At 35.4% G+C, this 72089-nt stretch overlaps 2 protein-coding genes across 3 annotated transcripts in view; one reads left to right on the top strand and one right to left on the bottom strand.

Moving 5' to 3' along the window:
- The window catches only part of LOC147406039 (peptidyl-tRNA hydrolase, chloroplastic-like), a 21868-nt gene extending 13569 nt beyond the window's left edge, over positions 1 to 8299 (top strand). For both annotated transcript variants that reach the window (XM_086433959.1, XM_086433960.1), the window contains exons 2-8: positions 583 to 667; positions 5019 to 5086; positions 5179 to 5229; positions 5319 to 5392; positions 7533 to 7591; positions 7686 to 7762; positions 7870 to 8299. In XM_086433959.1, the coding sequence (XP_086290085.1) occupies positions 583 to 667; positions 5019 to 5086; positions 5179 to 5229; positions 5319 to 5392; positions 7533 to 7591; positions 7686 to 7762; positions 7870 to 7983 (528 nt within the window). In that variant the 3' untranslated portion in view covers positions 7984 to 8299. The remainder of the gene's footprint in view (positions 1 to 582; positions 668 to 5018; positions 5087 to 5178; positions 5230 to 5318; positions 5393 to 7532; positions 7592 to 7685; positions 7763 to 7869) is intronic.
- A 31162-nt stretch (positions 8300 to 39461) lies between these two features.
- Positions 39462 to 41415, bottom strand: LOC147406038 (protein ASPARTIC PROTEASE IN GUARD CELL 1-like). The gene has a single exon (XM_086433956.1). It carries the CDS (start codon positions 41253 to 41255, stop codon positions 39759 to 39761), a length of 1497 nt encoding a protein of 498 aa, XP_086290082.1. The 5' UTR covers positions 41256 to 41415; the 3' UTR covers positions 39462 to 39758.
- Positions 41416 to 72089: the final 30674 nt, after the last annotated feature.

The raw sequence follows: 72089 nt of genomic DNA, 5'->3' as shown, positions 1-72089 counted from the left end.
AAAAGTGCCAAGACAAGAAGATCGACGAATATGGAATCATTGACAATGCTATTTTTTGAGAATAATACCATCAACTACAAGAGACATTTGGCCTATAATATACGTGTTAAAATGGATGTGGTTTGACATTGTGATTTTGTGGTTTTGACCTAGAGGGAAAGGTCATTCTCAAGAGGAGTGAATATTAGGTACTTAAATATTAGTAGTTGGGAGTATAATAATGTTATAGTTTAGGCTACATAGTAGTTAAGCCAGTTGATCAATTTAGAGGCTAGGTTTGGGGTTTTGATTAGTTTTGGATTCCGATGAATCTGAATATGACGAAATATCAATAAATAAACTGAATTCATACTTTGAGCTACGTAGTCAGAGTTACAAAGTCAAGAATGTTGCGACAGTTCTAAATTAATTTAAAATACTATTAGTTTACACATTGTTTGGATGTTCGGTATTTGGTGTTTTTTTTTTTTGAGTGCCTTCGTCAACTAATACACTCATGTAAGGATGCATTTTTTACAGAATAATTTGATTTTTTATATGGGTTTCCTTTAATCCTACATTTCTGTCAAATGGACTTTTCAGGTTGGTTTTGGAATGTTAGATGCCATAGCTGAGGCTGAAGGGATATCAATAAGCAGTGTTTCCTTCAAAGCACTCCTTGGAAAAGGTTTGCATATTTTTTAAGAATTATTTTGATTTTTAAGTAATTTTTATTGCTAAAATTGAGCACATGGAATTGATGCATAAAAAATGATGTAATGAATCCTGTCATAGTTGCAATATTCTTATATTTTATTTTCAGCATATTGAAAAAATAGTCATGCATAATTTCCTTAAGAATCGTGTTTATAATACCTTAATTTAACTATTTTATTGCAATATTTTGATGAGGATGTTGAAGGAGTTTAAGTACTTCTACGGTGTTTGGGTTTGAGGATTTTTTGAATCTCATTGGTTACCTTGGCTAGCTTCCATTTTGAATACAATTTCATTGATCCAAAAAATAAAAAGAAAATTAAAAAGAAAAAAGACGAGGTACTGATACAACACATATCTCTCTCCTTTAGAGCCTTTTTTTTAATAAGATAAAAATTTATTTATGGGAGGATGAGGAATCCTCAAAAATGTACAACGACAAATACTTCCTAATTATAGTATCCTACCTAAACATAAAATCTTCAAAGAAAAAGCCCCTAAACTCCTTACTGTTTTCACAAAAGGAAAAGCAAGCCACAAACGTCGAAAATAATTTGTTGAAAGTTATTCTCCTTGTTGTCGAACTTGTGCAAATTCATTTCTTTCCACAAACCCCAGCAAATTGCGAGGGGTCTTAACCTCCATAAAATCTTCAACCTACCAGAAAAGGAAGTGGATTTCCAACTAAAAAGAAGAGTTGCAAGAAGATTGGGCTGACACCTGGAGGCATTAAATAAGGATAGAAAATGGCACCAAACACGAGAAGCTACCTCATAATGAATTGGAAAGTGCTCCATAGACTCATCACTGCCTTTACACATTCAACAATAATCGACCATGATAAGACCCTTGGGTTTAAGGACATCAACCATTGGCAATTTAATCAAGCCGCCGACTACAAAAAGAAAGACACTTTGGAAGGAACTTGGATTTCCAAATAAAAGAAGGAAAACACGAATCTTACATATATTCGATTAAGGAATAGAAATATTTGATAGAGAAACGACCATCATCACTTCCTTTCCAAATTCGACGACCCGCCCTATCTAGCGAAAGCCCCGTAGCGGCTAACAAATCAACGATAAAGATACCATCCTCAACCTCCCAATCATTAGTCTTCTCCTCAGGCCAAGATCCCAAGAAACACCCCTCTCATTAGGAACCAAGAAGGCGGAGACCGACATTACTTTTCTCATGGATAGTGAGTACAGACTTGGGAACAACATCTGAAGAGGGGTATCAATACACCATTGATCCTCCCAAAAATGCACACATCACCTCTACCCACTTCGTAGCAGATATGATTGCTTACGGAAGCTCCCAACTTAGAAATGCCTTTCCAAACACCACACCCAAAGGGGATTGTGCTCCGTTTGCACTCCCAACCCAAATGATCCTCCCTAAACTTATCCACCATCAAAATTTTCCAAAGCTCATCTTTTTCAATACCAAAACACAAAATCACTTCCCCAACAACGCTTTATTCATATCCCTAAACCTTCTAATTCCTAGACCACCTACTTTCTTAGGATGACACTAACTTCCAATTAACCAAGTGGAACTTATGATTACCACTCCTATCATTCCAAAGAAAATCCCTCACCTGCTTTTCCAACTGCAACTCAACACTCCTAGGCATGATGAGCAACGAGAGGAAATGAGTTGCAATACTAGTTAAAGTGCTCTTGATCAACGTCTTCTTGCCCCCATTTGATAGGTATTTTATTTTCCGCGAGCCTCGTCTCTTCCTAATACTTTCCAAAACCTTGTCCCACACCATTGAAGATTTATAAGTCGTACCCAAAAGACGACACAAATAGGACGTGGGTAAGGAATCAACTTGGTAACCCCAAAGATTTACCCAAACCTCAAAAGCAGGGATTTTCCTAATATTATAGATCTTGCTTTTCTTCAAATTAATTGAAAGGTCATATACCACTTCAAACCAGCATAGAAGACCCTTAAGAAAACACACCTGATTAGGCCCAATGAGTACAGAACGGGGAACAACATCCGCAGAGGGGTAGCACTGCACCACTGATCCTCTCAAAAACGCCCTATCACCTCTGCCCACGTCATAGTGGATATGATTGCCCACGAAAGCTCCCAACATAGAAATACCTTTCCAAACACCACACTTAAAGGTGATTGTGCTCTGTTTGCACTCCCTACCCAAATGATCCTCCCTAAATTTATCCACCATTAAAATTCTCCAACTCATCTTTTTCAATACTAGAATGCCAAAGCCACTTCTTGAACAATGCTTTATTCATATCCATGAACCTCCTAATCCCTAGACCACCTACTTTCCTAGGACGACACACTAACTTCCAATTAACCAAGTGAAACGATAACCATTGCTATCATTTTAAAGAAAATCCCTTACCATCTTTTCCAATTGCAACTCCACTCCTTGGTAAGACGAGCAACGAGAGGAAATGAGTTGGAATGCTAGCCAATGTGCTCTTGATCAATGTCATCTTACCCCCCTTTGATAGGTACTTTTATTTCCACGAGCTCAGTTTCTTCCTAACCCTTTCTAGAACCTTGTCCCACACCACTGAAGGTTTATAAGCCACACCCAAAGGAAGAGCCAAATAGGATGTGGGTAAGGAATCAACCTAGCAACTCGACAAATCTACCCAAACCTCAATATCAAGGACCTCCCCAATATTATAGATCTTGCTTTTCCTCAAATTAATTGGATGGCCATACACCTCTTCAAACCAACACAAAAGACCTCTAAGAAAACACACTTGACTAAGCCTAGCATCTAGAAAAACTAGCATATCGTTGGCAAACTGAAGATGAATTACTTTAGGCCCAGACTCTGAAACACTGAATTTTGTCAAAGCCCCCAAAGAATTTGCCTGAACAAACATCCTCCCCAAAGCTACAACCACAATGTTAAAAGGGAAAGGGGACAACGAGTCACCTTGTCTTAAACCTCTAGAGTTTTTGTAGATACCAGTCGAACTACGATTAACTAAAATCGAAAAAGAGGCCAAAAACACATTTACTCATCCAGTTAATCCATTTCACACCAAACCCCATTCGATGTAGAAAATACCAACGAAAGTTCCAATTGACGTGGTCATAAGCATTTTCAATATCTACTTGCACACTAAGCCCTCTTTACCCAATTTCCTCCTAGAATCAATGCAGTTGTTAGCCGTCAACCCAACATCCAACGTTTGCCTCCCTTTTATAGATGCCCCTTGCTCCTTCCCAATGATCTTGGGGATTACTAGCTTCAGTCTCGAGGCAAGGGTCTTAACCAAAATCTTGTACGTTGAAGAGATTAAACTAATTGGTCTAAAATACCTCAACTGCTCAGCCCCTTCTTTCTTTGGGATCAACATTATGAATGTTGCATTCGAAAACCTTCCTCAAAGAAATCACCTAAGGCCAACAATAGGTCCTTGATCAACTCCCAACACAGTTTATAAAAATCCATTGTAAAACCATCAGGCCTTGGTGCCTTATGGCTACATGCTATCAATAACTTGGAACACCTCATCTTCATCAAAAGGTCTTTCCAAGAAACCGATTCTAACCACACTGTGTTGAGGATAGGACCCCCATCTTCGAAAAAACCAGGCCAAAGCAACTCTAACAGATTGTGCCACACAGACTGACTCTGGTAGTCCGAAGAAACCGAAGGACGGCTACAAGTCACAAATCCGCAATTACAGTGTTAGTTCCAGCAGTGTTCGCCATTAGAGCCTTTTCTTCCCATCTCAGCCTTATGTTTTTCATTGTGCATCAAATTTTCTAACCTCAAGAAACTTTGAAGTTCTCCATATGAGCAGAAAACACAAGTTTCCTAGAGATTGGTATTGTATTCTTAGGGACCAGTTTTAGTTTTCTAGGAATCCATTTTTATTGAAAATCCCTTGATTCCATCTCTGTCCTTTGAGGCTAGCATTTTCCTTTTTGAGGCTTTCCATCAAACATACAATTGAGATGAGAGGTAAGATGCGTTTCCTCGAGATCAATATATATTTTCTGAGGATCCATTTTATTCGGAATCTTTTAGAGTATCCTCCCATCTGAGCCATTCGTCTGATTCAACATTAAAATATTGAAACATTGTTTTGTTTTAGCCGCCCAAGCCCTACCAAGGCCCCAGGGGGTGGGGGTGTCTACCGTCAAGGCCTCACCTAGCACTTTTAATACGTAGAGATCATTCTTATAGTCCAAAAAATATCACCATTTTTATGCATTTGTGGTGTTATCAAGTTAACAATGTGAAGATAAAATAATTTGTAAATTTTAAAGCACTCATTAAGTTTTATATTGGACTGTTTCTTAAAGTGCAGGCTATATAGGAGATGTTCCAGTTATCCTTGCCAAACCACAAACTTTCATGAATGCAAGTGGTGAGTCTGTAAGTAATTTCATCTGGCAGAACTTTTATGTTTTACTATCACTATATAGTTTTACTTCACACTTATTTAACCTTGTGATCCATTTGTGAAGGTTGGAGCTATTGTTGCATATCACAAGATTCCATTGATGCAAGTACTTGTGGTAAAGAATTTAGTATTCCCTTAAATGTTTCGAATTATTAACATTTTTCTCTTCGTTCTGCTCATGAACTTATCATACCTTCTCTTCAGATATTTGATGACTTAGATTTGCCATTTGCAACACTGCGTTTACTGCCAAAAGGGGGACATGGAGGGCATAATGGGTATTTTCTCAACTAAACTTTTATATGCGTAGCTCTTCACGAAGGGTAAATGCTCTTCTTTGGATCCTCTATTAAAAGTTTATTTTTTTCTCAATTAGAAAGTTGTTATCTAATACAAGATAACAGAAAATCAAGCCTTATACCGAGTCTTCGGTGATATCCATATTTTCCTTACATTTGTAAACACAGAGAAAGAGTGTTCAATGTGAGTGAATCAAATGCTGGGTTTGGTTTATTGGATTTCTGGTATTTGATGTCTGCTTAACTGACATCCATTCTCTTGCTGCGCTAAGAATATATTGTGCAAGAATGCACTAAATATGTTTAATGCTTAGATAAATATCACATACCCTTGGGGAATAATGGATAAGGTGTGGCAGTACTATTGGATAGCAGGGTTGAAGGTTGGGCCGTTTCAGTTGGGTAGTATTCAAGTGACAGCAAGGTGGAGGCTAGAATAGGGTTTAGCAGCACAATTCTGGGAGCACAAACAGTTGAGGAAACATAAAAATAAAAGAGAGGATAGAAAAGTGAGATGGAGAAAAGGACGTTAGATTGGCCTTGGCATCACACCAAGGATGTCAATGGCTTCACACCTTTGATGATGGTTTCACACCATTAAAGGACACTCATAAGAGAACCTGTAAAAAAAAATCTTTTTATTCATCTCTAAAAGATGCTATTACAATGTCTAAATAGAAAAAGGAAGAAACAGAAAGAAACCTAATAAAAGAAGCCTTCTAAAACTAGACTTTCTAACTTCCTAACCTTCTAAAAACCTAATTACTTGTAAAACAAATAACTACAAATAAAAATGGCTGGTTGAACCTACTTAAAAGTGGCTGCCGAACTGTAATATGGGACCCACAATATTAAGTTGCCGGCCCTCTTATCAATTAAAATAGATATATACCTTGGGCCCACACTTTATTAATGAGAAAACATAAAATAGTCCTCCCGAAAGACATTAAACTCAAATAAAAACAGAAAATAAGTTCCTAAAATAAATCAACTTTTCATGCTTGTGGTCCCAATCACTTGGTGTAATGACATACCCACATTATTTCTAACCATTAGGTTCAATCATTTTCATGTAGTGATCTCTAGCCATTGGATTTAATTTTTCATCCTTTTTATTCTTTGATAAGTAATCGAACATTTGGTTTTGTTCATGCTAAGGCGTTCCCAGAGGCCATGCTTTGCTTTGGAGTCAATTGCATTGGGAAGTAGGCAAGCGTTAGCAAGAGCATCCTCTGGAAACAACGAATCACAAAGACATCCAATTGTGGGGAAAATTAGGCAACAGTTATTGCATTAGACTTCCGAACGTGAGTAAAGATGCTAGTCCAAGAGTTTAGGATTCGTTTCACCACTTGTCCCGGACTTTGACATGTAAGAGCTTAGAGTTAAGTGGATACAATGGAAATAAGAAAAAATTAAATAGCTTGTTTACTATAAACATAAATGAACAATAAAATTTAAATAGCTTGGATACAATGCCATGTAAGAGCTTAGAGTTGGTGGATACAATGGAAATAAGAAGAAATTGCGTAGCTTGTTTACAATAAACAAAACTGAAAAGAATAAAAAGCTAAGGAATTGATGGCTACAAGCTCTGGCACATGATAAAAGTTAGAAATAGAAATGGATAAATTGTAAATGTCAGGAGAATAGGTGATTGATCATTAGCTATAAAATTAGTAAGATAGAGTGATAAGAAATATAATTAGTGCATATGATCCCCAAGTTGGATTAGGAGAACGTGTCAAAAGACAATCTAGGAAGACGTGAAGGAACTCATCAAATGGTTTCAGATGTAGAGTGGATATTTAGAAGGAAACTTAAATGGTCATATAAGGAAGGAAAGTGGAGGGTCGTGGGAGGGTTCATGTAGGATTTGGGTTTGGAAAAGGAAATGAGATGGGAGATGCTATACTTGAATTCATTATAACATGATCTTGCAATAGCAAACACATTTCAAAATAAGGAACATTTGGTAACTATTAAGAGCAGAAGCAATACAAGCCTGATTGGGCCTTTTTTCTATTTAGAAAAAATGAATGATCAATGTGCAAATATTGTAAGGTTATCCTAGGAGAGAGTTTAACTGCTTAGTATCTTTTATTTACTTTCATTGCAGGATGAGAAGCATCATTGACCATTTCAAAGGGAGCCGTGATTTTCCTCGTTTAAGGATAGGTAGGGACCTGTATGAGCCTTATTTGTTGTTTATATGTAATCCATTCTATCATAGGTTACAATATCTTGATAATGTTTACTGCAATTATACAAGGAATTGGACGGCCTCCTGGAAAAATGGATCCTGTCAACTTTGTTCTTCGACAATTTAATAGACAAGAACGTGAAGAGGTACATATCATAACAACCATAGATGCATGCACAAAAATCAATTGAAAGATAAGGAAAACAAGAAAAGAAAGTTTTTGTAACTCTTGGATTTAATGTCTGTGTTTCAGTTGGAATTCACTTTTCAAAATGGAGTGGAAGCAGTGAGAATTCTTTTGCTGGAGGGGTTCAATAAAAGTGCGACATTCGTCAACACTGCAAAATCGATGAAACAGCTTGGTTAAGGGCTAAAATGTGATAAGGTTTATTACTGGATTATCATATATTCGGATGCTGTTCAAAGGTAATGTGTGTCATATGTAAATGGGGTGGAAAAATGTAATATCAACCCATCGGCTAGAGGCCTATCAGCGTCAGCGGGGAAAAGAAGCCCTGATGAGTGATACAAATCCATTCTTTTTTATTTCAAGTTTTTTGTACCCATAGAGAATGCTGATCATCAACATTTCAAGATTAAAGATACTGTCTGTATAAGGATTTGATAGCAATAGCTGCTTTGATTTAGATATCTATTTGGACTGAAAGCAGTTCACTTTCTCTCGACTGAGTTGCTCTGGTTATGCCTTGCTTTGCCATCTCTGTCATTATTATCTTTCACTAGTTGACCAGTCAAGTCTCCATTGAAAAAAAAAGGTACATACATATATAGGGAATCTTTCTCAGTACGGAGAGGCTGACTTTGCCCATACCATGCTGCTGATACAATGATATGGTATTTGCAACATTTTGTTGGAATTATTGGAGACTTCTTGAGGCAGTGACAAGGTAATAATAATGTTTAAGAGGACAATTTCAGGGATAATATGTGATCTGCAGGAATATATACTATTTGTAAGGGTGGGAGTCTGGTCGTCCTAGCAATTTTTTTAATGTTCATAAAATAGGGACTTAGCAAAAGAAGAGGTGACCGTTAGGGTGAAATAGGGGAACATGAGGCAGTATCTCAAGAAATGGAGATATCATTACTGAAGATGATGAATTTTGTTATGTTAAACCGACCTGTATGCATAAGAATCTCAAGATGTCAAATCTTCAGAGGGGACCATTTTATATATATATATATATATATATGGGAAATGTTCGGCACCAAACATTTTGGCAAAACATGGGTTAGAAGTTTTGGAATTGGCTGATTTTTGGTGAGGATGATCTTTATGGTGAGGAGATCATCATCACCAAAAATCAGCCCATTCCAAAACTTCTAACCCCATAAAAAATGGTTTACAAAAAGTGGACGGTCCACGATTTTTCAACTTGTAGACATGGGGCTAATTTTTTGGTGAGGATGATCTCGTCACTGTAGAGATCATCCTCACCAAAAATCAGCCCATTCCAAAACTTCTAGCCCCATGTCTACAAGTTGAAAAATCGTGGACCGTCCACTTTTTGTAAACCATTTTTGATTGGGTTAGAAGTTTTGGAATGGGCTGATTTTTGGTGAGGATGATGGACCGTCCACTTTTTGTAAATCATTTTTGATGGGGCTAGAAGTTTTGGAATGGGCTGATTTTTGGTGAGGATGGTTCTCACAAAAAATCAGCCCATTCCAAAACTTCTAGCCCCATGTTTACAAGTTGAAAAATCGTGGACCGTCCACTTTTTGTAAACCATTTTTTATGGGGTTAAAAGTTTTGGAATGGGCTGATTTTTGGTGATGATGATCTCCTCACCGTAGAGATCATCCTCACCAAAAATCAGTCCATTCCAAAACTTCTAATCCATGTTTTGAAAAATGTTTTGCCAAAATGTTTGGTGCTGAACATTTCCCATATATATATATATATATATATATATAGGGTGACGTTCCTACGACTCACATTGTGACACCGTTTTTGTCTTATATGGGCAAAAAGGTTTGGAATTGGCTGATTTTTTGTGAGGATGATCTCTGTGATGAGGGGATCATCCTTGCAAAAAATCATCCCATTCCAAAACTTCTAACCCCATCAAAATTGATTTACAAAAATTGGACGGTCTAAAATTTTTCAACTTGTAAACATGGGGCTAAAAGTTTCATAATGAGCTGATTTTTGGCAAGGATGATCTCCTCACCATAGAGATCATCCTCACAAAAAATCAGCCCATTCCAAATATTTTTGCCCATATAAGACAAAACACTGTGTCGCAATGTGAGTAGCTTTATGTGTTTACGGAACCCGACCCATATATATATATATATCAGGACTCAGGATCCGTGTACACATATATCTACTCATATCTAAAATGTGTTTTATCCTATGTGGGTTAAAAGTTTTAGATTGAGTTGATTTTTGGTGAGGATGATCTTTATGATATAGAGATCATCCTCACCAAAAATCAGCTCAATCCAAAACTTCTAACCTGGTCAAAAGTAGTTTACAAAACATTGGACGGTCCACGATTCTTCAACTCATAAATATGGGGTTAGAAGTTTTAGAATTAATTGATTTATAGAGATTATCCTCACCAAAAATCAGCTCAATACGCAACCTTTAACCCACATAGGACAAAACATGTAGATATATGAGTAGGTATATGTGTACACGGATACTGATCCATATAGATATGTATATAGGGAAGCTATCATCCTCATAAAAAATTAGCTCATTCTAAAACTTCTAACCCTAGTTTACAAGTAAAGCAATCGTGGATTGTCTATTTTTTGTAAACCACTTTTGATGGGGTTAGAAGTTTCGGAATGACCTGGTTTTTGGTGAGGATGATCTCCTCATCATAGAAATCATCCTCACAAAAAATCAGCCCGTACCAAATCTTCTAACCCATACATTAAAAAATGTTTGACTCCCTTTAGGCCTCTCATCGTCACATATATATATATATATATCTGTCTCTGTGACAGTGAGTGACACAACAAGATATATAATTGGAAAAAGAAAGAAATGGAGGGGGATCAGAGATTAGATCTTAAAATTGTCTGTGCATTAATTAAATAAAAAGAATTCCAAAAAGAGGAATGTGAAGTGTGAGGAGAGCACCAAAGTTGAATCTTAATAGTTGATGGCATTGATCATGGAGTGTGAGTATTTTTCCTCTACAATCATGGTTCCCAAGGTTTGAAGAGATTCATTATGTCTCTGCGACATTTGACTAACCAACCGTGGTTCATCCTCATCCGTAAGAGAAAGGGGTGTTTAAATTCAAATGGTATATGTAGCTACATCTTATAGAACTAATCATCATAAAATAAAGAGTAATAATAGTGGGAGACACCCGAGGAACGGTTATGATAAATCCTCCATGAGTTGGAGGGTAGACACATCAAATAAAGGCACTCAATCCCTATGGGAAGAGAGAGCCCAACTGGTGATTCTTGCTAGTCATTTACTGCCATCAATAACTAATTTGAACGTCTGAATGATTCTTATGCAAGATAATTTCATAGTAATTGTGAAATTAATTTGAGTATTTCCCCCTATTGGGATGTAAGTCATGGGGGTTGATGATGGGTGTTTTCCTCATTGGTAGGGAGCTCAGGAGTTCTATTGAGGATTGGATCCTAGACAAGAATTAATCCTGCCTAGGCAAGGTGATGTAAAGTTGTAAATGCCAGCGGAGATCCAAGGATTGGATAGAGTTAAACCCTTGCAATCATGAAGAAGATCATTGTGATCATGGTATAAGAATACTACCAAATAAAGGTATTGAGGGAAAAATTCCTACAAATAGAAATGGAATGGTAAGTGTAAGGGAACTTTTGGCTCTCGAACTCTAAAAGAATATGCATTCTAGGTTTAATCCTTTGCTTTGGATCTGACTTTGGCATCGGAAGCTCTTTTTGTAAGTACCACATGAGTACCCTAGGGTGGAAATAGCAAGCAGATAAGGAGTGGAACCAAATCTAATTGTACTCAGAAGTGATTTCGAGGGGTATATGATTTAAAGGGTAGGAATCACCAGTACATCTTTTGTATCGTCTGGATTTTACAATCAAGTTTTAAGACCATTAAATGGCACAAGAGACCATATCAAGGAAAAGCCTTGCAGTAGGTTCAACATTGCTTTGATTTATAGGTTGTTCCCTACAAGTTTTTGAGGGATCCTATGGAACCAATCCATAGTGGAAGCATATCTAGTTTTGAGTAGTTGGGCACAACGTTTGTGGCCTGATGCATTTGCAGTAGGATGCATGAGGAGATGTTGACTCTTGGTTCAATTTGAGGATAAAGCCATGAGGGTCTTTACAATGAGGTTTTGGGAGAAAACCCTAACGATAGATAACTATGATAGATTGACGGTTGTGACGGCTTTTGGAAATGCTCTTCTTCCAGACTCGTGTCTTTATGAGTCTTCAGTGAAGATGAGGCCCAAAACACTGGAGGACTTGTCTGGAAGAGCAGATAGCCCTCAAGGATCAGATGGCACTCTGTACCATCACAAAACCACCTGTGAGATTCTCTCGATGATCCAAGCTGAGTCGTGTTTTGAGTGGCCATGGCCACTAACATAGCAGTAGAAAAAGCCCAAGGATGAATATTGTGTGTTCCATAGAGTGTGTGCTTATTTCACCAATCAATGTCAGGCACTAAAGAACCACTAACAAAAGTTGGTAGAAAGTAGTCTCTTGACATAGTTAGCCTCACTAAAATTATCTTCTACTTCCTCTTCCTCCTACTTGAAGAATTGACTCTTAGGGAGAAAGGGTTGCAGTCATATATGTGATAAGTCATATATGTGATATTTAAGAAGAAGAAAAAAAGATGGGAGTGTTTGGAGAAGTCCTGCATAAGCGACAAAGAAAGAAGAAGAAGGCCTCCAGCTAACAGGTGGTAGAAGCTCATACCCCATTGTTAACCCTTTTGAGCTTGAGTAGCCTTACCCTGTCCGTACTTGAGATTCATCCTATCCCTCTCCTACTGACACTCTTTCCACTAACCCGTTATCAAGGTTGGCTTGGATATTAATCTTGCTGAATTCGACATAAGCCGACGTTCCCCACTTGAACTTCCACCTAGTGTAGTAGAAGCTCATGCTCCTTTGGTCTCTTTGGCTCATCATATCATTGGTCAGCCTCGACCCAAGTGAGTTATAAAAGAAGCCATTGTTGAGACTCCCCCTTTAAGAAGTCACGAAAGGGGGATAAGTCAATGTATGCCATTCCAATTCCTCTCGATGAGAACCTTCAATTATGTTTTGACCTTTCTTCCACCATGTTGTTTGTGTTGCAGCTTTTACACTTGCAACTTCAATTATTCCAAATATTGTTGTTATTACACCTAGAGCTAAGGCTGCTAGACCTAAAACTAAGGAAGATGGAGGTTCCGTTGCTACAAGGCTTGTGGTTGTAGGAGGTGTTCTCGTTGCTATTACGGCTAAGGGAGGTGCTCATGTTGTCGAGCTTTCCCCTATGTGTAGACACCCCATTTTTATAGTCACCTGATTAATCAACTCGTCAACCTGATCGCGACGATTCCCAATGATGGATGATTATTTCAATACTTTATTTGTTACTATATATGTTTCAGAAATTCAGATGAGGTATCTCAAACTAACAAAACTATAGAAACCATGCTACGCTAGGAAAATATAATCTCAAAAACATAGAAATCATCTTGCAGACAAAAAGAAGCTTTACGATAAAAATCACTCAAAAATGACCAAATTACCAAAATACCCCTAACATCAAAACATCACTAGAGCCCACAGTACGCTTAGAAAAATCCTTTCAAACACATAAAACAACAAATGAAATCAAATAAATCATTTCGTAAATTTTTACCAAATTCGACAAAATGATGAAAATGCCCCTCATAAGGGTTGACAATCATTTCACGCAAAAAAATTTCATAAGTGACATAAAATAATAATCTCATTGAATTCTTTACGAAAAATCAATTCCAAAACATCCCAGAACATCGAAAACTGACTTGAAACGCAAAAGTTCTCTTCGGGGGTAAAACGATAATTTTACAATTTTTAAAATTTTTAATTTTGAAATTAATAAATAAAATATTAATTAACGTAAAGTAAAACTTAATAAAATTAATTTAATTTAATCTAAAAAACCCAAGAGACTTAAGTCAAAACCCTAATATAAAGAAACCAAGTCAATCTCGTAAGACTTAAGTCAAAACCCTAATTAAAACCCTAATCTAAATAAACAAAGTCAATCTCATAAGACTTAAGTCAAAACCCTAATCTAAAAAGATCAAGTCAATCTCATAAGACTAAAGTCAAAGCCCTAATTAAAATCCTAATCTAAAAGGACTAAGTCAATCTCATAAGACTAAAGTCAAAATCCTAATTAAAATCCTAAAAGAAACCTAATCAAACACTAACTTTACCCAAAAAACTCTATAAATAAAGAGCCTCCACAGTCCAATTTCGTAGGTCAAAGAAAATCATAGAAAAAGTATGTCAAAAAGTCACCCTATCCTTCCCAAAACCCTGATTTTGAAGTCCTAACCCCTTACCTATCATCCAAACCCTAACTTTTATAAAAAAGACTCTCAAAACTCTCCAAAAATCACTTAGAAACCCATCACAATACTAGGAAAAACTCAGATCTAAAGAGGAAATACTTCGTTTTGGAGATCCGAAGCAGATCTGGTGATAGAATAAAGCGAGGATAATTTATACGAGAAACTGTTTTACCATATCTGAGGGAACAAGTCGTTGCGATCGTCACAAGTATAATTTCTTTGTCTTTTTTATTTATTTTAGGTCTTTAACAATATAATATTCTTGAGAATTAGTAGAGACCGACGTTTGCCAGGCGGGATTGGTGCCTAACACCTTCCAGCCTCGTAACGTGATCTCCAGACTTAGTATCTTTTGTAGATTAGTTGTTTTATTCGTTTTGAGTCAATGCTCTGTTCCTAGACCGTAATAACTAGGTGGCGACTCCCAAACCTAGAAAATCAAAAGTAGATCCGCACACCTCGAGGATCGAGGACGCTTTCAGTGGCGACTCCACTGGGGATTATTGAGAATCAAACTTGAAAAGTCCCAAGTATGAGAATATTACCATTTAAACCTAGTTTTTTTTTTATGTTTGTTTTGTTTATTTTTTAGTTTATTTGATTCGTTTATTTTTGGGATGGTATTATATTATCTCGGCATCATTTTTAGCATATTATTATTGAATATTATTTGCTATGATTCAATTTAGGGTCGTTTGGGATGACCCTAAATAATGCAGGATATTGAAAGGATGATGATGTGGAAAAATGGGTGTAGACCCATTTTTATTTGGATTATTTTTTAGGTTTGTATTATCCTTTATTGGTATCCTTTGATTTGATTTTAGATACTTGGATTTGACATATAAATTTTTTTTTTTATGGTTCAATCGAGGGTCATTTAGAACGACCATAAATAATGAAATATTCAAATTGACATATAAATTGAGAATGAGATGATGATGGTTGGACCACGAAGTTTTGTTGTTTTTTAAAGGTGTGCCGATCTGCCCTTAGGCAGTATTATTTTCTTGTTCAAAACTTTCATTTTTTTTATTTTGTATTTTATTTTTATTTTTATTTTATTTTTAATTTTGTTTATTAGGGGTCGATCTGTCTTTTGATAGATTTCTTTAAACGTATGGATATGTCCTTTGACAATAGTATTTTTTTTTTAATTTTCTTTTATGTTCTGTGGGGGTGTGACTGTAAACAAAAAAAAAAAATATATCAATGTTTGGGGTGCTGTAGACAACAACAATGCATGTGGGTTTTAAATTCTTTTTTATAAAGGGTGTGCCATTAATAAAACATTGTTTTTAATTATTAAACCATTAATGTTTTAACACAATGGGTGGTGTGCTTTTAATAAAAAATCATTTTTTTTTTGTTAATACCCCAATTCCTACCATCTTGTTCATCGTCTCTAACAGAGATTTATTTTAAAATTTTTTTACACCTTGCTTCATCATCTTGAGAGACCACTTTGTCCAATTGGTTTCGTTCCATAAATCTAATCGGTCTATGAGTCAGAGCATCGAAAAAAAGATTTTTTTTACAAGAAACTCGCGTCGGTGTTTTTTTTTAAAATCTGATTTTGGGTTTCGAACTTGAATCAAGAACCTTACTATATTACATTTTCAATCAAACCTGTAACATGGGAAATCTTGTAATCGTTGAGTTTATAATGGAGGGGTGAACTGAGACTGTGGCTGGGGAGTGTGTAAAGTAATTCCACGGAGGTTTTTTTAGTCGGAAAAGTAATTCCGCTTTGGGTCCGAGCTCTAATAGAACGTTAATGGCGGGTGATTTAATTTTTTTTTGCTTTTTATTTTCTTTTAAAATTCTGTATTATTTTAAAGATCAAAAGAGAAGAAAGAGAGAGAGATCTATTATGATACATACCTTTCGTTAGTTTACTCTCTAAATCTGGTTCTGGTTCCTTTAGACATGGTTTTCCTTTCTCGAGTTCATCTAAAACTCTCCATACGTCGAGAATACTCGCTCCTACTGCAGATATGACAAATAAAAATAAAAATAAAAAAATGTTGATGTTGGGTGGTACTACAGGAATCCAACCAGATTTAATTACTTTTAACATCTTGGGCGGATTGGGTTGTGAAGGTTCGAATCAATTTAGATAATCGTTTCTCAAGGGACCCTATATGGAGACCAAACTAGAACAGATGATGGAGCTGTTTAACAAAATAGTAAATAACGGGTGCCCAATCGATGTACCCACCTCACCTTTCTTGTTGTAATTAACAAGCTTTGCAATTTGGAACACCGTTGAAAATCTTAGGGCCTGTGTGGATTGACTTTTCTAAGTACTTCTGACTTTTGCGGGGAGTCAGAAGCACTTTAAAGGTGTTTGGATAAATTACTCCTAGAAAGAACTACTTTACTGTGGAGTCATTTTAGTGCTTTTTCACGGAGTACCGATGGTGCTACTTCTCTAAACTACTCTTGCGCGGAGCCACAAAATATTGTCAAAATGACGAGATTAGGACAAGTATGCTCCTCATAAATTTCAAAAATTACAAATCTACCCTCCAAAAAGTAATTGAAATAATATTATATTACTATCCATTGATATGGTGGTAGCTTTTTGGTGTAACATTTGGGACAAGTATACCCCTCATAAATTTTGAAAATTACAAGCATACCCTTAAAAATGCAATTGCAGTAATACTATATTACTATCCATTGATGTGGTGGTAGCTTTTTGGTATAGCATTTAGGACAAGTATGTCCATCATAAATTTTGAAAATTACAAGCATACCCTCAAAAATGCAATTAAATAATATTTTATTATTATCCATTGATGTGGTGGTAGTCTTTTAGTGTAGCATTTGAATTTGAATTTCTAACTCCCCAATTGCTTACTCAATGATTTATCCATGAGCATTCCAACTATGGTTGAAATTTTCTTATTGAAAAATTGATGTGAACAATTACACACAAATTTACTATCCATTGATGTGGTGAAAGCTTCTTCATATTTTTAGTGATTGTATATATTTGCTCACAATATTTTCTATTTATTTATAATTGTTGGGTGTTTATATTAGTTTTTATGGATAAAAACAATAACTTTTATTTCTTTTGAAAAATAATTTGTTGAGTTATAATGTTAATAATAGTAACTGATACTTATAAGGACATTTTGATCATTTAAACAGAATTCAAAATAGTTTCCAAACACAAAACTCTATCAAAAGTACTTCTAACAGTACTTTTCAGAACCTGCATCCTAACACACAACAGTTATCCACTTACTCCAGACAGTACTTAAAAAAGTACTTATGAAAATACTTATGTTCTAAGTACTTCTAGCTCCTGTATCCACACGGGCCCTTAGGTTCCTAGATTGAAGGAGAGAGGGAAATTTTTTTAATCACACTGATTCTTTACCTAGGACGCACCAAATTTGGATATTTGCTTAAATCTTTACTTGATTGCAAAAGTTGGGGTAGCCATAGAATCTACTTAAGGGGCTGTTTTCTTAATTTTTTAGTAAGTTTTTTTTTTTTCTCTGTTTTGTTTTGTTTTAATCAGTTTCTTTTATGAAAATCATGGTTTTTTTAAAATCAGTTTCCTTTATAAAATAAAAAAGGGGGTTAATCTATTATTTTTATTTTTATTTTTTTAAAAATTAAAAAAACAAATCTCCCCGTTTCCACAACTCTCATTCTATCGTCACTTTAATGTCGATTGAAATCTTGATTTATTGCGGGTAGCCCAAAATAATCCTTGATTGGACCATAAAAAAATATATTTTTAGTTTGGACTAAGAATTGTATGCTTGTTCAAACAATCGAATCCGATGATTAGTCCTTGTGTTGAATGCCCATCTAATATTGTCATGATCTTGATATATGTGCTTGTTTTTTTATCTTAATGATGTGATTGGATTGGTATATATTCATGTGGTATCAATACTGTGATGATATGATTAGGCTTATGGCCCATTGGTTTGAAAAAGTCCCGGGCACATCCCACCCTGTTTTGCACACACCACAGGCACGTTTATTGCTTTGTACTCTTGCATGTCCCATATAGCCAACGTGGCACTAGTGCGTGGCCCGGTCTCTTCGGAGATGCGACGTCATTCATGAAAATTACAACTCCAGTCATGTACCTTAGGGTATATAAAACTGGGGCATCAGTATTGTTTGATCAGGTGACTCTGAAAGGTATATCGATGCACCCAGGCTGGAGTGACCTGAGCCTTTGACCTATTGTAAACCGCACAGTCACATGTCTCGATTGCCAACGTAGTACTAGTACGTTGTCGGTCCCCTCGTGGGATGCTAAACCATTTATGAAAGCTACAATCCTAGATTCGTACCTATACGGTATATCAAAGATAATCCAAGTTCACCAATTGTACTTCTTGGTCAAAATCAATGCCTAAGAAAGATCCTGCCCCGCTGTACTCTACTGTACGAGGGGGATAGACTACGTCTATTCTAGACGAGAGGTATTTAAGAGGGCCCTTGCTCAGCATTGTGCGCCACCTCTCAACTAGGGATTAAACTGGCTGCTTTTGACTTCAGAGAAGTGGGTTGAAGTTTTAGATTATCACCTATACGGTATATCAAACCAAGTCATCACGTACTGTCTGATTGAGTACGCTCGAGAGGTATATAGGTGCACTTGGACAAGGGTGGCCAGATAAATTTCATTGCACGTAGTAAGCTTAGAGTCTAGAAACCTCCCCTGTAGGTCACGACTCGAACTTATTGTGGGTGTTCCCAGGTTGTTTATTGAATGAGACCTTGTGAATGATGAATGTGTGTGAATGATGAGATTAGAATGCATGTGAATGATAAGATCAGGATGTATGGTTGTCCTCAGGAATCGAAATTTTTATTTAATCTGATTTGAAATTAAAATGGGTGCACTGACTCAATAAAGAATCCATTTTTAGCAATGATTCATAATGACCCAGTCTATCTCGATCCAACGAACATGATGGGCCAAGCCATTTAAATCAAAATGCAAAGCAAAGTTTTTTCTAATTCGAGTTTCAACCCATCTTAGAAGAAGAAAATGTTTTCCAAAAGAAAAGTATTTTCCAGAAAAAAGTGTTCACTAAAAAAATGTTTTCCAGAAAAGTGTTCTTTAGAAAAAATATTTTTCTTTTCCAAAGAAAATTTTTTTTCCAAAAAGAAAATGAAATAAAGGAAATAATTTACAAAATGATTTGTTTGAATAATGACTTACAAAGATATTTTACTTGGACTTTAGAAGTATACTAACATACCCTTTTGTGTCAAACTAGAATGCAAGTTGCAGGAATAACCCGATCGACCAGTTAGTCAAAACAACCATCTTGGGGATGCACACTGTAGAGAAAATCAACTTTGGCAAATTCATGTTGAGATGTGCTTTATACTTCCACGAGTTTGAGATAGACTGGAACCTCTTTCGTGCTATGACTAAGCGCTGGAACCCCTACCTTCACATATTCCATATTGGGCGTATGCATTTGTACCCCACTCATGAGGATTATTGTGGCGTTATGGGGATATCCACTTCAGGACCTCTAGTCAGGCCCTCATTGAAGACAGGAGATTCTGGTGACCTCGTCACAGGACTGAAAATTTCAAAAGAAGAAGCCAAGGCCCTAGTCCATAACGGGAGATTGGACTTAGTACCTTTACTAGGCCTGTATCGCTTTCGCAGTCATCCCGTCAAGGTAAAACCAGAAGCCTGGCGAGTTACTAGAGACTATCGATTGTGCCTATGTAAAACCCCAAGTTTTCAATTCGTATCTCGAGAAAAATAAATAGTAGAATTTTAAGAAAATCTTGAAAGTGGGACTTAGGGGTAAAACTTTAGAATATTTCTGATCATTTTTAAAGGAAATCTGACATCACCATTATATTCAAAATGATCAAAAAATATAAGTTAGCCTGTAAACACTCTCAAATGCGAGTCCAAATATAAAAGTTGCAAAATCCTCGATTATCGAGTCGGACCAGGCTAAAATAGTAATTTTTTGCTAGAGCAAGAATTATTAAGATTTGATTATACCATTGGGTTCGTAACGAAAAAAATATTGAATATTGACTATTTATTTGTCATTTTTGGAGCACAGAAAGTCGAATTATTGTCAAAAACGAAAATGACGTCAATTTTATGGGTCACCTCAGAGCAAAAATGTAAATTTTTTTTAGAGACAAAATTTGTAGAAATTGACTATACAATTAGATTCGGGATAAAAAATTAGATAAAATAGAGTATCCATTTGTCAGTTTTGGAGTCCGAACGGTCAAGTTATCGTCAATCGAAACAATAGCCAAAATACTGATTTCATCTCGAGACTTTATATAAATAATTTTTTTTCACTATTCATCTTCCCCAACCCGTCCAAAACCAGTCACGTTTTTTAAAAAAAAAATTTATTTTTCTCTCGATCTTCCAACTCCGATTTGTCGCGAACCGTTCACCGTCGACGTTCGACGCAGAAAGGAAAAACGTCCGCAGCTTCGTTCTCTACAAAACCCACCAAAATTCCTTCCGTTTTCTCGTCTTTTTCACCCCGTATCGTAAAAAATCAACCGTATTTTTATATGGGAATTTTGTAACTTCCACCTCGGATTTCATCCGTTTCGGGGTCAAACCTTCCTCTGCCGCAGAAGGGAGAAATGACGACCACATCGAGATTTTCGAAACCACCGGGCTGGTTTCGAAAATCAACCACCTCGAAGTACGAGTTACCTCAATTTCCGCACCGATCGCCTCGATTTCCGTGCACGTACTTCAATTCCGTCGCCTAGTGATTATAAGAAACTCTCAATTTCTATTAGTAATCATAGATTGTGAAAATTACATTTAGGAATTTATTAAAAATTTGTGATGAGTTTCCCAAAATATCGAATTCAATTGGTTATTTCAAATTCACGCCAAAACTTGCATGTTTGATATGTTTAACTGTATTTTATAATAAATTATACGTGCGTAGCATATTTCAACGGGCTATTTCTGTTAGTTGGGTCCTGTGCACCGCTCGGACCCCGTTTTGATCTAAGTGTTGTACTTTTTTCAATATTATTGATGAAAATGAATTTTATAATAAAAAAAAATTGATTTAATATTCAATAAACTCAAATTGAGTTGATGAATATCAGAAAGTGGATATTTTGTTTGAAATATTTAAAATGGTAAAAATCGAAAAAAGGGTATGAAACGGTAAAATGTCAGAGTCACACCCGAGGGGTGATGTCTGCATTTTATATTGTTGTGTTGTATGTAGGTTGGTGAACGGATATCCAGGGATAATATTACTGGTTGCAGGTTTATTTACTTTCTATTAGCGCGAGACGCTGTTTACGTTTCCGTTCTGTTATTTATTTTAGGCCGATTGACCACAGTTGCATGGTAGAAAACTGGATATCCATTCTCAACCTTGTATTGTTAATTTCTCTTTTGTTTTTAAATGAAAATAATATATATATATAGCTACTTTGTGAGCTGTTAAAGAGTCTGTGAATGCCTGAAGGGATAGTGCGTCATATCATCCGGAGTGGTGTACTATCCTGGGATGTACGGTAGGGACCACCAAGCTCATACGTGATATGGGACGCGTATGAGAATGGAGTCACAACTGGAATCCGGGTTTATTCCTCTCTATCTTAACCAGTAAACTTGTAATGTAAAGGTGGTCGTATACGAATGATTTGTATATTTGGGAATCACATGCACGCCTGATAAGTATAGACGAAGATGATTAGTCAGTGATCACTAACAATCTATAGTAGTTGAATGTTCTGACACATCAAAAAGAGACCCATTGCTTACGGTCACGTCAAACGGCCAGCCTGAGCCGGATAAATGGTCAACCAAGCGTGGTAAACAGCGACCAGCTACAAAATCAGGAACTAAAAGTCAGAGAAGAATTGTAACATCATGTCACGACTGGGAGCGATCCAGTCGTGAATCCCAACTCTCTAATTCCAATACTCCACCATAGTGTATTATATATCTGTTGCTTTACTTTGATATATAAAATGAAATGCATATTTAATGTTTCTATTTGATCAATTAGATTTGTATATAAAGAAAATGTTATAGTGAGTACTGTTGATCGATGTAATGTGAGTTTTAAAACGTTTAATTGCTCATCCCTGGCTATATGTACCAGTTAATCGTAGTTTCTTCTGTAAAACGTTGCATATTTTAAAATGATTCAGTACGTTTATTCATTCATGTTAGGAGAGGTTATTGATAGAAATTGTTTCCTTACTGGGTAACCATTGTTACTCACCCGTTCCTTCCTATTTTTTTTTTAGCTTCAGAGCCTACAGTTGACGAGGCGGGCATAGAACTAGCGAGTGGGGACCATCTGGTGGGTCAGATAGACGACCAGAGTCCATTACCTAGTAAGTACTGGGGTTATTTCTCCTAGTGATGTCAATTTGTCTAAGAGTAATATAGATTTTGGTTTTGAGCGTTAGGAATTTTGTTAGAGTGAGGAATTCATGTAGAATCGTGTATATAAACTTCTTCTTTCGCACTTTGATTTTCATACGTTATTAGATGTATATAGGCTTCCGCTAGTATTATATTTTGAATGTATATATGCAGGAATGTATGTCGTTTATCAGGTGCAGGTTGAACGCCTTGGAATGTTAACATAAACAGAGGAGACCATACCGAAATTTCGAGGTGCCACCTAGTATCTCGAGTTTTGACATGGGGATTTGTGTTAGTGTTTGGCGGGACCCCACAACCTAGTCCAATACATACTGACTTCTAAAAGTGATGATCAAACTGTCCCTGAGTCTTTCATAGACATAGCCTCCCAACTCTTAAGGAAAGCCAACCGTGTACCTCTTATCCTAGCTGAAACTTTCTCAGGTCTAAATGCTATAAAGAATGGTGAGGGGAAAAGCTTCAAAGGAAGCCCACACTTACTTTATATGTGGCTTTGTGACCGACTCAGAATTGTGGAAGTTCCTTTAACCCTCGAGTATGAACCATAACATTTTTCCAAAAGAAATCTATTAGTGCGTCACAACTCAGTCAAGGCTTGGAGCAAATGGTTGGATTCTCGTCTTGCTTGTCATATTGATTTTAGATGTCCTTGGTGGATGACTAATCCTCCTGTTTTAGGAACCAAATGATCCTACTATGTCCGTTTGATTAGACTAGAAGAAACATCTTTCTACAAACCTGCATTGATCCCAGAGCAGTACGATGTACTCATAGAGTTATCTTTACCTCAGCACAAAGTTTTCTTCCCTCCCGATCCATTGACTGAGAAATTAGTACATCTTATTGAGAATGCTTGGAACAAACGCACCTTAGGGTATCCAGACGGACTAGCATAATTCAAAGAGCCAGTTGTTAGAGCTAAGAGGATCAAGCCTAATAGTTCTAGCAATCCTGATGACCATCAAGACAAGGCCAAGCGTCCATTTAAAAAAATAATTTAAGTCAAAAAGATGTTATTCAATGAATTTTTTTTGTCAACAATGTTCAATACTTTCAATAAAGCTATTTTTCTTTTGAATAAACATTTGTTTTGAATGAAGAATGAATGGATTATTTAATGGATTGGTACACAACTTTAATCTAAATGACTCATTAAAATGTTATCAAGGGGGTAACACTAAAATTGATTAAATCTATCTTTGATGGGGTCCAATAGGATTTTCATTGCGTCCAAACTCAAGCATCCACCTCCTAGTTGGAGTCATAAGTCCAGTCAGTTAGAACGAACGACAGCATCAAGTCAACAGGCAGAAATGGCTTCAAAGTTTGAGCTTACAGAGATCCGTAAGATTTTGGTAACCTTTGCCAATGATATCAATAGTATAAAAGGCAAAGTGGAAGTTTTAGAACAGATTTCAGAATCAACAGGCAATCCCCTTGACGATCCAAAAAGAAAAAAAGGGTAGAAGAGAATGCAATGAGACGTACACATGAGGTCTTGAGCTTGACGGGGATGAAGAACATTTTGATGAAAATCCGGTGTTAGCCAACAGGATGTCTCAGTTGGAGTCAGCCCTGAAGAGTACAAAGGGTATCAATGAAATTGCAACAGGCATTGAAGCTCTGAATCGTATCCCTAAAATCTACTTGCTAGACAAATTTGTGATGCTTGAAATGGACAAGTTCAGTGGGGTAGGTTGTGCAAAAACGCATCTCAAGGCGTATGTTACTAACATGCGTACTGTGGGGCTCAGTGATGAACATATGACATTGCTATTTCAGCGGGCTCTATCAGGATCAGCTCTGTGATGGTTGATGTCTCAAGATCCAACTGTAGTAGATACATGGGAGAAGATGTCAAAGGCTTTCTGACATTAATATAAGTACAGTACTGAGATTGAAACTTCAAGAAGGGATTTAAAGTCAACTAAACAGAAGAATGGGGAGACGTTTACTGATTTCATTGGCCGTTGGAGAGCCAAGGCTACCCAAATGTGGGATCGACCCTCAAAGAAGGAACAAGTGGAAATTATCTTGAAAAACCTTACACAAGGATACGCTCAGCACCTAGTCACCCAATATCTCCCTACTTTTGAGTCCTTATTATAAGTCGGAAGCCAATTCGATGATGCTTTTGCCTCTGGAGTTCTTTTTAACCCCTCGGACAATAAATCTAGGAAACCCTATGTTCCCAAATCTAGTACCAACCATGTTTACATAGTCAACACATCAGCTACCCTAGTTCAGCCTTCAGCGCGGACCAATAATCAAACTCACCCAAGTCAACCCCGAACTCCGCGTCAATTTACCAATCTAGGGATGACTCTTACTGTAACCTTTCAAAAACTGTTGAAAAAAAGGGTTTCTTACCCCGATCCAACTGTAGACACCCCATTTTTGCACCCGTCTGATTAATCAACTCATCAACCCGATTGCAACAGTTCCCAATGATGGATGATTATTCCAATGCTTTATTTTGTTACTAGATATGTTTTAGAAATCTGGATGAGGTATCTCGAACTGACAAAACTATAGAAATCACACTACGCTAAGAAAATATAACCTCAAAAATGTAGAAATTATCATCTTACAGACAAAAATAAGCTTCATAGTAAAAATCACTAAAAAATGACCAAATTATCAAAATACCCATAATCTTAAAATATCCCTAGAACCTACGTTATGCTTAGTAAAATCCTTTCCAACGCATAAAAAAACAAATCAAAATCAAATAAATCATTTCGCCAATTTTAACAAAATTCGACAAAATTACGAAAATGCCCTCCATAAAGTTCACGACCATTTCGCACAAAAAATTTCATAAATGACACAAATCTATATTTTCATTGAATTCCTTACGAAAAATCGATTCTAAAACATCCTGGAATATAAAAACCCGACTTGAAACGCAAAAATTCTCTTCAGGGGCAAAATGGTAATTGTCCAATTAAAAAAAAATTTTAATTCTAAAAGTAATAAATAAAACATTAAATAATGTAAAGTGAAACATTAATAAAATTAATTTAAAAATCTAAACAAAAAAAATCGATCAATCAGGCTCTCAGGCAAAAGTGTTGATAGTTGCCCAGATATTTATTAAAGGACCCCTCTATCTGAGGGCTCAAAGAATTAAAGATATAATAAAGGGGGGTTCTTCAAAAAATAAAAATATATTTTTAGTCAATCACATAAAACTAAAGTCAAGATCTTAAAGTCAATCAAGTACGACTAAAGTCAATCTTAAAGTCAATCAAGTAAAACTAAAGTCAAAATCTTAAAGTCAATCAAGTGAGACTAAAAGTCAAAATCCTAATAGAATTTTAATTAAATAATAACTCTATTTAAAACAATCCTAATTAAAATATAACTCTACCTAAAATAATTATAATTAAACACTAACTCAACAATTCTAATAAAACATTAACTCTATGTACAAAGCACTTAAAAAATCTATAAATAGGGGTAAAAGCTTCCCTAGCCTCCCATAAATTTTGATTTGAAGTCCCAACTCCTTACCTAACATCCATATCCCAACTTTAGCTCATAAAACACTTAGAAACCCTTCCAAAACACCCTAGAAATCCATAAAAAAATTAAAAAAATTAAGAAGGAGATACTTTGTTTTGGAGATCCGAAACGAATCCGGTGACAGAACAAAGCGAGGAGTGCTATACGAAAAACTACTCTACCAGATCTGAAGGAACAAGACCGTTGTCTTCGTAAAGGTAAATATTTAATTTTTTATTATTGATTAGGTCTTTTTAGCAATGTAGTTCTATTTGGGAATAAGTAGAGACTGGCGTTTGTCGGGCCGGATTGGTGCCTAACACCTTCCATCCCCGTAACGTGATCCCCGGACCTGTATTTTTCTTTCATAGATTAATAGTATTTATCTTTTTAGAGTCAGTATTCGGTTCCTAGACCGTAATAACTATGTGGTGACTCCCAAACCTCAAAGGTCAAAAGCGGATCCGCGCACCCCGCGGATTTAGGACGCTTTCAGTGTCGACTCCACTGAGAATTATTGAGGATCAAACTTGAAAAATACCAAGTATGGGAGCATAGCCAGGATGACCTAGTTTTTTTTTATTTTATTATTTAGTTCGATTTATTTTATTTGTTTATTTTTTTTTATGGCTTGATTGTGGATCATTTATTTGGATTTTGGATATTATATTTTTGTTTGTTTTTTTTTATCCAATTGGGGGTCACTTTTTTGTGACCCTAAATATTGAAAGATTCAAATTGACATATGAATTGAGGACGGGATGATGGTGGTTAGGATGAGAGTTATGAATTTAAAAAAAAAAAATCTTGGATGAATTTTTTTTAGCACGTTAATATGCATGGGTGATAAGTTGTGAAATAAATTATTTGTGACTGATGCGCTAAGAAACGAAAAAATTACCTTTTTTAATGTTGTTCGTGATGAGGAGAGGATTTCAAGAAAAAAAAATCAGAAAAAAATTAAATAAAAAAAAAGAGTTTTTATTTTTTTGCTTGGTGTGCCGTTAGCAGAAATCTGTTTCTGCTGTTTTATATTTTCTTCTCCACAAAGAAGAGGACAAAAAAATAGCAAAACAGAGAGAGAGAGAGAGAGAAGCGTATCTACCCTCTTCATCTCTCTCTTTCTCTCTCCCTCGTTTATTTGTTGGGTTTCTTGAGATTAACAACAATGGCAGCAACATATATAAACGAAAAAAGGTGCATGTGTGTTGTTAAGCAACATCAAGAATGGTGAAAAAAAAGAGAGAGAGAAATGGATTTACTTATTGGCAGACCTATCTGTGTATCACAATTTTGTTTTTGAAGTCTGTTACACAGTAAACATATTCATGTTTTCCTTATAAACTTTGAAACATCATTAAATGACTGTATTTGCAGCAACCATGATATTTTGCGTCTCATGTTGGCTAATTTTGGTATGTTTAACTCAAGGGGCAGTTATCATCAATCAAAAAATATAGAAGTCCATTATGAGTCTTTTCTGTTAAAGTCAATCAAGCAAGACTAAGGTCAAGGTATTAAAGTCAATCAAGTGAGACTAAAGTCAAAATTAAAGTCAATTAAACAAGACTAAAGTCAAGATATTAAAAGTCAATCAATTAAGACTAAAGTCAAAATATTAAAAGTCAATCAAATAAGACCAAAAGTCAAAATCATAATAGAGCTCTAATTAAATAATAACTCTATCTAACAGAGTTCTGATTAAAACACAACTCCACCTAAAATAATTCTAATTAAAACACAACTCTACCTAAAACAATTCTAACTAAAACACAACTTTAATTAAAAGAACTCTAATTAAACACTAACTCTATCTAAATCAACCCCTAAAAAAATCTATAAATAGAGGTCCCCACACCCTATTTTCGTATCAAATCATAAACCCTAAGAGAAGTAGGTCTAAAAGCCCCCCTTGCCTCCCATAAACCTGAGTTTTGGAGTCCCAACTCCTTACCTAACATCCCTCCTTCGATTTTAGCCTAAAAAACACCTAAAAGCCTTTCCAAAACACCCCAAAATCCATAACAAACTCGAATAATCCAAATCAAAAAAGGAGATACCTTGCCTCGGAGATCAGAAATCAAATCCGGAGACAGAACGAAGCAAGGAATACGGTACAAGGAGCAATTTTTGTCGGATCTGAGGGAACAAGGTCTTTGCTATCGGAAAGGTATAATTTCTTCATTTTTTTATATCTAGATTTTTTTTAGCAATGTAACTTATTTGGAAAGTTAGTAGAGACCGACTTTGGCCGGGCGGGGTTCGTGCCTAACACCTTCCAACCCCGTAACATGATCCCTGAATTCAGTTTTTTCTGTTCTAGATTAGTTCTTTATCTATTTAGAGTCATTGATCGGTTCCTAGACCGTAATAACTAGGTGGCGACTCCCAAAACTCAAGGGTCAAAAGCGGATCCATGCACCCCGCGAATCGAGGGCGCTTTCACTCACTAGAATATTCTGTAAAAACGTTTTAACATTGCTGTCCCAACCTTCATTCAGCAACAATTCCAGATTTACAGATTGAACTTGCATCGATAATATCTAAGGCTTCCGATAACGAAATTGAGTGAACTCAGGTTCTAAATTAATCTACTCGATGAGATCTATGTTTTATTAATAGATTCCTAGATTTAATTCTCACTACAATGTTCTGTAAACACGTTTTAACATTGCTGTTCCAACCTTCATTCAGCAACAATTCCAGATTTACAGATTGAATTTGTATCGATGATATCTAAGGCTTCCGATAACGAAATTGAGTGAACTCTAGTTCTAAATTAATCTAGTCGAGGAGATCTAACTTTTATTAATAGGTTTCCAGACTTAATTCTCACTAAAATGTTCTGTAAAAATGTTTTAACATTGCTATCCCAACCATCATTCAGCAATAATTCCAGATTTACAGATTGAACTTGCATCGATGATATTTAAGGCTTCCGATAACAAAATTGAGTGAACTCAGGTTCTAAATTAATCTACTCGAGGAGATCTAAGTTTTATTAATAGGTTTCCAGACTTAATTCTCATTAGAATATTCTGTAAAAATGTTTTAACATTTCTGTCCAACCTTCATCATTCCATCATTTTCATATGTCAATTTGAATATTTCATTATTTAGGGGTCATCAAAAGTGATCCTTAATTGGAAAAAAAATACAATACCCAAAATCATCCACAATCAAGTAAAAAAAATAAATAAATAAATAAAATAAATCGAACTAAATAATAAAAAAAAATTAGGTCATCTTGGCAATGCTCCCATACTTGGGGTTTTCCAAGTCTAATCCTCAATAGTCCCCAGTGGAGTCGCCACTGAAAGCACCCTCGATCTGCGGGGTGCGCGGATCCGCTTTTGACCCTTGAGGTTTGGGAGTCGCCACTTAGTTATTACGGTATAGGAACCGAACATTGACTCTAAAAGGCAAAAGAAACTAATCTACAAAAAATAAGAAACTAAGTCCGGGGATCACATTACGGAGTTGGAAGGTGTTAAGCACCAACCCTGCCCGACAAACGCCGGTCTCTACTAATTTCCAAATAGAACTATATTGCTAAAAAGACCTAATCAATAAAAAAAATAAAAAAATACTTACATTTTTCGAACACAATAGTTTTTTTCCCTCAGATCTGATAGAACAATTTCTTGTACAGTATTCCTCGCTTCGTTTTGTCACCGGATCTGATTTCTAATCTCCAAGTTGAAGTATCTCTTTCTTATATCTAAATTCTTCGGATTTGTTTATGGGTTTTGGGATGTTTTTGAAGGACTTCTAGGTGTTTTTTGAGCTAAAATTGATGTATGGGTGTTAGGTAAGGAGTTGGGACTCCAAAACTAGGGTTTATGGGAGGCTAGGGGGACTTTTAGACCTACTTCTCTTAGGGTTTATGATTTGATACGAAAATAGGGTGTGAGGACCTCTATTTATAAAATTTTTTAAGGGTTGATTTAGATAGAATTAGTGTTTATTAGAATTCTTTTAGTTAGAGTTGTGTTTTAGTTAAAATTATTTTGGGTAGAGTTGTATTTTAATTAGAATTGTTTTAGGTAGAGTTACATTTTAGTTAGAATTCTATTAAATAGAGTTATTATTTAATTAGAATTATATTAGGATTTATACTTTTGGTCTTATTTGATTGACTTTAAGATTTTGACTTTAGTCTTAATTGATTGACTTTAATATCTTAACTTTAGTCTTACTTAATCGACTTTAATTTTGACTTTAGTCTTACTTGATTGAATTTAATACCTTAACTTTAGTCTTGCTTGATTGAATTTAATTTTTTGGAGAACCTCTATTATATCTTTAATTCTTTGGACCCCCAAATGGAGGGGTCCTTAAAGAAATATCTTGCGAACCCTCAACAATTTTGCCTAAGAGCCTGATTGATCGATTTTTTTAGTTCAAAATTTTAAATTAATTTTATTAATGTTTCACTTTAATTATTTAATATTTTATTTATTAATTTTGAAAATTTTAATTATAAAAATTATGAAATTATCGTTTTACCCCCGGAGAGGATTTTTCGCGTTTTAAGTCGGTTTTCAATGTTCTAAGATGTTTTAGAAATAATTTTTCATAAGGAATTCAATGGGAATGTTGGTTTTTATCATTTATAAAAAATTTTGTGTGAAATGGTTGTAAACTTTATGAGGGGCATTTTCGTAATTTTATCAAATTCTATGAAAATTGGCAAAATGATTTATTTAGTTTCGATTTGTTGTTTTATGTGTTCAAAAGGGTTTTCCTAAGCGTAATATAGGCTCTAGGGATATTTTGATGTTGGGATATTTTGGTAATTTGATCATTTGGTCATTTTTAGTTATTTTTATCGTGAAGCTTCTTTTTGATCTGCAAGATGATGGTTTATATATTTCTAGGGTCATATTTTCCTAGTGTAGCGTGGTTTCTACAGTTTTGTTAATTTGAGATACCTCATCTTGATTTCTGAAACATATCTGGTAACAAAATAAAGTATTGGAATAAACATCCATCATTGGGAACCGTTGCAATCGGATTGACGAGTTGATTAATCAGGCGAGTGCAAAAATGGGGTGTCTACAAGTATTGCTTGATCTGGTCAAGGTTGGTTGACTTTGATAGTTCGATTCCATGATCTTGAAGTCTGACAGCTTTTTCAGGTAATATTTTTTGATGATGAACGGACCTTCCCAATTAGGTTTGAACTTCCCTCTAGGGTCAAAAATAGGTACTTGATTCTCTTTAAAATATGATGGTTTTCCAAAGTAGTATTTTCTTACTGATAGATGAATCTCTCCAATTGAATTTAGACTTCCTCCTATGGTCGAGGACGAGTGCTCAATTTTCTTTGAAGTTTGATGGTTAAATCCTTAACTTGTAAGTGGAGAACTTTGATTTTCTTGTCAAACGTGTGAGCGATTCTTTTTTGATAAGTTTGCACGTGGTACAAACTTCTAGGTTGTTTTTCTTCAATCAAGTTTAGCTTTTCGCACCCAATGATGAATCTAGTCTGTTTCTAGCAATTGACTTTCCATCAAGACCTTGAGATATGAAATTTCCCTTTTAACTGGTAAGACTGTTTCTGTACCCCTATAGTGTGAATGGTAGCTTCTCTAACTAATCCTGGTGCAATTGACATATTTTCACAATAGTTATTTTGAGACTCTTATTAGTTGCTTGCTTCAACCGTTCTATTAATCTGAGGACGATAGGGAGATGATGCCAAATCTTGAACTTTGAACATAGAGTAATAATCTCGGCTTTTAAGTATGACCCGTTATCAGAGATTAATTTCGCCTCAACCATTTCATTAGTCTAAGAATGTAATATATTCTGGGAGCTCTACCATGTTGAGAAGTCCAACATTAATACATTTTGTAACGTTTTTTTTTTTATCTCATTGGTATTTCCATTTTATGGAGTGAGTATTTATTCCGTGTCGGACAACACCTAAGCTTGCACTTAACATGTCCTCATAGGATCACGTGAACAAATCTTTTGAAATTTCTGAGAAAATTTATTACCCCCTCGTGTTCCTTTAGGGATATGATGGTTTCTATTTGAATTTCTTGGGAATTTTTTGTTCTAAGGTCAATGATCTAAAGGTTGAGTCCAACCATTATTTTCTCGTTCAAGAAATAAATCTATCCTTGAAGTCAGATTATTAGTTAATTCGTTAATGCGCTTGAGGTATTCAAAAATTTCTTTTATCCAATCAAATTCAGATGGGGCGACAAACACCTCTATAGACTTGATAAATTAACTTGACTCAATAGAAAAAGAGTAGACTCGATCTAAAGAAAACATGACATTGAAAAATTGGACTTGAGCTAACTCAAATAACTCATGAAAACTCACGACAACTACCCACAACGGGCTTGATTTGGACTGAGGACTAAGACATTGCTTACAACCAACATAATTGAGGCACGGTGATTTTCAGGGAACAACTGGGTGATATTGAGAAATTCTGAGGCTATTTCTAACTGTTAATTTGGTACTGACGTTTGTTCTAACTGACCGGACTTACAACCCTAGCTAGACGATGGACGATTGAGCTTAGGTACAATGATAACCCTTAAATATCATTAAAAGTGAATTTAACCAGTTTTAGTGTTACCCCTTTGATAACATTTTAATGAATCTTGAGATTTTATTGAATTCTGTGCACCAATCCATTAAACAATTCATCTATTCAATGATTATTCAGAAGGAAAATAATTTTATTGCACTTTTGAAAATTATTGAAAAATAATGTTTTTATTGAATAATAATTTTCACAAATCTGATTATTTTTTAGAATCATTTTCTTTTTAGAAAAACATATTTTGGTAATTTTCCAAGGTCCATGCAAAAAATAGATTTTTGGTAAAAAACATATTTCAAAAAATTTCCATGCAAAAATAGATAATTTTTTTCTTCATTTTCTTTTCTTTTGGAAAGCATTTTCTTTTGAAAAGCATTTTCTTTTGAAAAATATTTTTTCTGAAAAATATATATATTTTTTAAAGAACACTTTTTCTGGAAAACACTTTTTTAGATAACACTTTTTTCTGGAAAATACTTCCTTTCGGAAAATATTTTTTTTAAGATGGGTTAAAACTCGAATTAGAAAAGACTTTGATTTCCATTTTGATTTAAATGGCCTGACCCATTATGATTGTTGGATCGAGATGGATTGAGTCATTATGAATTATTAAAAAAAATAGATTATTTATTGGGTCGGTGCACCCATTTTAATTTCCAAAACAAAATTTTTGATCCTTGAGGACAACCATACATTCTGATCTCATACATACATTTTGATCTCATCATTCACATCATTCACACACATTCATCATTCACAAGGTCCCATTCAATAAACAACCCGGGAAAACCCATGATAAGTTTGAGTCGTAACCTACAGATGAGATTTCTAGATTCTAAGCTTACTATGTGCAATGCATTTTTATCTGGCCACCTTTGCCCAAGTACACCTATATACCTCTCGAGCGTACTCAATCAGCCAGTACGTGGTGACTTGATTTGATATACCATATAGGTGATAATCTAAAACTTCAACTCACTTCTCTGAAGTCAAAAACAGCCAGTTTAATCCCCAGATCAGAGGTGACGCGCGATGCTTGAGCAAAGGCATTCTTAAATCACCTCTTTTCTATAATAGATGTAGTCTATCCTCCTAGTACCGTAATACATCGGAGCAGGATCTCGTTTAGACACTGATTTTGACCAAGAAATGCAACTGATGTACTTGGATCATCTTTGATATACCTATGAGTACGAGTTAAGTGTTGTAACTTTCATAAATGGTTTGACATCCCACAAGGGGACCGACCACGTACTAGTACTACGTTGGCAAACGGGACATGTGACTAGGAAGGCTTATAATATGTCAAAGACTCAGGTCGCTCTAACCTGGGTGCATCGATATACCTTTCAAAGTCACCTGAGCAAACGGTACTGATGTCCCAGTTTAATATACCCTAAGGTACGTGACTGGAGTTGTGATTTTCATGAATGATGTTGCATCTCCAAAGAGACCGGGCCACGCATTAGTGTCACGTTGGCTATAAGGGACATGCAAGCGTGCAAAGCGATAAACATACTAGTGGTGTGTGCAAAACAGGGTGAGGTGTGCCCGGGGCCTTTTTAAACAAATGGGCCCATGAGCCTGATTATACCATCACACATTGATACTATATGAATATTAGCCAAAATAAATACCAATCTAATAACATCATTAAGATCACCAATAAGCACATCAACTATATATCTGATCAAGATCAATGGCAAATCAATTAATGAGTATGGTATAGAATAATTGACCAAACCCAAACATTGCAATATGCATAATTTTTATAATTTTTAAGGTCCAATCAATGATCACTTTTGGGTGATCCAAAATAAATCGAGATTCCAATAGATGTTACATTGATAATAGAATGATAATTGTTGAGATGATGAGCGATGAACCCTCTTTTAAAAAAAAAAATTAAAAAAAAAAACTAGAAACACATCCCAAAAGAAAATCAAAGAAAAAGATCCTAATGCAAAATGAGCTCGCTCTCACAAAATAAATCAGAAACATTAACTGTGCTAACACTAGATAAATTCGGATTTTCTGTGAATTAGAAAAATACAATCTGAATTTGCATCGATGATATCTAAGGCTCCCGATAACAAAATCGAGTGAATTTAAGTTCTAAATTAATCTACTCGATGGGATCTACATTTTATTAAAGGTGCCCAGACCTAATTCTGACTAGAATGTTCTGTAAAAACGTTTTAACATTGCTGTCCCAACCTTCTTTCAACAATAATTTCATATTTACAGATTAATCCAAACTTGCATCGATGATATCCAAGGTTCCCGATAACGAAATTGAGTGAATTCATGTTCTAAATTAATCTACTCGATGAGATCTACGTTTTATTTAGATGTGCCCAGACTTAATTCTCATTAGAATGTTCTATAAAAATGTTTTAACATTGCTATCCCAACCTTCATCATTCGATCATTTTCATATGTCAATTTGAATATTTCATTATTTAGGGGTCATCAAAAAGTGATCCTTAATTAGACAAAAATACAACACCCAAGATCATCCACAATCAAGTCACAAAAATAAATAAATAAATAAACAAATAAAATAAATTGAACTAAATAATAAAAAAAAACTAGGTCATCCTGGTAATGCTCCCATACTTGGGGTTTTTCAAGTCTGATCCTCAATAGTCGCTAGTGGAGTCGCCACTGAAAGCGCCATCGATCCGTCGGGTGAGCGGATCCGCTTTTGACTTTGAGGTTTGGGAGTCGCCACCTAGTTTTTACGGTCTAAGAGCCGAACATTGATTCGAAATGGATAAACAAACAACTAATCTACTAAAAAATACTGAGTCTGGGGATCACATTACGGGGTTGGAAGGTGTTAGGCACCAATCCCGCCCGGCAAACGTTGGTCTCTACTAATTCCAAAAAACGATTACATTGCTAAAAAGACCTAAATAATAATAATAAATAAATAAAATAAAAATATTTATCTTTGCAATGCAACTGTTTTATTCCCTCAGATCTGATAGAACAGCTCCTCGTATAGTACTCCTCGCTTTGTTCTATCACCGGATTCATTTCAGACCTCTAAGACGAAGTACCTCCTTCTTAGATCTAAATATTTCTGATTTGTTTATGGATTTCTGGATATTTTTAAGGGGTTTCTAAGTGTTTTTTGAGCTAAAGTTGGGGTATGGATGTTAGGTAAGGAGTTAGGACTTAAAAAATTAGGGTTTATGGGTGGCTAGGGAAGCTTTTTGACCTATTTTTCTTAGGATTTATTTTTTGATACGAAAATAGGTTGTAGGGACCCTTATTTATAGATTTTTTAAAGTACTTTTTAGATAGAGTTAGTGTTTAATTATAATTACATTAGATAGTTTTATAGTTTAATTAGAATTCTATTAGATAGTTTTAGAGTTTAATTAGGTTTCTTTTAGATAGTTTTAGAGTTTAATTATAATTCTTTAAAATGGTTCTTGAGTTTAATTAGAATTCTATTAGGGTTTTGACTTTAGTCTTATTAGATTGATTAGGGGTTTGACTTAAGTCTCACTTGATTGACTAGAATTTAGGATTTTGACTTAAGTCTTACTTGATTGACTAGAATTTAGGGCTTTGACTTAAGTTTCACTTGATTGACTTGACTTTAAGATTTTGACTTAAATCTTACTTGATTGACTTGACTTTAGGATTTTGACTTAAGTTTTACTTGATTGACTTGAATTTTAATTAGGATTTCACTTAACATTAATTAATGTTCTAATTATTAATTTCGAAATTTTTAATTATTAAAATTGTAAAATTACCATTTTACCCTCGAAAATGACTTTTTACGTTTTAAGTCCTTTTTTAATGTTCCAAGATGTTTTGAAATCAATTTTTCGTAAGAAATTCATTGGGAATATTGATTTTTTTCATTTATGAAATTTTTTGTGCGAAATGGTCGTGAATTTTATGAGAGGCATTTTCGTAATTTTGTCGAATTTTGTGAAAATTGGTGAAATGGTTTATTTGATTTCAATTTGTTGTTTTATGTGTTTGAAAGGATTTTCCTAAGCGTAATGTAGGCTCTAGGGATGTTTTGAGGTTAGGAGTATTTTGGTAATTTGATCATTATTTAGTGATTTTTATCGTAAAACTTCTTTTTTTCTGGAAAATGATGATTTCTATGTTTTTGGGGTTATATTTTCTTAGCGTAGCGTGGTTTCTACAGTTTTGCTAGTTTGAGATACTTCATCCGAATTTCTGAAACATGTTTAGTAACAAATAAAGCATTGGAATAATCATTTATCATTGGGAATCGTTGCAATCGGGTTGATGAGTTGATTAATCAGGCGAGTGCGAAAATGGGGTGTCTACACCAAGTCAAGCTATCCTTCAGTTGAAAAGATGAGTTAATTAAAGGTAAAAGGCTAAGTAGGGATGTCACTATTGGAATCTCCTAGTTATTGAAGTTTCTTCTGAAGTCAAGGTCCCAAGACACCTATTGATCCCTTCTTAACAAAAAACAAGAGATAGACAACCATTTTTTTGAGAAGAGGACATAGTTCTTCTTAACAACTCTTAATCAGGGTTGACGACAAGAAGTAAAGAAATAGTTTTGCTTATCCTTCTTGGTTTTTTGAAAACTTTCGTATCCCCTTGAGTGGTGGCGCATCCAGGTATCTTTTCTTTATTTCTAACGATCATGTCCCAATCAGATGCCATATTTTCAATTTACTACCTTCGAATTTGGTCCCGTATCTACTAGCTTTTGTTATGTGATCTTTCCATGTTGGCAGACATCCTCCAATTTCCAACTTCTTAGATATAAGAGATCATCACCTGCAACAAGGTTGGATGCTTCACCTAAAATCTCATGTCGGATTAATGGGTAACTCTCTCTACTGTCTGTCTTGTTGAAGATTGCTAGTCGTTTTAACTAATGGTGATCAACATCCTTCTTGGTGAATTAATATTATCTTTATTTTTTTTTAAAACTAGAGAAGGAATTGAAGTGGTTTGACACCAAAATTTGAGTGGTCATAAATGCCCGCACTTTCTATATTTAAAGTTAATAGAATCTCGGACATTTTGGTCAAACATGAGCATTGCAACCACTTGTCGCTTTGTTTTCAAAATTATAAAAACAACTTTTTACTGTATAATATTCAAAATTTCATTATAAGCCCTTTTGATAGATGTGCGTTTGCAATATGCCACCTTCTGGTACACTTAAAGTTAAGATTAGAGTTATCATTTTACAGCATTCTTCATCAACAACCGCAAATCCCATTTTATTTTAATTGTGGTCCTCAGTCAGGGGCGGAGCCCTCCACTAAATCCCTGTTTTGGTAAATATTTGATACCCTATATTATAAAAACTAATGGCATATACCCTATGTTTTTGGGTAATCCCTCTTCATTTTGAAAAATATTTAAGATACCCCTATTTTCAAATTGACGACTTGCCCCCTTTGACTTTGTTCTTCTTTCCAAACTATTAAAAAAATAGAATCCAATTAGCCTTGCTAAGTTAGTAAGGATTTCACCCCTACTAGAGATCCTTGGGCTCATCTCGTGCATAAAAACACAAGGTCCAAGGATAAAATTCTGGGAATTTTGAAAATTAAAATTAAAAAAAATTTATTTGTCATCATTGAATTTTAATTTTAAAATTTGGAGTTAGGTGGAAGTTTGTCTGCCCATTTTTCAAAATCTTGGATCACATTAAAAGAAAATTTATTTTTTGAAAAATAAAAATTTGAATTTGAATTTTTCGATGAAATTTAGAGGGTTGTGATATTGGATTTTTGATGTGGTAATCCATTTGGGTAAAATACCCTTAGTAAGGATTAAAATATTTATCAAGTTAGTAAGGAAAATGTTTCTCTAAAAAAGAATCTAAATTTTCTCTCTTTTTCCATAATTAACCAATTCTTCCTATAGATCGACTTATCTTCAAGTTCTCACCCCCTATAATAAATTAACTTTAATTTATTTGTCTTCATCTTAAATACATCATTACCTTAAATTCCTTCAATGGAAATCATAGAAAATCACATGATCTTCATTAAAAAAATCCTATCTTCTGTAGGTTTGGAGGTTAAAGTATATCAATTCAAGGTCGAAGACAAGGGTAACACTTTTTACTCAATAGGTTGAATGTAATCAATTTTGGAAAGAGAAAAAAATAATTTATTTTTGGTTGAAAACAAGGGAATAATGAGATCATTTTCGCATTACTCTATTAGGGAAGAGCAAGGATAAAAGGTGGCATGTCGGCATTTTGATGAATATTTTTTGTTGTTTAAACTAATGACATTATTATTATTATTATTTTTAATGAGTAGTAAGCTGTGACCACAAAGTTGCTTTGCAATGTGGCAAACCAACTGAGAGTCCGAGGCCAACTAGTAATTCAAATGCCCATTTTCTTCTACTACTAATCAAAAATCAGATTACCACGATTCAAAAAAAAAAAAAATTACAAAATTTTAAATTTAATTTTTTTTTAAATATTGGTTCGGTCCGTCCAATAGTTTGACCAAGACCACCAGTAGGTGGGCCAACTAAGGCACCTTTGGGCTCTGATCACAATAAAAATGTGGACCATAGCATGCGCAATTTAAGAGGTGGGTCCACTGGAAAAAACTTGGGAACATCCTTATGGGATAAAAGCGATTCCACAGATTTACTGTTCCCCAAAATTTCATATCCCAAGAAAGTGACTGACAAATAAACAAACAAAAGCCCACAAATAAAGCAGATTCTCTCTCTCTCTCCACAAAAACCAAAATCACCGACAGTCATTATATACAGTAAGCAATTAAATCGTGACACGTTGCACTCATGCAACGTCTTCATAAATAACTTTGACTATTTTTTCCTCTTTTAGAATATTATACTCACAATAATATTTAATTCCTATAAAACAAACAAACAAACAAATAAACAAACATTAACCTAATAATAATAACGCGGTTACAAACAACAGCTCCTATTTAGAATTAGGATACCTCACTCACTTTCCCCCTTAAACTTCTATTAATTTACTATACATGCCACTGGAAGCGAGAAAGATACACACCACCACCCACTTGCCTCTCAGTGGTAAAATGGTAAAGTCATGTTCTAGCACTTATTAGACGAGAAACCAACTAGTGAGTTACCACGGTCGAAACTGACACGTGTCCCTTGCTGTTGTATGTTTCCAATTATTGACATAGAAGAGGAAGTCGGTGCAAACGCGAAACAAAACGTTCCAACTGAGTCAACTGGGATCAAGTAGTTCTTCGCAGGTAACGGTAACGATTTTCCATCAGGGAAATGAAATTTAACGGTGGGAACTTCAACGCTCGTCTTTGATGATAAATCGTAACAAGTATCAAACAATGCAACGCCGTTAGTTGACTGTAAGCCTTTCGTGCCCTTAACGAACGCATCACGGAGCGAGTTGTATGCGTCGGTTTGTAACCGAGTCACAGCCGTTCCTGAATCAATGATAACTCCGCCGTTACCACTCTCGTCCATCTCAAAAAGTGACGGAGGGATTGACAGCATTTCTCCGCCAACGCTCATCCCCGTTAAGCCCACGTAATAGAACGTATCGAGTTGACGGTTGCGGAGTAACGGAGCGGTTACGGCGTTAGTGGGTTCAGCGATTGAGCCGAACTGGAGGGTTGAAGCGGAGTTGGAATCTCGATCGACGAGGCAATAAGAAAAAGAGGAGGAATTCACTTGAGAAGGGAAAGAAAGCAAGCCGCCGCCTAAGCCAAGCAATCCGGCTGAGCCAACAAACAAACCCTCGTTATCATGGCCACATCCGATAGCGATGTTGTTAACAGAAGCAGAGTCTCCAAACGTTAGGGTTTCAGTGGAGAAATCTCCCACAGTGTAAGATCCGTCGCCGTACGAAACTTGGTAGAGACAGGAACCGTTACGACACGCCGATACGTCTAGAGATTTGCATTGTTTGCTGTCGCAAGAGAGAGGAGCGTAAGAGGAAGATGAGGAAGGTTCGAATATCGGATCAGTTTGTTGGTAGCAGTCCGTACAAGGCGCGCATTGTACCCAGGTGACGTCACTGCCTGTGTCAAGGACCATGTAAAGGGGTTTGGACGGACGACCGATTCCGACACGGGAGAAGTACTCACCACTTCCTTGACTCGTTCCGGAGATGATCGGACCTTCTAGATTCCCGGATTTGTCTTCTACTTGGGTTGTGTCCATTGGCTTAAGATCTGATTTCTTGATGCCTTTAATTGCAAGATGTAGCTTGATATTGAGGGATTTGACTCTGGCCGAGTCACGTTCGAGTCGAGCTAGGGTTAGGGATTTGTAATCTTTGTGGGGGGATTTGTGAAGAGCGTCTCGAGAATGTAGTTGAAGAATCAAGGAAGAAGAGACAGTGGATTTTGATGATGAAATACTCTGCTCTTGATCTTCTTGTTGGAGGGTTTGAAAGGTTTCTGGATCGAATGAGAGAACATCAAGGGTTTTCTGAATCGAAGTAGCGATGTCGAGTACAATTGTTGATTTGGGGCTTTCTACTAAGTTTCGACAGAAAACGGATGAAGAGAAGAAAAACGAAACGAAGAAGAAATAAAAGAGAAAACCTAATACCGCCATTGTTGTAGCAGAGAGAGAGAGAGAGGAGTGTGGAGATTGTGAGAGAGGTTTGGATTATTTAATAGAAAGAGAGAGGAATTACAGTCACGTCAGTCTCATTGTTGAAAACAAAAGCAGAATTAAACGGGAGAGGGAGAAGGGTTGAACCTAACTTACGGTTAAAAAGTAGAAAGATTTTTACGGTTGGATCTTTGTGTATCTTTTAAACTTCATTCCTTAGGCATGATGAGTTCATGTTGTTTGTTTCTCTTTTTCTCATTCTCATTTTAAGATTTGGATTTTAATTGATTTAAAATATAACACTCTTATTTATTGTATAAAAAGTAATAATTTAAACGTTTTGGCTTCGTTATCTTTTATCATCCAATTATTTTAGGAAAATTGTGGGGGAGGTGGGAATGGATTACTCAACTATCCAACATTATATTTATTTGTAACACTCTCTAAGATTAATTTGTTAACTCAAGAGCAATTTAATCAATGTTATTAGATTATTTAATTATCAAAGTATGAAACAATAGATAACCCAACAATTATGTTGCAATTTGTTTTGATTTTAAAGGGAAATTTAGCCTTACCCCTATATAAAATTAGTAAAATTAGTGATACCCCTCTTAAAATATAAGATGACTTTTGCCCCCTTGACTTTTGTTGACTTGGTCAAATTGTTAAAATAATAATTTGCTATTTCATTGGGAACTTCAATTATCAAATTAGTCTTCATCTCTCTCTTTCTCTCTTTTCATTTTCAATTTCAACTACACTTTTCACATCTCTCTTCGAGACCCTAATCATAAGAACAAGTAAAAAGAGCCAAAAAATTAATCCACTACTAGATCTATTAAGGGTGAGTTCTAGATTTCATTCGAATCAAAGGTTCATTGTTCGAGCATCAACTTCATCTATTGTAGTATTTGTGAGCCATGGCAACGAGTTTCATTGAAGCCATAAATGGCTTCAATCGCGACTAGAGTCATTATCTGGTTTGTTCCAATACCATCAGAAGTGGCGAAGAAGACATGGCAGTTGCTAACCTTACTAAGTAAGGATTTTACCCTCACTAAGGGTCCTTGGTCTCACCTTGTGGTTTCCAAAAACACAAATGGATGCTTCATGGTTGTAGAGGACAAAAGTCTATCAAATTTGGAAAAAAAATTCCAAAAAGTTATTTTTTCACCGTTGAATTTTAAGTTTGAGGTTATGTGAAAGTTCGATAGCCATCCATTTTCAAAACCTAGGCTCAAGCTCAAAAGAAATTGTTTTCTGAATTTTTTTTTATCTAAGTACTTTGAAGAAACTTAGAGGGATGTGTTGGATTGTTGATGTGGTAATCCATTTGTGAAAAATGACTCTTAATAAGGCTTACAATCTAACTAAAGTAGTAAGGAAATTGTTTGTCATCATTCTTCTCCCCATCAACCAAAGATGGAGGTGTCTCCATGGTTGCAAAGCCACCTACAACAACCTTCATTTAGAGAAAGAAAAAGATGAAGAGTGTTTTGGTAATTGTATGAATCCAAGGGTATTTAAGTCATTTGATGTTCTCTGTTAATAGCAAACTCATTTTATTAATGGTGTGACCAAGTCACGAAATTCAAGGGGGGTAGACCTCATCTTGTTTTTTGCAAGGGATATCACTAATATTTCACCAAATTTATAGGGGGTAAGAGTAAATTCCTCGCAAAAAAATGAAAAATTAAACTGTCATCTAACGTTGGACAATCTATAATTTTAAATCAATTTTTTATATATATAATTTTTAAAATTTTATAATAAAAACTAAAATCAACAATGTTTTTGACATCATAGAAATGATTGTTATACATATTATATTTGTTTGATAGGTACTATATCAAGCGATAAATCATCTGCATCTACTTTTACGAGTATGTTACTAGTCATTCATGATATTGACATGTTTTGTATTTCTTATTAAATGTCGGATTTTGTAAAAAATTGATTATTTGTAACAAGTGCACGTATCCCTATGAGATATAGTATAGATGGAAAACCTATTGGGAAAAATTCAAACAAATTATGTATATCCATAGAGTGTGTTATGAAGACCTATGTATCACCAACTTTTGTCAAGTGGAAGAATGTGCCTAATGATCTTAAAAATCAAATGTGGGAAGTTATATTGTGAAAAAATCCCATAATTGACAATTTCTTCCCATCAAAATTTGTACAGTCCTGAACTATCAAATTATTGGAGGATGAGTTTAAAAAAATAAAAATAAAGATCTGTAGTCCATGATTATTGAATATGGAGGTTTAACAAACAATGGGACGGCTTTCTAATTCACTAATCACAACAAACGAAACATTAATAAATAAAAAATTAGAAAAAAAAAATCATTAAATAAAGATCACTCATAGAAATTAAATCTTGACCACCCAAGAAATTCAATTCACATAAAATCCAATTAGAAATAGATCACAAAACGCATCATTCCAATACTAAATAATTCACAAACAATATAGTAAAACAAATTATTCAACTAAAATTAAGAATGGGAATAAAAAACGTAGGTTTCAAATTCAAAACTACTTCTCACCAAAGATGCAGAGATGTCAATCGTTGATGCTCCTTTCTTTGCCTATTCATCATATCGTCAACCTTGAACCTACTTTGCTAGGTTTTAAATTTCACATTTCATCATATCGTCATGCCAACTTAGAAATATTGGATCTGCAAGATCAATTGATCTTTTATAGACTTAATCTTGACCACGTAAGGGAACAAAGTGATTGACTGCTACATACTTGTAGCTAATACAACATAAAACCATCTTTGGAGACATATTCCTTCCTATCTGCACATACAACAGTAGACCTTCCATGGGGCTTCACCTGTCAGGGCTTTTTAACATGAAAGGGTTCTAAGCATTAACTATAGGGTTAGGTTAACAAGGGCATTTTAAAAACTATCTACTCCCATAGTTTTAATACATAATCAACACATTATCCCCATAAGTTTAAATATGTTTAATGTATAATTAACTAATCTAGAGAAAAGATAAATCTCATAACCAACAACCCAAAACCTCTTAACATCAACATGGATAGAATAGCCACAGATGGAAACAACACCCACAATACTATAAAGCACACATGCCTCTTAGTTATTCTAAAATGACTAAAATTTCTCATGGAGACTCATGAGTCTAATACCTACTAAATTCCTACTATTGGTCAGACTCAGGAGATCCATCTCCATAAGAAACTAGGCCCTTACCACCAACAAGACTACTAGAGGGTGATCTAGACATGCCATTGCTTGCACGCTTTGGGTGCAAACATTGGGCAGCAAAAGAGTAGAGGATTGAGAAGAGGGGTTACAACACAAATTCGGTATCATCTCAGGTTTAAGATTGCCATCATGGAGCCAATAGGTAGAGTTGAGCCTCCAGTTACAGAAAACCCATTTGCTACAGACAATCTGACTGACAACCATCCGATTAGTGAAAAAGCGTTCAAGAAATTGAATGACCAAGTGGCATCAATTGGGAACATACTATCAGCATTGATTCAGATTCCTGGGGTTACTCAAGCTATTTAAAATCATGTAAACGAACCAGGACAGTCTAGTCAGCAAACACCCATAGCAGCCAATCCAATAGTGGTACCTTCTCTAATGGCACCAACTTTTGATCCTATGTCGACACAAGCTTAAAACAATGTGCCAGTGCCAGTATCGACACTACCTCAAGCCACAAACATTCTTCCCCTCATCTTTACTCAATGTCCACCTCTTCAACATATCATGATAGCACACGAGGAAGAGTCAAACTGGGTTAGAATGCCCGAGAGGAATTACGTTGAGGTCAAGCTGTGAAGTTATAGAAGAGTCAAATTGACTAAAACGGGGAGATTCCCTAGATAGCTTCGGGTTTGATGATCTATGTTTCTATTCGGACTTCATATTACCAATGGACTTCAAGTATCAAGAGTTCGAGAAATACAATGGCATTGGGTGCCCACTCACACATCTGAAACTGTACTGTGGCATTATATGCCAATTTAAAAGAAATGATAAGTTCCTAATGAAATGTTCCAGAGGAGCTTGATTGGGGTAACACAAAGATGGTTCACTCTGTTGTTCCACAACAAAATCAGGTATTGGAGAGACTTGGCCACTGCCTTTACGGGTAACTACATATTCAAGAAAAATGTGGCGTTAGATAAGCAGGGTGTAACCAAGATGATAAGGAATCCCAAAAAGACTATGCGAGAGTATGCTCAATGATGAATGGAGTCCTTTTCATTATAGAAATCGAAATGAACACAATGTTCATCTCAACATTAGGGCAGCACAAATATACTCATCTCATAGCGCATACCTCATCTAGTTTTTCCTCATTGGTTTAGATTGCTGATAAGATAGAGGATGGTTCGAAGTCAGGGATGATTATAGATTGGACAGTTCCACAGCAAGGTATTTCATCCAGTGGTGCAGTACAAAATAAATCGATAGTTACGATAAAGAAAGATGAAAGGTAGGTTAACTATATACAACCAGCTCAACTACCGGTTCATTTCCCAACTACAACACCTAAAACACCTGTAACTATTCAAGCACCACTGAGCTGTCCATATCAAGCACAACAACCCCAAGCAATGCCATACAACAATCAAAAATAGTTTCAATTTCATGCATAACCGTAACAACAATACCGTCAACCCTACAACAACAACTAGTACAACAACAACCAACAACAGAGAAGAAGAAAGTTTACTTGATTGCCAATGAAGTTTTCGGAGCTCTTGCTTATCCTTGTTAAGGGAGGTTATGTTATATTGAGACAGCCACATCCAGAAGCTGAGAACACATTTGGGTATGATCCTACCACTAACTGTGAGTTTCATATGGGAGCTTTTGGTCACCCCACAGACCGGTGTTGGGAGTTAAGGAATCTTGTTCAAACCCTCGTAAATAGGAAGTTTTTAGTTTTTGATCCCGCACCAATGCAACATAATATCAATCAAAATCCCCTTCTAGCTTATAATGGTAACGGAAATGGTATAGGACTGGCGAATACATAAACCCAACACTTCAAACACTTCAGTCAACACTATCATATCTCTCTCAAAGTCAAAATAACACTCCCATTTGCATCACCACCAGTTTGGAGGCCTCATCTTAAACTCTTTACCATCTTCTCCAAACCCACCACTTCTTATTTTATCCTCAAATTTCGTCACTCTGTCAAACATTACACCAATCTCATTACCTTCAATTCTGCCACCACTCATCATTCACACTCCCATTTCATCTTGATCCACTACACTACCACCACCTCTAATCCTTCATGTTGAACCAGAGCTTCCCTAACACACTTTCAAAACTTCCAAACCCTTTAATTTTATATCCAACAAAGCTGTGCCTGGGAGTTACAAAACGGGTTTAATATTCCTAAAAGGAGGAGAGAAAGTTGTGGAGACAAAAAAGGCTAAAAAATTGGAGAAAGAAGAGGAGCCCAAGGATGTAGACCACATTACTAAGGCAGGTAGAGTGGTGAGAACGACTGAAAATGGGACAACATGAAAATGGAAAGACAATGAGAAGAAGACTGAGAAAGAGAAAGGGAAGCATATAGTGATAGAGGTTGGTCAGAGTAGCAAAAAGGTGTAGAATGAACAAACAAAGTGAATAAAACAAGCAATCAAGAAAGGGTTAGTTATTGATATAGAACAAATAAAGCAATCACAATAGATGATTGAAACAGAGGTTATAGTTGATAGAGAACCGACAGTAGTCAGTATAGAAGTAGTAGTTAGAACAAATGAGGTAGTAGAAAAAGGAAAAGAAGTTGAGATAGAAGTAATAGAAATAGTGGTAGAGAAAAATAAAAAAAGAAAGGGAACAACAATCATCATAGAAGAACATAGCAAACAGGCATAGAAGAAGAAAAAAGTAATAAACAAGAAGGTAATTAATTAAGAAAGAGTAAATATAGCCTTGTAGAGCAATTGAACAAAGTACCAGTCAAAGTATCGGTACTAGGGTTGCTATGAAGCTCAGAAAAGCACAAAAATTCGCTATTCATGGTTCTCAACGAGTTACATATGATAGAGGCCACTTCACCCGAGTAGTTGGGTATGATGATGGAAATGATCGTATCACCGAATGTCATCACATTCTCGTAGGATCAATTTACTCCAAAGGGCTGTGGTCACATAGAACTACTACATATCGCCATGATGTGCAAGGGTATGATCGTTGCTAAATAATGGATTTGTATTGAATGTCTGTCCTTAGACAACTTTGAAGATGTTAGGCGTAAATCGATCTTTCTTAAGACCTAATATTATGTAAATCCGAGCTTTCGATAGCTGAAAGAGAGAATTAATGGATGAAATTGGTTTACCAGTCACAATTGGACCATGTACATTCTAAATCACTTTCGAAACGATAAACATGCCAAGTATTTTCAATTTTCTTCTCGGGAGGTCTTGGATCCAGTTGGCTGGGACAGTGCCATCATATTTTCACCAGAGAGTGAAGTTCATCCTCAACCAAAAATTGGTTTCAGTGAAGGCAAAAAGTTTATTACCAACAAATAGATCTCTAGATGTGCCATACATAGATATTAATGGGTCGAGTAAATATCTCATGTATCATTGCTTCCAATTCAAGTTAGTTAGTCATATTTCATAAGGTATTGAGGTAAAAAAGGCAAGTTTATCACCAACAGTGATGATGATAAGAAGGGTAATGAAGCAGCCTGGATTTCATCAAGGGAAATGGTTAGTGAAGATAAGTCAAGGTAGAGCTAAGTTCATTTCAATTTAGAAAGCCATGCAATGGTTCGACTTTGGTTACAAGTCCACCTGGAAGGACATGCAAGTGATGAAGGAAAAAAAAAGAGAGCTCAAACTAGAAAGAATGGAGCAACGGGAACCCAAGATCTAGGATCTCAGGAAGGTCTTTCATATTAAGGAGACATTCCCCGTGTCGACTTATACAATGATAAGTGATGACAATCCAATTGATTACCAGCAAGTGCAATTACTATCACTGCAAGGTCAGAAAGAGCCAAACGTACTCCCTAAACATGAGCTATCCCTCGAAGATGACATCAATGGCTTGTTCAGGAGGACTTCGAGAAAAAAGAGCCTATAAAAACAGATGATGCTAGCAATGATAGTTTTTTTTTTATCACACCTAGTGTTGACTAGGATTCTAATGTAACCCTACCTTTAGGAGAAGTATCACTGTCAGATGACCATTAATATTCTATGATGGTTATCACGACTGAGTTAGGGGATGCTCCCTCCCCTTCAGTAGTCTACCTTGTGAAAGAAACAAATGTTCTTTGTAACTGATGAGTGTCTCCAAACACTCAATTATACGCACATTTTCTGGATATTTATCTTGATTTTTGTACCTATTTCTCTATATTAAGATAATAATCATGATAAGCCTCAAACCACTACGTTGCATGTTAATTAGGCTTAATTATATATAAATAAATTCATTTACTAGATAAATCTAATTACGTGTGTTTCTTGTGCAGAAAATCAACAATTTGGAATCAAAATCTCAAGGCAAAAGCATTTGGGCCCACTTTGGAATGCCCTAACACTTTGGAATGCCCTAATCCTTAACTCATATTCTCCTCTTTTGTCTTTTTGTGCAAAGAAAAGTGGAGGCTACTTTTAGACTCTTCTACACACATTTTTCTCTATAAATAGAGCCTTCATTTCTAGAGAAAGGGTCCCATCTTGGTTCTCTTATCCAAGACTCCTTTAATCTAAGGCTCTTAGCCTATTCTCTTATTTTTTGTATTTTCATTTTCTAGTTATTTTCTTTTGGTTAAATAGTCTTGTAAGAAGTAGAAGAAGAAGAAGTTGTAATTTTCTCCATGAAATGAAGAAAAGTTCTTTCATCTCTTATCTTCCCTCTCTTGCAATGACATTAGGCTAAGTTCCCCTCCATTGGAGAGTGGAAAAGCCTAGAGCAAGTTCTTGTGTTATTTCTAATTTTATGCCTTTCTTTTATTTAAAATGCTTATGAATTCTCTTTAAGTTTCTTGCACATTTTATTCTTAATATAGATACTTTATGCTTAGATTAGATCAAGATAAAGTATGCTTAAATTAGATAATTTGTAGTAAGAAGTTCTCAAGAAATTCTACTTTTTTTGTTCCTTTATTTCATTTTAATTGCAAAACTTTCCGATCTAAGGAGCTAACACCAAGCCCTTATGATTGAGTTATAAAAAGGCTAGAGACTAGAAATTGCTCATTAACATGTTTTAGGTAGATCCACCTCCAATGGTGTTTTAATTCATAAGTTTACTTGCTTTTAATTTCATTTACTTTAGTTTCTTTTCTAGTAATTTTACATTTCTTATAAGTTCAAAAATACAAAGAAAAACAGTTTTAATTCCTTTTAGTTAATTTGAATTTTATCTTCTTAGCTTAACTCTATTCCTCCTTTCTCTTGGGTTCGATCCCCTACTTGCCCCACAAGTAAGGTAAACGTAAGATTATTATTAACTCCGGTGAGAAGAACAACGATAGTCTCATCAGAATTTTGGCGCCGCTGCCGGGAAAGGTAAAGGTAGTAGTGGTAAGTTTTGATTTAAAATTTATTTTTTTTCATTTTTATTTTATTTTCTTTTTTCTTTTGGTTTCTTTCTATAAGTTCAAGTGTTCTTGAGATTTTAAGAGAGAAGAAAAAAGAAAAAACATTGAAAAAAAAAAAAAAAGTCATTCTCGTTTTCTTTTTCACCCTTGACAGCAGAACTTAAACTGACTGTAACTTTCTACTCCGATCTCCGATTATCTATTAGTGTATATCGATTTGGGGTAGAACGAAATTTTCTATAAAATGTGACAAAGTCAGCAAGATAGCGGTAAGTCAGATTCTGTTTTTGAGTCCATTTACTATCATTTCTGCTAACATTTCTGTTTTGCTTCTTGTAGGTGAACATTTTTTTTTTCTTCTTTTCTTTCAATTTCCTTTAATCTTTAGTTAGGTTTATTTTTCTGTTTTAGAAACTCTTGTATAGGATTTCTTGTAATTTTTATTAATTATCCAAGAAGGCTTGGATTGTAATAGACTAAGGAAGGACGACGGGTGGACAATACCGTCACGGCTCCTTAGGTTCGCACACCAAAATTGGAGTTGGTGGCCTAAGTCGACTCAAACCGTCTTCACCCCGTCTAGCACGGGAGGTAATCCCGAAACACCCACGCCTCTCTTTGCTAGTGGGTTACTCCTTGCCTTTGTATGTTATTTTTCCAATTTGCACACACTTGGAATAGTTAATTAAGTAGTAAAGAGCACCCCTCTCCTAGGGATGGCATGATAAGATAAGGATTGGAAGTCATTACCAATTCCTTGCTCTAATTAGGATAATCAATTCACTAGTCATCCAATCAAATTAATTAAAATCAATTAGACTTGACTATAGGGCCCACGAGCTCAATAGGAGAAATTTCGCTTCAAGTTGTGCCAATTGCGCTTCTTGGTCATTTTTGTATCTAGTAAGATCTTGCCCTTTGAGGGGATAGACTCAGTCTATTCAAGAAAGGAAGGTATTTAAGCGTGCTCTTGCTTATGCATTATGCGCCTCCTCCGATCTGGAGATCCGAATGATTCAAACTTGATTTCATAGAACCGAGTTGGAAGGCTAGTTGCGCTATTTCTACCCAGTTAGGAGCTGTCTAGCTTTAGGCAACCTATCTAGGTCCAGTCTTTTCTTTTCGTGATTGTTTGATCGACTGTGTGATTTGTATGCTTGGTAGACGTTCACAAAATAACGTGTTAGAACCATTTGATCCTGAGATCGAACGTACCATCAGTAGGATACGCAAGACACCATCAGTAGTTATGATGGGTGATCGAGAGCGAACTCTCAATGAGCTCTTCGCTCCAGCTTCCGCATCTCCTCCCACATGCATTGTTTTACCATTGAACAATGCACCTCAGTTTGAAATTAGGGCTGCCACCATCAATATGCTCCCTAAGTTCCACGGTTTAGAGCGTGAACAACCTTACACCCATCTTAATCGATTCTTGACTATATGTCAAACTTTTAGAAATCAGAATCTAGATGAGGAGAGTATCAAGCTTATTCTGTTCCCGTTATCCTTGGAAGACCACGCAGCTGCGTGGTTGAACTCCCTAACACCCAATTCCATATCTACCTGGGATGTTCTATCCAAGAAATTTATGGCCAAATTCTACCCCGTGGCCAAAACTGAGAAAATGAAGGACTCTATTAGAAATTTTAGAGCCCGTCCTGATGATGAATTTTCCCAAACTTGGGAAAGATTCAATGATTTATTGGTCAAGTGCCCACACCATGGCATTGACAAAGCACAGTTGGTGCAAAGTTTTTATAGAGGATTAACAATGAATCAACGTACCTTAGTCGAGTCAATGCATAAGGGTCAGTTCATGAACCAGACTCCCAACCAAGCGTACGATTTCCTCGTAGAGTTAGCTGAGAGTGCTCAAAACTGGAGTACTAACCAAGAAGAATTTGATAGAGACGATCCGGTTAGGAAGACAGGCATGTATGAGATGAAGGCAGACCCTGATCTCAAAAATGTCATGTGTAGTCTAGTGAGTGGGATGAATAATCTCACGAAGAAGTTAGATGCATTTACCATCTCAACATCCAAATCTCACCTAGACCCTCGTACAATTTCGCAAGTGACTGTCGAACCGAGTTCTTTGTGTGTCATGCGACGGCAACGACCATTTGGTCGAGTGTTGTCCCATGTTGCCTCAAATCAAAGCTGAACAAGCAAATACAATTAATGGCTATAGTACTTTTAGGAAGCCAACTCCAAACTCTTTTAGTCAAACGTATTACCCAGATAATAGGTTCCATCCTAATTTCTCATACAAACAGAACAAACCTATTCAATCTAGTGGTCCGTCAGGTTACAATAGGAGTTTTCCTAGGCAATCTGGTTCTTCCACAAACCAAGCTATTGTTCCTCAAGTCCCTTATCAACCCCAACAATCTACAGATTGCAGAGCCATCATACCAGATCCCATGACCAATTACCAGCAGCCTGCCCAACAACAGTCGTCCTTAGAATCTATGATTGCCGAGTTGATGAGACAGCAACAGCAGTTCATCCAAACTCAACAGCAAACCCATCAAAATCAAACTCAGATTAACCAGGTCACTGCGCAATCCATAGCTAAGATGGAAGTTCAGTTGGGGCAGTTAGCTCTCTCCTTGAGTGGGAGAGAGAAAGGTCAATTTCCTAGTCAGACTATCCCTAACCCTAGAGGTCAACCTTTGATTCCAAACGGATCGAAAGGTCAATACGAAGTAGGAAGCCATTCTGGAGCTCCACAAGACTCAGTCCAGGCTATCCACACCTTGCGTTCGGGAAAGAAGGTGGACAACAAGGTCCAACCTATTGACACGGGAGAAAAAGTCTTAGAAAAGGACAAAGTTCAAAAAGAAGCCATAGAGTCTCCAACAGAGAAGAAGAAAGATTTGGAAAATCCTCCTATCATTTCGCCAATTCCAAAAGCTCCATTTCCCCATCGCCTTAGAGATTCTAAAAAAGGTAAGCAGTTTGAGGGTATCTTAGAAGTCTTCCAAAATGTTCATATCAATATCCTATTCCTAGATGTCATTAAGCAATACCTTCTTATGTGAAATTCCTAAAGGATTTGACCGCAGCTAAAAGGAAAACACCATTTCCTCGGGAAGCCATCATGGCAACCCAAGCTTCGTCACTCATCCAACAAACGATTGCACCAAAATTTAAGGATCCTGGATGTCCGATAATTTTCATTCATATTGGAAATCAAGTGGTCGAAAAATGTCTCTTAGACTTAGGGGCCAGTGTAAACCTTTTACCATATTCGGTTTATAAACAATTAGGTTTGGGGGTTTTGAAACCCACCGATATCACGTTGAGTCTAGTCGATAGGTCCATAAAAATTCCAAAGGGTATAGTTGAGGACGTGATAGTTAAAGTCAAAGATTTCTATTTTCCTGTTGACTTTGTTGTCTTAGACACAGAGCCAGTCATCAATTCGAACAGTCATATTCCTATCATCTTAGGACGTCCATTCTTAGCCACGTCTGACGCAGTCATTCGTTGTAGAAACGGAATTATGACTTTAGCATTTGGGGATATGAAAGTGAAACTGAACGTCTTCCACAATTTCAAGGAATTGATGTAGATGATGGTATGGAGGAAGTGAACATGATAGATACGCTAGTCAATCAAACGTATCAAGAGTTAGGGTACTCTGATCCCCTAACGAAATGTTTGGCTCACTTTGGCCTTGACTTGGACGTAGAAGAGTCTATAAGCGAAGTCAATGCTTTGCTTGAATCCGTTCCACTCTTAGATTCTGTGCGGTGGCACGCAAAAGCTGAAAGTCTTCCTGTGCGCACATCCAATCTTGTTCCTTCTCATGTCGAGCCTCCAAAATTAGAACTCAAGTCTCTTCCAGAGACCTTGAGATATGCATTTCTTGGCAAGAATCAAACCTTGCCGTGATCATTTCCTCTCACCTCAATGAAGTCCAAGAGGGAAAGTTGTTAGGAGTATTAAGGGAACATCAAGAAGCTATTGGTTGGAGCATAGCTGACATCAAGGGAATTAGTCCATCTGTGGTGATGCACCACATTCGTTTAGAGGATTTTGCTAAACCTTCCTTAGAACCTCAGAGACGACTAAATCCTGTCATGAAAGACGTGGTTCGGATGGAAGTGATGAAATTGCTAGATGCGGGTATTATCTATCCTATCTCTGACAGTCGTTGGGTGAGTCCTATACAAGTAGTTCCTAAGAAATCTGGTATCACTGTGGTAGTGAACCAAGACAACGAATTAATCCCCACTCGAGTCCAAAATGGATGGAGAGTGTGTATCGATTATAGGAAACTCAACTCGATGACTCCTAAGGATCATTTTCCCTTACCTTTCATTGATCAAATGTTAGAGCGTCTAGCAGGACATTCTTATTATTGCTTCTTAGATGGTTATTCCGGGTACAACCAGATACCTGTTGCTCCAATCGATCAAGAGAAAACAACGTTCACCTGTCCCTTTGGAACTTTCGCGTATCGTCGCATGCCTTTTGGATTATGCAATGCACCCGCTACTTTTCAACGGTGCATGATGAGTATATTTTCGACATGCTAGAAAGATATCTCGAAGTGTTCATGGACGATTTTTCAATTTTCGGACCAAGTTTTGAGGAATGTCTCCATCACTTGACTTTGGTCCTTCAACGTTGCAAAGAGGTCAATCTAGTCCTCAATTGGGAAAAATGCCATTTCATGGTAACATCGGGGATTGTGCTAGGGCACATTGTTTCTGCTAAAGGGATTGAGGTAGATAAGGCAAAGGTAGGTCTAATTGAAAAATTACCACCTCCTAGAACGGTCAAAGAAATTAGGTCATTCCTAGGCCATGCGGGTTTTTATCGTAGATTCATTAAAGATTTCGGGAAAATCTCGAAGCCTTTATGTGAGCTATTGGGAAAGGATGTTCCTTTCGACTTTTCAGAGTCATGTCTCTCTGCGTTCAACAAGCTCAAGTCCGAGTTAACCTCGGCACCCATTATTCAACCTCCAAACTGGAGCATTCCATTCGAAGTTATGTGCGACGCTTCAGATTATGCAATAGGCGCTGTTTTGGGTCAGCGAATTGAAAAACAACCTCATGTTATCCAATATGCTAGTAAAACCCTTAACGATGCTCAGCTTAACTACTCTACAACGGAGAAGGAAATGCTAGCAGTGGTCTATGCCGTTGAAAAATTCCGCCCCTACCTTATAGGATCTAAAGTTGTGATCTACACAGACCACGCAGCATTGAAGTACCTTCTATCAAAGAAAGATGCTAAAGCAAGATTAATCCGTTGGATTCTACTTCTACAAGAGTTTGATCTCGAGATCCGAGACAAAAAAGGGGCAGAAAATGTCGTAGCTGATCACTTGTCTAGGATAGTTAACAAGCCATCCGAGGAATCCTTACCCATCTCTGAATCCTTTCCCGATGAGCAACTTATGCAAATCTCTCAAGCCAATGCTCCATGGTATGCGGACATTGTCAACTACCTAGTTACAGGTCAATTCCCAGTCAAATGACTAGTCAAGAGAAACTTCGTCTTCTGTCAAAAACAAAATGGTATTTCTGGGATGAGCCATACTTATTTAAGTATTGTCCTGATCAAATCATTAGACGTTGTATTCCAACCTGTGAGCAAGTCAGTATCCTAGAGTTTTGCCATAATCATGCCTGCGGAGGGCACTTCAGTGGTAAGAAGACCGCCATGAAAATCCTACAATGCGGTTTTTTCTGGCCTAGTATTTTTCGTGATGCCCACGAGTTTAGCAAATCTTGTGATAGATGTCAAAGATTAGGAAAAATCTCTAAGAGAAATGAAATGCCTCAAAATCCTATACTGATCATCGAAATTTTTGACGTGTGGGGTATAGACTTCATGGGACCTTTTCCTATCTCCCAGGGTTACCAATACATCCTAGTTGCCGTTGACTATGTGTCAAAATGGGTCGAAGCTGTGGCATGTAGAACTAACGATCACAAGGTTGTGATAAAATTCATCAAGGAGACGATTTTTTCAAGATTTGGTACTCCGCGAGCTATCATAAGTGATGGTGGCTCGCATTTTTGCAACAAGATCTTTGCTGCGTTGATGAAGAAATACCTCATAACGCATAAGGTTGCCACACCTTACCACCCACAAACAAGTGGACAAGTGGAGATTTCTAACAGGGAAATAAAGACTATCTTAGAAAAAACAGTCAATCCTTCAAGGAAAGATTGGTCTTTGAGATTGAGTGATTCACTCTGGGCCTATAGGACTGCATTCAAGACACCCATAGGGATGTCTCCCTACCGGTTAGTTTTTGGCAAGGCCTGCCATCTCCCTGTAGAACTAGAACATCGTGCATATTGGGCGATCAAACGCCTCAACTTTGATTTTGATAAAGCCGGTGAGAAGCGAAAGTTACAACTAGACGAGTTAGAAGAGATTAGAAATGACTCGTATGATTGTGCCAAAAGGTACAAAGAGCGTACCAAATTCTTTCACGATAGGCACATTCTTAGGAGGAATTTCATTCCTAATCAAAAAGTTTTGTTGTATGATAATAGACTCCACCTTTTTCCTGGAAAACTTAAGTCTCGATGGACTGGCCCATATATTATCCAAACAGTTTACCCCCATGGTGCTGTTGAAGTCCTTAATCCTAAGGACGGATCCACTTTCAAAGTGAATGGCCAACGTCTCAAACCGTTTCTCGAGTATGTTCCGCAGGAGGAAGTTCTTTTTCTCGATGATCCCGTCTATCAAAATTAACTATGTTTTCGTCTAGCTAAAGACGTTAAACTTAGCGCTTCTGGGAGGCAATCCATGCACTTCAAGGGACATTGTGTTAAATATCAACAGGACTATAAGGTCTTTCTCAGGTGCTATCTAACCCACTTCATTTCATTTTGTCAATTTCAATTTTACCTTTGCATGTATATGTTGAAATATTGAGGACAATATAATGTTTAAGTTTGGGGGTGTATGGGTTGGATTTCCACTTATTATTTTCTTCTTTTAAAAAAAAAAAAAAAAAAAAAAAAAATTGAAAAATATTTGGTTGGCAACTTTGTTGTATTTTTCTCAAAGTCTTAGCTTGTATCTTTTAAGCACTTAGTGAAAATATTTAATCAGTCTTTCATTGGAAGCTATGATCTGGAGTCCCCATTTATGTTTCTCTTAGGCAAAAATTAGAGCAAAGTTATCTTTTGGTTTATAGTCACTTCTAATAAGGTTACCAAGAGTCTAGATTGTATTAAAAGAGCTTGTTACCTTCTTTCTACCTAGAGTTTAAGGAAAAACTAGGTTTGATGAACTTTGACTTCCTTGTTCAATTGGTTGGTTGATTAGAAGAAAAACAGAACTGGACTGTATACACCTTGTACAGCAACCATTGAATTAGACTGGGTACCGTGAAAAGGGCTGCCTACTTTTCTTAGAAAAATAGTGAAGAAGTAAAAAAAAAAAAAAAAAAAAAGAGAAAAAGTCAAAGATCCAAAAGTTTATGTAAAGTTTTAGTAGGGTGAAAGCCATCAAGTGTAAAAATGTGAGTATACTGGAATATCACAGATAAAGCCCCTTAGAGGTATTAAAGTGAATATCCACACTTCTCACTACCCCAGACAGGATGCTAAGTTTAGAATTAAACCCTAAGTTACTCCAGTTATTCTTGAGTAGTTAGAAGGTTGAAACTCATTTTGGGAAATCGAATCTCTTAAATTTCTAAGTTAGAATCACTATCGCTCAAAGGTCAATTTAAGTCTAAGTTTTGTCGTAGAGAAATAAGGGTTGGGACTCTATACCAAGCAGTACTTCTAATTGATTGACAAAACCAAAAAAAAAGACTTGTGCTTTTCAATATAAGTTTTGATTTTGACTATTTTTACTTCAAAGTTTTTTCAAATTTTGTGGGTATATTTTCTGCAAACCCTCACGAGTCAAACTCGTCCACTAGGGGTAACCTAGCGGTTCAAGGGCTTGCTGCATTCGCTAAATGCAGTCGAGGTGCCTGCGAAAGTGGCAGTTTTATTTTCTAGGGACTAGAAAAAGGTAAGTTTGGGGGTGTGATGAGTGTCTCCAAACACTCAATTATACGCACATTTTTTGGATATTTATCTTGATTTTTGTACCTATTTCTCTATATTAAGATAATAATCATGATAAGCCTCAAACCACCACGTTGCATGTTAATTAGGCTTAATTATATATAAATAAATTCATTTACTAGATAAATCTAATTACGTGTGTTTCTTGTGCAGAAAATCAACAATTTGGAATCAAAATCTCAAGGCAAAAGCATTTGGGCCCACTTTGGAATGCCCTAACACTTTGGAATGCCCTAATCCTTAACTCATATTCTCCTCTTTTGTCTTTTTGTGCAAAGAAAAGTGGAGGCTACTTTTAGACTCTTCTACACACATTTTTCTCTATAAATAGAGCCTTCATTTCTAGAGAAAGGGTCCCATCTTGGTTCTCTTATCCAAGACTCCTTTAATCTAAGGCTCTTAGCCTATTCTCTTATTTTTTGTATTTTCATTTTCTAGTTATTTTCTTTTGGTTAAATAGTCTTGTAAGAAGTAGAAGAAGAAGAAGTTGTAATTTTCTCCATGAAATGAAGAAAAGTTCTTTCATCTCTTATCTTCCCTCTCTTGCAATGACATTAGGCTAAGTTCCCCTCCATTGGAGAGTGGAAAAGCCTAGAGCAAGTTCTTGTGTTATTTCTAATTTTATGCCTTTCTTTTATTTAAAATGCTTATGAATTCTCTTTAAGTTTCTTGCACATTTTATTCTTAATATAGATACTTTATGCTTAGATTAGATCAAGATAAAGTATGCTTAAATTAGATAATTTGTAGTAAGAAGTTCTCAAGAAATTCTACTTTGTTTTGGTTCCTTTATTTCATTTTAATTGCAAAACTTTCCGATCTAAGGAGCTAACACCAAGCCCTTATGATTGAGTTATAAAAAGGCTAGAGACTAGAAATTGCTCATTAACATGTTTTAGGTAGATCCACCTCCAATGGTGTTTTAATTCATAAGTTTACTTGCTTTTAATTTCACTTACTTTAGTTTCTTTTCTAGTAATTTTACATTTTCTTATAAGTTCAAAAATACAAAGAAAAACAGTTTTAATTCCTTTTAGTTAATTTGAATTTTATCTTCTTAGCTTAATTCTATTCCTCCTTTCTCTTAGGTTCGATCCTCTACTTGCCCCACAAGTAAGGTAAACGTAAGATTATTATTAACTCCGGTGAGAAGAACAACGATAGTCTCATCAGTAACTAGGACATTGTCCTAGTTACCTTTGAGGCTGCTATGTTCTCCAAAAAAAAGTTGTTAGTTTCTAATTTTTCCCTTGAGGATCCTAATGGACCTTTGTCCTCAGAGGGTATTGGTTTAAAAGGTCCATCCTTAGTAATAAAATCAAAAAAATCAAAAATCAAAAAATCAAAAGTTTGTAAAGTTTTCTAAGCCAGGGAATATGGAACTAAATGATTGCAACCTCGAACCCAATTTTGATCTCATGGGGATTGAGAAAAAGTTTGGTGCACAAGAGGTCGATGTGCCAAAAGAACTGAAAAAGCTTGTAGAACGTCATGAGGAAGAGCATCAAACAAATGTTGAAGAAATAGACTCAATAAATCTCTTGTCAACATCGGATCCCTTCTAATCCCAACCCAAAAGACGAAAATGATTGAATTCCTTCGACAATACCAATATGTGTTCACATGGTCCTATCAAGATATGCTGGGGCTTAACACTGATCTTATAGTACACCGTCAACTCATTCTTTCCAATACAAAGCCGATCAAGCAAAAACTCAAGAGATTGAAACTTGAATAAACTCTCAAAGTCAAAGATGAGATTACAAAATAGATTCAAGTAGGATTTTTAGTAGTATCAACTTATCTAGAATGGCTAGCAAACAAGTTCTAGTACCAAAAAAGATGGAAAATAAAGGATGTGTATAAATTACAGAGACTTGAATAAAGCTACTCTGAAAAATGATTTCCTACTTTCGCATATCGACACGCTCATCAATAACACAATAGGACATGACAAATAGTTACAATCAGATCAAGATGATAGAAGAGGATCAAGAGAAGATTGCATTTATCACACCTTGGAGTATTTTTCATTATACGTTATGCCATTCGATCTCAAAATACTAGCGCAACCTATCAGCGAGCCATGACTGCTATCTTTTATGATATAATTCACAAAGATATGAAGGTCTATGTGGATGATATGATCGTTAAGTCTGATTTGGAAGAAAATACCTCATCAACTTACACAAATTTTTTTATCATCTAAGGAAGTTCAATTTAAGGCTTAATTATTCAAAGTATATATTTGGGACAACTTCAGGGAAGTTACTAGGTTTCATCATAATTCGAAGAGGTATTGAAGTAGATCCAGCTAAAGTAAAAGAAATTATTGAAATGCCAGCACCAGAAACAAAAGTAAAAATACGAGGTTTCTTAGGAAAGAATCAATACATAAAGTAGGTTTAGTATACAACTCACATCAATCTGTGAACTTGTTTTCAAACTCTTAAGGAAGAATGAATCTTTAAAATGGAACAACGACTGTCAGGAAGTACTTGAAAAAATCAAGAATTATCTACTCAGTCCTCCAGTCTTCGTTCCCCCAACCCTAAGGAGACTTTTGTTAATGTACCTGTCAGTTTTTGAAACATCTATGGAGTGTGTACTAGGGCAGCATGATGAGATGGATTGTAAGGAAAAGATGATATACTACCTCAACAAAAAGTTTACAGATTACAAGATAAGGTATTCTCAGCTTGAGAGGACATGTTGCACCCTAGTTTGGGTATTTCAAAGATTACACCATTATTTGCTAAGCTATAAAGTACAACTTATTGTTAGGATGGATCCATTGGGTACTAGTTTGAGAAACTTGCACTCGCTGATCGCACTGCTAAGTGGCAACTATTACTATTAGAGTTTGATATCGAATATGTCACGCAAAAGGCAATCAAGGGGCAGGCTATCGCAGACCATATAATAGAGCACCCTCTTCCAAATTACAAACCGTTGAAGACCAGCTTTCCAAATGAAGCCATTCTTTTTTAAAACAATAGAGGAAGATGAAGACGAACCAGGTTGGAAATTGTATTTTGATGGTGCAATCAATTAGAAGGGTAATGAGATCAGGACTATTTTAGTGAAACCTAATGGATCACATCTGCCCAAAACAGTCAGGCTACGTTTTCAGTGCACAAATAATCAAGCAAAATAAGAGGCATGCATAGTGGGTCTTAAGGCAGTAGTAGAGATGGAAGCCAGCAAGATCAATGTATTTGGAGACTCTAGTCTAGTTGTCTACTAGACTACCGGTGAATGGTAGACACAAGAATAGAGACTAGTATCGTACTATAAGTATATCAAAGAACTAAGTACTAATTTTTCTCGAATCACTTCAATTACATGTCAAGGGTGAAAAATCAGTTTGCAGACACATTTGCAACATTGGCCTCTATGAGCAAAATCATTGAAGAAATAACTATCTATCCCTTGGAGATAAGGATTCAAGATGAGCCAGCTTATTATTTACCAATTAAGATAAGGATGCAGAAATAGAAACTCCATAGTTATTCGATATCAAGCTTATTTAGAAAATAGAACCTACCCTCCAAAAGTTAAAAAAGTTGAAAAAGAACAATTAAACGATTAACAAGACGATTCTTCTTAAGCAATAGGACACTCTACAAGCAATTACACCACGAGGTTTGATGTCGTCATTATAATCTCATCATAAATTAATATTTTTTATATTCTCTTTAGCTTGTGGGCAAGTAAGGGATCGAACCCAAGAGAAAGGGGGGATGTTACCAAGCTAATCAAAATGAAGTTAATCTAAGTTACAAATTTAAAATCTATTTTTATATTTTTATAAAATAAAATGGAGAGTAAATGTTATTGGAAAATAATATAATAGAAAGGAAATTTATACTAAGAAACAAGAAAATAAAGTCATTAGTGATTAGAGTAACCTAGGATTATCAAATAAAACTATATTTAAGTCTGTCTTTCTTCGTACTCAACCCCAGGGGCTTGGTGTGAGCTCCTTGGATTGAAAGATATGGCATGAAGCTTGAAATATTGCTATAGTTAGGACTCCTTTACTTACTAATGTGTGAAATCCCTACTATCAATTATCTGAATTAAACATGTTTTATCTTGATTTTATCTAAGCATAAAATATCTAAGTTAAGTATAAAAGGTGTAGAGATTCATCTAAAACTTTGATCCATTAGAGTTGGATAAAGCTTTGAAGAGAACTCTATAATCATAAAGAATATGGAAGGATAAAGAATATAAATACAAACTTAAAAGCTTTCTTTTATGCTTGTTCCTCTCACTAATGAAGGGAGTCTAGCTTATGGTTATTACAAGGATACAAGAAGAAGTAATGAAACTAATACTTGTATTCATGTGGTAACTAATATACACTATCTCCTTATCTGAGAAATTACAGAAGTGGCTGAAATAAAACATATCTAAAAAATATAAAATTACAAAGAAGATGCCAAGGGCATTGGGAGGAGAAAAGAGAAGGGACAAGGGCCCAATAACTCTTTCCTAATTGGGAAAATGATCTATTTATAGACTTGAGGTGCTCTAGAATGATAAAAAAAAATAGTCGTTATCACTCGTGCGTATAATCTCACGTGCGGAGCACACTAAAGCAATTTTAGGGCATTCCATTTGAAAAGGACTATGCCACATTGATCTTGGATTGTACCATATTGATATGGAGACATCCTGATATTCAATTTTGCATGGAAGCTTGATTGGTCTTCTAGATTGTGATACACTTTTTATTGATTGATTTGGTGTTTATCTTGATGATTTTTTCATTGACTTGTACAATGAACACACGTGATCAGTTTTTTGATAAATACAGTTATTTTCAGTAATTAAGCCTAATTAGCATGTATAACATATAATGTGATAAATTGAGGTTTAACATAATTATTTACCTAATCTAATGAAATAAGGATAGAAATCGGGATAAATGCCTAGGAAAAGTGTGGATAAATCAATATTTTAAGACATTGATCACATCCCCAAACTTATTTTTTTTAGTCCCTTAAAAACTAACTTTGCCACTTTTGCAGGCATCACATCTGCGTTTAGCGAATGTAACAAGCCTTTAAATCGCTAGGTTACCCCTAGTGGATGAGTTTGACTCGTGAGACTTTGAAGAGAATATACCCACAAAATTTGAAATCACTTCAGAAATAATAATAATTAAAATCAACACTTATATTTAAAAACATAAGTTCTTTTAAGATTTGTCAGTCATTTGGAGGTAATACTTGATATGGAATCTCAATTCTTATTTCTTTATGTCAAAACTTAGACTTAAATTGACCTTTAAGATATAATGATTCTAACTTAGAAACTTTAGAGATTCGGTTTCCTAGAATGAGTTTCAACCTTCTAAATAATCTGGAATAATTCTATCAACTTAGGATTTAATTCTAAACTTAGCACCATGTCTGGGGTTGTGAAAAATGTAGATGTTCACTTTAATACCTCTAAGGACTTTATCTGTGATATTCTAGCGTATTCACGTTTTTATACTTGATGCTTTTCACCCTACTGAAATTCTAAACTTTTCTATTTCGATTCTTTTGAATATTTCTTTCTTTTTTGCTTCAAGAGATGTTTTTCTTTTTCTTTCTCTTTCTCTTTTGATTTTTCTTTTCATTTTCTACTCATTTTTTCACCTTTTTTAAAGAAAAAAAAGCAACTCTTTTTAAGGTACCTAGTCTAATTCAATGGTTGTTGTTCATGATATATTAAATCAGTTTTATTTTTCTTCTAATTAGCTAACCGAATGAACAAGTGAAAGTTCATCAACCCCAATTTTTTTTATACTCTAGGTAGAAAGAAGGTAACAATCTCACTCAATTCAACCTCGATTCTTGGTAACCTTATTAGAAGTAACTATAAACAAAAGATAACTTTACTCTAATTTTTGTTTAAGAAAAACATGAATGGAGAATTCAGATCAAAGCTTCCACCCAAAGACTGATTTAGTATTTTTAACTAAGTGCTTACAGATACAAGCTAAGATATTAAACAAAATATAACAAAGTTGCCACTGAAATATTATTCAAAAATTTTCAAAATTTTCAATTATTTATTTAATTTTTTTAATAGAAAATAATAGAAACTAATAGAAAATAGGTGGAAATCCTATCCTATACCCCTAAACTTAAACATAATATTGTCCTCAATATTTTAGTATGCACATGCATATACAAATTGAAATTGACAAAAGGAAATGAAGCGGATTGGACAGCACCTGAAAACAATCCTATAGTTTTGTGATATAAACACAATGTCCAATGAAATGAGACAACACACCACTCACCACTGTCACAGCATCGATTGTATCTGTCGTATTAATCGTGATCATGTTATATGATGCCAGAAGCAGCATGAAAGATATTGTGATCATAGTTTAGGTAATTGGTTCTTAAGCTATGTCGAAAAAATACAAATCAGTATTTTCAACCAACACTGTGTAAACTAGTACAAGACGAAATAACTATGAAAAATAAAAGGATTTTTGGAAAATAATGCAAAAAAAACTATTTTTGAAATAAAACATGGATAATACAACATTTAGATAAACATAAAAACTACTAAAAACAAATTCTAATAAAAATATAATACTAAAAATGCCTAATGAAATATTTAATTAAACGTCTAATCCCTATGAGTTCTGCCTCTAGCAATGGCTATCTTAAACTCTTGCATCTAGTTGGGTTATTTAACCGCATCGAGTCATCGATGCAACACCTTCTATTCTTTATACAGTTTACCCTTCCCCTTGAAAGTTTTTGTAAATGCCTTCTGGAAGGAACGTGGTTTGACATCATCTAAGAAGGATGTGTCTTCAAAATCTAGGCTAGATGATCTAGCTTTACTCGTTTCGACCTCATCAAACTCTTATCTTGGGCACTCATAACCATGAGGGCTCCCGTGCTCTTCAAAGTGCTCAGGTATTGGCTACCATCTAGGGCACACTCAACGAAATACAGTGTACCATTGAATTTTGAAAGCTGGATCATCTCGCCTTGGGGTGCTAGAACTACCGTTGGCACTCCCATACGCTTATCAAGAATCTAACAGACTAAGTGTGGGAAAACCAACGAACGCCCCTTCTTGGGCTTGACATAGGCATTGATCAAAGTTTCTAAGATGAGACGGGACTCGCAAAAAATGAGATCCCTAGTCTGGATCTCATGTATGATGTATATGTGTTTTTCAAAGAACAAAGTATTATTCTACATCCCTAAGATGTTTGATGCCACCCATCGCCAACAAAGATATTGATTATCTTGAAAGCTCTTTGATAGTAATCATCCACTCCTCTTGCTAATACGTTGCGAATCAAGACCCTATCGTGTAATAAAAAATTCAAATAGATGATGGGTTTGGCAAGTTTCATCCTCAACTTACAGAATGCCTGAGATCGTGTGGATATCTTCAAAACTAATGGCAAACGTGATGCCACAGAACTAGATGGTGAGCGAAGGAATGATGGGATTGCTCAAAACAATGGAAGCATAAAATTCTCTCACTAATTCTTTGCAATAGAATTCAAACATAATGTAGAGAAAATTACTCCATCCTTGTCAGATGGTCTTATGAAACCATGTTCCATTAATGCCTTAGAAGTAATGGCCAAAATCAAACTCCTAAAAAATTATTAGTTTGGAAGAAGCAATGGGCACCACTATAATCAGGAAGAGAAAATAATTGATTTTCAAAAATTTGACTGTGCTTGCTGATTAAAAGATTGCGATGTAGTGAATACTGAATGTGCATAATGAATGTGATAGATCTGATGATGTAGTGACTGCGAGCTGGTCGTAATTTGATGTTGACTACGTTGATTATCTTTGAATTGTACAAAAATGACTGAGGAAAAAAATCAAAAAAATGTATTCTTGATGGCTATGATTTTGGACAAATTTGAAAATGGAGATGGAGGAGAAAAGTTAAAAATTAGGGCTTCTTATTTGGTTTAAGGTTGATTGGAAATTCCCAAATTACCATTTAGACAAAAAAAATCCTAAATTGCTAAGAAATACAAATTAAGGCAATTCTAACTTGCTAAAAAGAATCCTAAAAATCAAAAGAAAAGAAATGCTAAAGAAAAAACTAATTTCCTAAGATTTGGATGGGAAGGTAGCTATGAGTATCGCTTAATGTGGTAAGGGATCAACTCGTCACTTTTTAGCACATAAAACTTGGGTACATCGGGTATGCCGTCCCGATTCATTGGTGACTATTTAAAAAAGGCCAACAGGGAATAAACCTATTGATAGGTAGACCATTCCTTTCTGCTAAGTGTTGTGCAACCTTAAACATATGAGACCAATAATGATTTTTCTTTTAAAACTTACTACTCGGGTTCCGAATCGATAATTATTCCCGATAAGGGAAAGGGCCAAGTTCTAGGTCTAACTGAAGCGAAAACTACAGTATTCATCCAAAACTTCTAAAATTACTATAAAAAAAAAGGAAAAGAAGAGGTTGCTTATCAGAAATGTTAAGTCTAATGTCTTCAGCTAGACGAAAATTCTGTTAACCCTAATAAATCGATTCATTGAGGAGAAGAACTTCCTCTGGTGGTACACACTCGAGATATGATTTGAGACGTTGGCCATTCACTTTGAAAATGGATCCGTCCTTAGGATTAATAAATTCAATAACACCATGGTGGTAAACTATTTGGATAATAAAAGGGCTAGTCCAACAAATTTAAATTTTCTAGAAAAAAGGTGGAGTCTATTGTTATAGAACAAAACTCTTTATTAGACTCAAAATTTCATCGTAGAATATGCTTATCATGATAAAAATTTGTATGCAGTTTGTAACATTTACCACAATCATAAGAGTCATTTCTAATCTCTTCTAATTCATTGAGTTGTAATTTACAATTTTCATCGGCTTTATCGAGATCAAAGTTGAGGTGCTTGATTGCCCAATATGCTCGATGCTTAAGTTCTACAGGGAGATGACAGGTCTTACTAAAAATTAATCGGTAGGGGGACATCTCTATTCGTGTTTTGAAAGCAGTTCGATAGGCCCATAGTGAGTCATTTAATCTCAAAGACCAATCTTTTTGTGAAGGATTGACTATTTTTTTCAAAATGATTTTGATTTCCCTGTTAGAAATCTATACTTGTCCACATCATCAATGCTGCAAATATTTTATTATAGAAATGTGAACCACCATCACTTATAATAGCTTATGGAATACTAAATCTTGTTAAGATAGTTTACTTGACAAAGTTGATCACTACCTTGTGCTTGTTTTTTTAATAAGCTACTATTTCTACTCATTTGGATACGTAATTAATGACAACGAGGATATACTAGTAACTTTGGGAGATAGAAAAGGATCTCATAAAATCTATGTCCCAAACATCAAAAATCTAAATGATCAAGATAAGATTATGAGTTATTTTGTTTCTTTCGAAAAATTTTCCTAATTTCTGACATCGATTACAAGATTTGTTAAACTTATGGGTATTTCAAAAAATAGAAGATCAGAAGAAACTGCACTACAAGATTTTTGAAGTAGTTTTCTTACCACTGAAGTGCCTTCCACAAGCATGATTATGACAAAACTCTATGATATTGGCTTGCTCACATGTTGGAACACAACGTCTAAAGATTTTGTCGGGACAATACTTGAATAAGTATGATTCATCCTAGAATAACATTTCATTTTTGAAAGGAGATGGATTTTTTCTTGCGTAGTTATTGAGACTAGCAATTGACTTGTAACTAGGTAGTTGACAATGTTAGCATACCACGGAGGATCAGAATTAGAGATTTGCATAAGTTACTCATCAGAAAAGGATTTAGAAATGGGTAAAGATTCATCAAATGCCTCAGTGACTATCTTAGATAGATGATCAACTACGACATTCTCTACACTCTTTTGGTCTTGGATCTCGAGATCGAACTCTTGTAAGAGCAGAATCTAACAGACAAACCTTACTTTATAATTCTTTTTTGATAAAAGATACTTAAATGTAACATGGTCTATGTAAATCACGACTTTTGATCTTTTTAAGTAGGGATGGAATTTATCAACTGCATAGACTATTGTTAACACTTTCTTCTCTATTGTAGAGTAGTTCAACTAAATATCACTGAGGGTTTTATTGGAGTACTGGATAACATGAGGATGTTTATCTATTCACTAACCTAAAACAACACCTATAACATAATCCGAAGTGTCGGACATAACCTCAAATGGAATGTTCCAATTTAGAGGTTGAATGATGGGTGCCGAGGTTAACTTGAACTTAACCTTGTTGAATACGGAAATGCATGATTTTGAGAACATGAAAGAAACATCCTTGCCTAAGAGTTAAGATAAAGGCTTCAAGATTTTTTCAAAATCTTTAATGAATTTATGGTAAAAGTCTACATAACCTAATTTCTTTGACTATTCTAGGAGTTTGTAACTTTTCAATTAAACCTACTTTTGCTCTATCTACTTCAATCCCTCTCGCAGAAACAATGTGCCCTAGCAATAATAGGAATAAAAGGTAACTTTGTTATAATGTTTACCTAAGAGAAACACGAATAAAGAGTTCAGATCAAAGCTTCCATTCAAAGACTTGTAATATCCTAAATTCTAATTAGTATCTCGAGGAAATAAAAATAGTAAAGTTTGGAGAAAATTCTGACAGAGAGACTTAAGGTAAAATACTTGGATTTTGTTATGTTCATTTTTTATGAAATTTGACTTCGCTATTGAATTCAAAATGGTCGAAAAACATACTTTAGCCTATAAGTATACTCGAATTCGAATTCAATCGAAAAAATTATAAAATCCTCGAGTTTCACATCAAGTAACTACCAAATAGGTATACGTCACTTTAGAGATATACTTTGAGGAATCCGATCATTCCATTAGATTTGTGTCAAAAAATCACTCAAAATAGAGTATAAGTTTGTCCAAATTGATATTCGGGAAAAATAACTCCCTAAATGACACTTATGTCCTACTTAAGTTATAAATATTTGAAATCATAAAAAAAATCGACTTTTTTCTCTTCATCCAAATATCAGCCCATTTTCCTCTAGATTTGTAACTCAGATCTACGCCAAACTAGAACAATTCAAGTCTTGTTGCAAGAAGGAAAGTTGTGTACTTCATCAAGGGCTACGCGTGGACACAAAGAAATTCGATTTTCGTCAAAGGAAAAAAACTTGAAGATTTGGCCGTAGGCAATTTTAAACTCCCTTCTACCGTCGAATATAGTCCGAGTTAGAATGCCTTCCCTTCTACCTTCTAGTTACACAACAAACTCATAGAAATTTCATTTTTATACGTCAGATTGCGTTTGTCCTTCCCATTTTCAAGTAATTCATTGAGTTCAAATATGTTTTGAATGAATTTAATCATGTTTGCGTGCTTATTTATGATTGATTTTAGTTCTTTTAATGTATTTTAATCATTATATGATTAGTTTAATGGTTGGAGTGAGTTTCGATGACTTTCGATGAAAATCAACATTTCGAAAAAATTCCATTTTTGAGCTTTCATGCTTGCTGATGGCACCACCATCAGCCATGCATGTCTCCACTATAAGCCACCGTTAGACCTGAAAATTTTCAAAAACTGAATTTTCTCTTCAGTTTTTATTCCCACTCAGCGTATACACTATTTTCAGTCTTTTATTTCATTAAAAACATATACACTATTTTTTCTTTCTATTTACTTAAAGTTTTATAATGAAATTAAGGTTTTACCCCCCATTTGAAAACTTTGAAAATGATTTTGAAATCCAAATCTCATCATATCAAAATGTAATTTTTGGTTTCAAGCACAAAACGTAAAATTCGACGTTTTCGATCGATTTTCAAAATGCGATAACTTTTGCATTACTTTGAACTAAGTTATAAAAATTACATGACCTTTCTCATGTTCTCGAGGGCTTTCATGTACAAAAATCATTTTAATTTCGACAACTTTAAAAAATCACTTTTTCCAATACTTAGCCAAATTTTGACAACTTTTTTAATTTTTACGTATTATGACTTTATCGTATTTTTCGAGCCTTTCTAATCAACCAAAACCATCGAATGGAATTGGTTGATACTCTATAGATTTCAAATAATTTTTAAAGGGAAAAATACTTTAATAGATATGTAGAAAGTTAGACAATGGATTGATCAATCGATTGATAGATGAATAGAGAGAATGTATGTTCTCGACTGATTGATGGGATAGTGCCTTCAGTTCTACTTGAAGGTCATGCTACGTAAGATATGATAGATAGATAGATGGATGGATTGATTGATGGATGGAAATGATAGATGGATGTCACTGTAGAATATTACCAAACCTTATTTGTATTTTCGATAAAAGAAAATAATATACTATATGCAAAATAAAATAATTTGTTTACTAGAAAAAAGTTGTGGGAAAACCTACAAAAATTGATTCGTTGTTGTATATCCGGAAGCGATGGGTCAATCTACGATCAGTAGTAGATATCATATGCTCTTCGGTAGTATGAGGTACCTTAGAGCATATTATAGCTTATGAGATTTGGGAACTTCTCTTACTTCTTTCTTAAGGAACGTTTTGTGAAAGGTGATCTCTGTATAGTGTAAAGGTAGGTGGGATTTACATATATTGCCTCTTGATAGGCTTCGACGTGAGGAGTCTTTTGGGCTAGTTAGTAATCACTGTTAGTCTGTAGTCGTCAAACAATGGGCCTCACAGTAAGGTGATCTCTCTAAGCTCTTGGCCAATGACCAGTCTTAGTCGGATAAACAGTTCCAAAGTGTGGTTTGCCAACTGGCTACATAATCAAATTCTAACGATGGAATTCCATATCGGAGGTTAAGTTTGAAATATCGATTGTCATACTGAGGCCGTTGTATCGGTGTGTTCCTCTATTCTCTTATCTATTATACCGCCGTATTCTTATTATGTATTTTCTTTATTTTCTGATGTGATAGATGTTTTCCATTTGCAAATATATATGTTATTATAAATGATAGAAATGATAGATTGAAATTATTTACAACTGTTTACTGAGTATATTTAGACATTTATCGTATGATTATGAAAATCTGTATTATTTATCTATTCAGTTTGATTACTCGTGCATGTATGACTCGTTGTTAGAAAAACGTTCATCCTACTGAGTAATATTCCCTTATTACTCACCCTATCCTTTCCCTTTCAGATGCTTTAATTTTTGTAAAGCCTGCTTATGAGGAGTTATTCAAGGAGGTTCTTGTAGGTGGATATGCAACCACCGCCAGCTTGATGAGTAGTTTAGTGGTTTAGCGGGTGTGTTGTAATGTATTTTAGGGAGTTGATGTATATATTTTGAAAGACTGTATTTAGGAGATGGTTATGATGTTATGGATTCGATGAATTTAATTGATAATGATTAGCTTCCGCTTTGCTCTGATTTTAGATTATCTAGTATAGATTCTACTTCGTGTATGTTTCACTTCATAATATTATTATTAATGATTGCTCTATCAGGTTGTGTGTATGTTCATTTCACACCTCTGAAATCGCCTCGACCCTTCTCACTAAATAGTGAACAGGGGTCTGATTGGTAAATTGGGGACTTTTAAGGAATAAAGAGTCGTCACCTAGTTTAGGTCTAGGAACTATAAATGATTCCGAAATGGATCGGGTCGGTCCACGGATCAGAGAAATGGGTAAGGGGTCAAATTACAAGTTTCGGAAGGTGTTAGGCACCGAACTCGCTCGATCGAGATGATCGGTCTCTACTACGATTCAAAATATGCTACGGTCAACGGATAGAGACTAAAGTCAAGACAATGGTCCAATCATCATCACCATAACCATCAAATTATATCAAATGTGCTAAACGAATTCCAAGGCCAATATTCCCCAAATATCATATGATTCTCGAATTCCGCACAAAAATGAAAATATTTGAAAAAGCCTAAATTCTAGATCATGCTTCAAGGCTCACGTGGCAAGAGATTCCTATTACAAATCCAAATGTACTAATATTTTTCGAATATACTAAACTAGGAATTTATAAAAATTTTCTAAATTACAAAATCGTGAACATGAAATTTCTAATTTGGTAACTCATAGAATATCTAAATTAAAATTTTGAAATTTCCTAAATTGGGAATTTATGAAAATATGAGAATTTTCCAAATTAGAAATAAACTTCCCAAACTAGGAATTTCCAAAT

The sequence above is a fragment of the Akebia trifoliata genome, chromosome 3, assembly GCF_017979445.1.
Source record: "Akebia trifoliata isolate Shusen 1 chromosome 3, ASM1797944v1, whole genome shotgun sequence".
Lineage (NCBI taxonomy): Eukaryota > Viridiplantae > Streptophyta > Magnoliopsida > Ranunculales > Lardizabalaceae > Akebia > Akebia trifoliata.
The sequence above is the reverse complement of the archived record's forward strand: the minus strand, read 5'-3'. Positions and strand labels throughout refer to the sequence as shown.

Bases quoted from the DNA above. Each gene is read 5' to 3' on its own strand.
- LOC147406038 (XM_086433956.1), bottom strand. From the start codon at position 41,255: ATGGCGGTATTAGGTTTTCTCTTTTATTTCTTCTTCGTTTCGTTTTTC.